Source organism: Augochlora pura, chromosome 7 (assembly GCF_028453695.1).
Source record: "Augochlora pura isolate Apur16 chromosome 7, APUR_v2.2.1, whole genome shotgun sequence".
Taxonomy (NCBI): Eukaryota; Metazoa; Arthropoda; class Insecta; order Hymenoptera; family Halictidae; genus Augochlora; species Augochlora pura.
Window position 1 is genome coordinate 41,064,106 of NC_135778.1, and position 60,948 is coordinate 41,125,053.

Below are 60,948 nucleotides of genomic sequence, written 5' to 3' on the forward strand. Positions count from 1 at the left end.
GCAATGTTTCGGTGGCATGTGCTACATCTTTGTACGCTGCCACATGACAATTTATTTACTGTACTACTATTGATTAAACTAATAGTTTTTGGTCGAAAAACGATTGCAAGTCCTTTGCCGGTCGCCATGTTGAGTAAAAGATGCATGGCCGTATTGTCACGTGACAAATCAACGGTGCTTTCTAGAAACTACATATGTGTGTGTATGCATTGTGGAAGGTATAATAAAATTGTATTTTAAACAAATTAGTTCATAGATGCAAAGGCGTGTATTATATATTATAGGTCAAGCTACTGATCAAAAATTCAAGAAAAAACTTTCGGCATAAAGTAGGTCATTCTTTACATACTAAGAAATATAGATGACAACCGTAGGATTGTTTAAAATCTTTATCGGATCGATAGATTTCAATATGTAGTTTAAAAATAAGCTTATTATATTATTTTCAGCAAATGTATATACACATTAATACATGCGACAAAGTATAGAAGTAAAGTTGCTCTTTTTCCTTATTACACACGTACGGAGTGTCTATAAATATCGACCTAGCATTGTAAACCTATTATTGTATTTTAATGATCTCTGTATAGTTTTGAAATTGTTTTGTAGTTTTATAAACTTGTATTGCAGCATTTGCATTCGATTCATTCAAACTATTCGTTTATCTGCTCAATTTAAATTAGAACGTGTCGCAACACAATGACAGACCCACACGTGACTGTTCTCTGATTGGTTTATTTTGTATTCTGCAAGACCGTACCTATTTGCGATAGTTTTAAACATAAAAATGTTTACCATCTATTTTTCTGCTGTAAAAAATGTGTTAAACATAGAAAGAGATTGTGGTAGCTTGTGTTCACTTCATCATTTCGAGGTTGCGGAATTTAATAGAATGTGCATGGTGAAATGAAATTGACATGTTTGATCAAAAGTAATTTATTTGTTTCTTTAAAAACTTAGACGTGGAATGCAACTTCTACACATGTGACAGGTATAATATGTAAAACTACATACTACTATATTCATAATTTTTTACGGCTTTTAGAAGATCAACATAGTATACTTTATTATGTATAATTATAGCATGTCTAGCATCAATAGCAATAATCCTTAAATTCCGTGCTAACTATTGTGTATATCCCCTGTACTGATTTCTTTACAAATGAGTATCTGATTTCTGTGTCGTTCTTTATCCGTATTTACTCTGACATAGAACTTATCGAATATTTACAAATATACAGAGTAATTTAATATCGCATATTTTTCATTTTGTTAATCAACTTCGCTCAGTCACTGTTATGTTCGTCTTCACATACCGCACACGACGTTCACGTGCGTTCACACATACCTACGATTCTTGTAAAAATAACTCAAGAATACTATTAAATATATTACAAGAATCGTAAAATTAAACTACTTCACGTGTAATATCTTCCCTCGATGACCAACGAAAATGTCAATCATTAAAACAGTAGTTAAATAAACTAAAAAATCTGAATCCCATTATGGCGTCACTAGGTAAATGTTAAGTAGAAACATCAGCCAATTTAGATTGAAAAAATCAACTAAATTATACATAACAATTTTCTCAAACGTTACATTACTATATTATATATATATATATATACTGCTCACATTTTTTAAATACGGTATTATACAATGTACAATATTCGTATAAAACTATATCTACACCGTAATGTACTTAACTCTGATTCTTCTAATCGAAAATAAGTTGGAGTAGGTTCATGTCAATTAATATTTGTTCTGCTAAGAGAAGCGAGGTGTAATATTTAACAAAAAATTGCTCATGTAAGCAGAATATATAAGAATCGCACCAGGAAATAAAAGATATTCGATAAAATAGATCGAATGAATTGCTGATTGATCGCATCACATGCATTTATATCGGCAAAAAATTGGAAGAGATAAGATAGTACGAATATATATTAAATTTCCATTACTCGTATTCGGAGAACAACGGAAGTTCTATGTATGTTATACTGAAATAACGCAATGAGTTCATTTCAAATCGCAATATTTAAGTAGCAAGGTAAATTATTTTCGATCTGCTTCATATTCCTTTTTTTCGATCGTGGCGTCGATATTTTGAAAGTGTCTTAACTTTGAAGCAATTCTTTACATGTAACGAAAACTCTAATACTGATTCTCTTGAATTTGTGTACATAGAACGTGTTTAACGTGCTTAAATTAAATTAATAACGTAATCTTGTACATTTTGTTTTCCGTCCACTCATTCGCGAAAAACGAATAATAATCGAAAAATTACCAAAGTGTATGACAATTGTGAAAAATCGGGGATCATTAATGATCCTCTGAATGGTATTAGCGGAAATTATATTCGTGGTCACGAATTGATTATTGGTAGTTCCTTTGCGGCGAACAGAGTAAAGGCACCTTAAAATTCACTGTATTCAATGTCCAGCACCTATATTTTTTGGTTTTATAGCAATTTTCTGATTTTCCTCTAACAATCATAAAAGTCTTCTCATTTTTTTTTATAAAAACAAATGTATTGTCAGTATCGCGACTAATCGAAATGTTCGCATCTATTTGTATTATACACACATCTGTGTCTACATTTATGACATTCATGTAGTGTTTTGTCACGAAATTAGAAAAAAAATTGCGAGATAGTTGAAAACTAAGTACTTTGTTATTCAGAGTGTAATCAGCAGATGCAAACGAAGTAAAAGTATCATACGCGAGAAATAATTTACAGTTAAATTCAAAGAATACATGTAGATGAAGAAACTGCATATTGCGAATGGGATAATGTAAAAATATCCATATTTAAAAATGTGAAGATTCGATGAGTCCATTTGAAACAATAAGATTAGAATCGCAACAAGAAAACTGAGAAGACTTTTCATGTTGGAAACTAGTGAATACTTTGACTTCTTAAATTTGGTCCATTTTGGAAGACAACCGCTGTACGTAGGTCTTCAATAAATGCTCACGCCATGCATCTGATAGAATAAAATACGTATAAATGAATTGTAATTAGTTTTCAATTATCAATCAGATCTTTATTGTTTAGTTATTATTCTGTTCAAAGGCGTATTGTTAATGAGAATTCTGTGACATTAGTGCCCCACGGTTGCTGTTTTTACAACTGCTCTATATTCAACCTTATTGGGCCCATTGGTTGCATAGACTGTGCATATATGCATTTTCCACGCTATTCACAATATTATAATGCAAAAAATGTTGAACTCGCTATTATTAAACACTGATATTTGAATAAAGATTACAGAATTTAGAAATATTTGAACAATGAAAATGATGATAATTTAGAAATTTAATAAGTGCAATGAAAGAAAAATGTGATGTATTATAATAAAATATTTTACTCTCGGACATTACATTTTTGTAATTTAATACATATTAATTACAAACGCATAATTTAATGAATGATTTAGACTCAGCATATTTAGATGAAACTAATGTTACAGATGGAACATAGTTTTCTTCAACAATAATGAATATGCACAAATCTACGCGGCCAAATGCTGATATTTTACTGGTACATGCAAGTCCTCAAAGCTATTCACTTTTATTGTACTCGAGTGGAGGAAGTATTAAGATTGCGGCGAAGTTGTTAAAACAACTTATTCGTATCAGGGGTTGATTATTAAGTAAACTAAATATCAGTAACACAAAAGATTAAACGTACATATATGTATATATGTCTATGCACATTTCTTTATCGATGCTCATACCACCATCGTCTTTGTCATATAAATAAAATTTGTTTAAATAGAAAAGTACTAGTACATAGTGTTTCGCCAGCAATACATTATGACAATTGGACTTTTCATGGGAGACATGAAAACACGCACATGTGACCTCGTCAATACATACCCTTTAGAACCACAATATAAGTTTCTCTCACTCTTTTTTAATCAGTACATAAGATACCGTCCTCCCCGCGTCATCTATTAATAAAATATGAAGTTTAAATAGTTTAAATATACAGAAGATCTCCGATTATTAAAGTATTTAACGATAGTGTCGGTATTAAGAACTTTCATCTTATTAAATGGATAAGGATAAACTGCAAAATAAACCAAAACCTTCAACTCACGCAGAATGTTCAGTGAAATTATAAATAATTTACATTTACGCTTTCTCTTTCCAGTATGAACATACACGCATGTGTACCTATATACACATAGACTCGTAGCTATGCGTGTATACTGTATACATGTATATATTAGTCATATGGCATACATACAAACATACACACATACATGCATACATACATTTAATAATAAACATATGTACATATGTATATAACTTAAACATGTTTCGCTGCAAAATGATTCTCTGAATAATGTATTAATCTATATACAATGTACAGCACTAACGTGCGAACTGTTTAATTTCTGATCACAAATTTGTACAAATTTTGTTTTGTACACATCGTATTGGTCACCTATTCTATAAATATCTACTCACTTTTTTCGCTTTTATACTCAGCAGTGTGTGCGAGACGCTCAGAGACTTTATATAGCAAAATAATTTTTGCGAGTCTGTATCAGAAAATGCTTTCAGACAATAACCATTTCCACAATTGTAACTTCTTTTTTCTTTCCCCCGTTTTCTGTTTTGTTTGTTAAGACTAAGGCGCTGTGTATAATTGCATGAAAATGATGATATAGCAAATCCTTGATTGGTAAAAGTTCTAACTGGTCTTTGGATATAACACGGCAATTACCTTTACTTTGGTAAAGTCTGATACACTTTTGTTTTTACCATACTTTGTATATTGGTGCACATCTCGTATTTCTGTAAACTTGGATATATAACGCAAAACCTTACTACATCCAAATCAATTAGAGTTGATGCGTACAACATCATCGATGGGTGACTTCGACTGCACGCGGATTTCTTTCTTCTAACGAGCAGATTGTACTACGACTTAAAACAAATTTCACCTTTTCACGTTGTTGGCACGACAGTACTTGTCGTCGATGATTGAGTCACTGTTGTCACTGTTATCATACTTAATGTACTGTCGAGAGTATTTTGTTCCGTCGTTCCCGTAACGTCCTTCTCGATACACGGTTTCTTCGGTTCCTTAGAATGCTCCTCGGATGAACTGGACTTCCTCTTGTGATTCGAACTCGATGAATGAGAACGACTCGATCCCGACTCGTCTTTCGATGAACGACTGCTAGACGATTTCTTTTGACCGTCTCTCCCATGACTGTGATGCCTCTCTCTCCTTTTCTCAGATTTCCTTTCGCTATCTTTATTATCCGTGCGATCACTAGTTTTATTAGAAACATTATAATCTCTAGGCAGGCTAATGATCTTCAGCGGATCCTCCTTGCTACTACTTTCTCCAATTTTACTATCTGATTTACGTTGAGACGACGATGGACTCCGATGGCGGTGCTTTTTGTGTTCTCTGTCACGTCTGTCTCGATCCCTTCTATCTTTGTGCCGTTGACTTCTATCTTTGTCATCCCTATGCTTCCTTTTGGACTCGGAATGCGACGAGTGGGAATCTGATGGCAATTTCGACGAGTTTTCGTCACTGCTACCATTTCTACTATTACTGCTATGCCTTTCGCTCTCTGTTGTTGGAGATGTAGATACAATTGAAGAACAGGAAGAAGAATTAGTAATCTTTACTGCGGATGTATTCTCCTCGGATGAATTATTGGCGGCCGTCGCACAGACCTTTTCATTCTTCGATCTTTCCTTCGCTTCGTCTTCAGCCATCTCGATCAATGCTTTTACTGCGTTCTCGGTTGCGCATTCCATTTTCGATGTAAACGCCAATGTTGTTTCTACCTCGAGTAATTGACAATATTCCTCTAATTTTGATATATCATTTTTGTACTTCTGTTCGGCGATTTCAAAACTTTCTTTATGTATCTTCTCTAATACCTCCTTCGAAGCCTCCGCAACACCGGTTCGTAAAGACTGGCAAACTTCCTCCACGTCAGTCTTCGATTTATAAATAGCAATTTCTAAAGCCTTGTCAACAACTTCTGTCGCGTACGTCTGCGCTATTAACTGCCGCTGCGCCAATATGTCTTGTTCAAGAATGACAACGTTACAAGCCGAGGCTGTATCGTGTTCCGACGGGCACAGGTCCGAGGAACTTAAACGTCTTTTACTCTCTTTAGTTAGAGAACTTGAACTACTAAATTTGTTGACGGATTTCGATTCGATAGCCGGTGAAATACTCTCCTTGCTGGATGTGGTGTTACTGCTACATCGGTTATGGTGACGGTGATGATCTAATTTGTGACTACTGCAATCGTATTTCTTCTTATCTCCAGAATGACTGCTGCTGCTGCTGCTGTGAGAATGGTGATTGGATTTCTCGTTTGATCGGCGACGGTCTTCGTGTCTCCTTTCGGACCTCTTATCGTCTCTCTTCTCACTACTTTGTTTCTGTTCCACTGAACTACTTTTTGTTGACTTGTTACTAAAAAGGTCCGTGCAATTATCATTATTTTCCTCGGATTCTCTTCTTTTACTTGAAACGGAAGAATGTCTTGTATGGTCTCTGTTTTTACGGTCCTCTTTGCGCTTCCCATGCTGATCTGACTTCTTCAAGTTCCCTTGATATTCGGCAGCTCTCTCCTTCGCTTTCTTCTCTTCGAGCGAGTCGATAGAATGTTTTTGCTCTACTCGTTGACGATTCGTATTCTCCTTCTGCTCGTCCGCTATACTCACAGCTTCTAAAGGTTTCTTTTCTTTTATACGGTGGGTCGAATCGTTTGCAACACGTGTGTGCCTAATGTTCGCGTTGTGCTGCGATTCTGGATAATACTGTTTTAATCTGACGTGCCATGCTACACTTGACACCGCTGAGACCGTTCGAAACTGATGAATAATGTTGCGCGGTAAAAAGTATATGTCATTGTCATATAAATTTATTCTCGCATAGCGAATACCCTGTCTACGCAATTGATTCAATTTAGCGTCTTCGATCCACTGTACACACTGGGATATTGGTGGTTCGTGGAGATCCAGTTGTAATTTTTCGACTAGTTCAGGAAAGTCACCAGCGTAGAACGCTACAACGTCCTTCGTAATCCTATTATACTCCGAAGGTTGTCCACCATGAACAGCTTTTAATATACCCACTGCAGCTGTTGTCATTCTATCTAATCCGTGACCCACGTGATCCGCATGAGCTTTAGTGCGATCTTCAAACATATATTCACGGGCTTCACTAAGACGAGGTAAATATTGTAGATTTCGTAACTCATTAATTCCTGTTCGACGTCTTTTATAAGGACTTTTATTTATGTCTGCTGTTGGAACTAGTTGTTCTCCTGGTCTGATCCATAGGATTGGACCATCATTTGATTCTTGAGGTGTATCCATCTTCACGACAGACAATGGACCCCAAGGCATGGTCTTAAATTAAAAGTTACACATCTTGTTATGCGTATGCATGTGTATATATGTATATATTTCAGATGTTTGTAGAATTTAAAGATTTATAACAAATACTTTTTTAAACACATATATATGGGAGAAACATGATCAAGTATTTGATACAAAATAATAAAATATCTTTTTTGCAAAGTTGTACTCACCAGTTTTAAGAATGGGTTTTCTTCTAGTTTTTGTAATAGATCCGGAAAATATCCACCAACTTCTTCATGAACAGTTCCTACGATACTTATTTGATGTAAGGGCCCATACCTAACAGTTCCATTACTATATGCTTTACAAACTTGATCTTTGTACTGGGCCATGGTTGTGGTTTCTATGTCACTGTTTCGTCCTAACACGCCATTCTTAACAGTCAGGGTAGGATAGTTGTCTGCCATGTAATCTAACAAGTCAGGAAGATACGCAGCAGCATTGTGTACTATACCCATAACATGATGGGCATTTCCATTTTCATCTTCACCAAAAACTACCTACAAAGTCAAAGTATTTTCTTATTTTATCTTGTTTCAAAACAATTACAATGCTTTATATTATTTTAATTACTATTGTTATACATACCTTGAAATACTCTTGAGCTAATTCTTCTATTTGTTCATACGACAATGCATCAATTTCATCTTGATACATATGCACAACAGTTGCACCACCATTAGGATAGGTTTCTATATGAATAAATTTCTTGTACTTTAGGCCTTCGAGTAGTTCACTTTTAAGTGGTGGATTGTGAAGCATTTTATAATTCTTCGTTTGCAAGTTTAACCTGAGATTTTCATTTGTAGACTTTGAGAATGCATGAGACACTGGCTTAGAACTTAATGAGACCATGCTACGATCTCGTTTGCACTGCACTCCAATGCTCGCTCGTTTTATTTTACTACGTTTATAACAACGTGAACAAACTCGTCGCTCATTATGCTCCTTGCTTCGCTTATCTCTTGATGACGAGTATGATTTCGAATGTGAACCTGAAGATGTAGAACTAATACAATTTACTGATTTGTTATGAGGCTGTGCAGTATCATTTCTTTCAACTATTGTCGTAGAAACACTGTTAGTAGTCCAATCCGATTTAACATCTAATTGTTCTTGAGGATCTGTCTGTTCTATTTTCACTTCAATAACTTCTGTTTTTATATCTCTATGAACAATATCAACTTCTGCATCTCTCTTTTCTTCTTTGTTCGATTGTACTTGTGTAATGGAAACTTGCTCTTCAGTTTTCTGCAACTGTCCACAAAATGAATAAGGCATTATATTCTTGTTAGCTTTAGTAGTTAAATCATCTGCGTTCTCTTCATTGTATGTCGCTGTATCCATTATAACAGTTGGTGTTGCTATTGCTGATGTCATACTGCTGGGAAATGTTGTATCCGGACTATTTGGACTGTCGGAAACTCTTGGAGGATAGTCTGGACTTCTAGGACTATTAATCACTTCACCACTGCTTTGAGGACTTTCTCCTAATTGAGGTGTATTAGTAGTTTCCAAATTTACATATCCTTCTAATTTTGTGGGTACTGTGTGTACCCCTCCTGATAGTGTTGTATCTTTGTTACATGCTGAATCGACCTAATAAAGATAACTTCAACATTTAATAAACTCAATATTATGTATTCATAAGGACAGTACATATAAACAATGAATAAACTTATACATACATGAATAACATGCTGAACTGGTTCTATTTTATGTTTCAATAACTCGTTATTGCAGTGATCGGGATTCCCTACAACAAACAACAAATGATTTAGAACACAAATATACTACAAATACATAAAAATGCTATATAAAATATAAACTATGTTTATTTCTTATATAAATAACTGAAAGAAATTCATTTACATTTAAATAAAATCGTATGATACGACCACCGAATATTGTTTAAACTTTAGTCTACATTTTGTATGTTAACGTAGGAGTTTGTTAGTCAAGTTATAAACAATAATAACACAAGGGTCAATATAAGTTAGATGCTAAAAATAATTGTTAACGAGTGATTTACTTGATGAATTCATCGGAAAAGTGTACGTATTTGTACGACACTAAATAATAATAAACGATATTACCATTTGGCTGTTCTGCATGGCATGCAACATTGTCCAACTCATTTCTTTGATTAGACATGCTGTGTGCTTCCAAGGATGGTACGCGTAATGTAGTATTGATAGCAAGTTTGTAGGTAGTACGTTCTTCCACATCACCAGAAGAGCTCATGAAATTCACGTTTCTCTGTAATCCTTTCCCTTCCGTGTTTGCATTAAACGATGACGCTGTAGAGAAAATCGTGGGCGTCCTGATCGAATGTAACTCTAGATCGCCTGAAAACTCGTTTGTCTCTTTAATAACACTTTCCCACGCTGTTCTGGACACTTTTACGTTGGTTGTTTCCCTTCGTAGCGGCTCGAATACTTGCTGAATTGTATTATTTACATCACATCGCTCATTTGACACGATACTTGTACCAGTTTCGGATGCCATCTTGATTCTGTGAGCAACATCCTGAACACAACGATACTACGCAACATTTGATTGGATATTTCTTCGCCGCCTTTCGAACAGACCTTATTCTATTCGTCTGAAATTGGATAAAGAGTAGGGGTAAGACCAGTAGATATAGAGGTACCATATACATTTTTATTCATGGGAATCTTCGATCTCCAACCTTGTTTTCTCCGAAATTTTTTGATTGTAAATGGCCATATATTATTCGGAATTCGCAAATGTTCTAGATATTGTATGCACATAAGCATTTAACTGCAGAATGTTAAAGTCGCGTTATAGTAATTGATTGAGATAAACTGGTCTAACATACAAATATATGCGTGACTTTACCGCTAATATTCAAATCTTTTCACGTAAACTTCTTGATAGCTCAAATTTGAAAACTTCATTTCTTTACGAATCATATTTCGTATCTATGAGATATTTAGTAAAAGATTCTTATGAATACAAATAATTATCTTTATTCGCATTAAATTATTAAATATGAGCAAATTCTCTTACTTATTTAAAGACACACATTAAACCGTCTTCATTCAATATTCCAAAATATAAATGAAAATGAATGAGAAAAATAATTGATAATATTCTCTTTGTTTTTACATAAAAAGTTGAAACACGTTTATGGCATTCTTTCAACTTATATAATATACTCAAATGGATATTTACAATTGTACAATAAATGTATTTTTTATTAAATAGTACGAATATTTCATTATATTTTGATTCGTACAATATCATTCAAGTAACCGTAAAATTTAATATTTCGTTTTTTCCGATAATTCCATTAATTTTGCAATTTCTAATTAAACAATAGCCAAACTATAAACTGCAACGTATTTTTTGATGTTATCGAATTTATATATTACAAAAAAAATGTAACCACAAAATTTCGATAATTATATTTTCAAATCTGTACAAAATATATATCAAATATTATAATGATCTATGTTTAGAAATATAAAGCAAATGAAATAGACATATACATAATAAGAAATTGAATAGGCATTATGCAATACAGAACGATGGAAAAGTGTGATACTATTGAGTTTGTATTCTTGTTAATTGGAAGAAAAATTTATAAATTAAGCATCTGTTCTTATTTTGAATAAAATTTTTGTTGTAAGCAAGAGAAAAGGAAAAAAGCATAACATATTTAGAAATATATTATATACTTTCAAGTATAAATAATTTTATTTGTTCAATATTTTTTTTATGAAAATAGAAAAGTTCTATATATAGTTTTTGTTAGCGGTATATACTCATAACATTAAAAATAAATCTGCAAATAACTTATTTACATGTTGTATATGGTTCCCCAATTATGTAACATGTTTCATTGCAACTTTGAGAAACATTAATCCTGTAAGATTTAACACACTATATTATTTAGTAAATAGTGAGATGTTTTTACTTAAAATCCAGTTGTTTTTATTATTGTGAATATTTTGTCATTGCTATAACCATTGTTATTACTATTACAGTTAAGTTTTTAATGAACTTTCGATATAAAACTATAAAATACAAGTTAATTATTCAACTATTTTCTTTATTGATTCTAGTTTTGACTTCACGAGTCCAATTGTATCATACTTATATTGTATTTCCCAATAACAGAAAAAAATAATACACTAAGTTTTGCACAACGTTATATAATATATATTACTTTTTATACTTTGTAAAAATCATATTAAAATTAATCCTAACTATTTTTAATTTTTTCAGATTAATTCATTGTTTACAAGGATACAATTTTGAATATTACATTACATTACTTATCATCTAGATGAATTAAATTCTATAAAAGCACAGTTTTAACTTAGTTCTTTATACCGAAATCAATAAATAATGATTGCAGCTTCTAAGATTTTACTATAGCTTTCAATTAAATTCCTATTCTTATCACATTGAGACCCAATTGCTAAGGTAGATTCCTGACATTTTGTTGGGTTGAATAATTACAATGTTATCACATATAATAATTAAATTGTAATCCCAAATCAATCATATCATAAATAATATAATTATAGTACAATTAATTATTAAATTCTCTTTTTAATTATGATATTTATTGTCGATCAACCGGATAGATTTATCAATTAGAGTTTGCTTCTTCAAACTGTGACACAGATAAATCTATCCAAACGGGTTTCAATGTGGTAAGTGCTATAACATTTGTTTTATGTGAAAATAAATTTCACATTGTATAGTACGCGCTAAAAGTTTTACAATCATTTGAAAATAAATACGCGAAACATGTTTATTTGCAAATACAAGAGGTTTTTTAGAAAAATAATTAGAGATGAGAAGTTTCTTATTACAAGTGCAAAACAATGAGTCATATTTTTACAACCACGATTGTAATAGCCATTATGGAATTATCTTGAATACATTAAATACAGGCGAAAAAATTTACACTTTATACGATTACGCAGAAGCATCTGCTGTAATACAAGACAAATATAGTTTCTGTTTCTACATATATTTTTAATTTACATTATTATTCTTAACACGTTGAATGCTACATACAATTCATACTCCATTTTTGTATGAGTTTTTATGTAAATAATTTCGTTGCAGAATCGTGTTTATTCATTCATGCAACGAAATAAATCATTCTTTTAATATGAGCGAAATTATGAAATCTCGCAACATAGTATAGCTTAAGCGAAAGTAATATGCTATACGCAAAAGTTACTACTAAAATAGAATAAAGACAAATGAACAAAATTTTCATTCCAATGTATAAACAGATTTATTCAAAAACTAATGTTTATAAATTAAGTTTTTTTGTAATATTTTCATTTTATGGTCACCAATGTAAAGATGATCTATGTTGTTACCAATGACCATCGCAATTATAATAAAAGATAGATATTAATTTCTCAATATTAGAAAGCCAAGTTTTTATTGTGGAGTGCACAATTATATTGTAACATAAATTTTCTCATTCCACTAATACAAGCATTAAGCTGCTGTTTCATAACAATAATATGCCAGAACCTGCTAAAGACAATTTGTATGTTAACATGCTTATTATAATTGAAAAAATAAACAATAATGAAAAGTAAATCAAAATTTATCACTTTGCTGAATCAGTGAATTAAATACATATAAATACCTACTAAATTAGATATCAATAATGATATATAATTGCTTTCTTAATGATTCATTACTTTCATTAAGAAGAATATAAAATCATGTTTGCCGATTATATATGTAACTCTTTTAGAAAATCATTAAATTCTACAATATTCGATCTGAATGATTTACCAAAATTCTGATTATTCAGAATTCAAATTATCATCTATAATCAATTATTGATTATAGACTCAAGTTACTGATAATTCAGTAACTGAAAATTATATATATTTATATATTTATTACCATTTTGTATGGGCTTTTTCCAAATAATCAGCATTGTATTACCCATACATTGGTATTTATATTTTGATTAGTGAATTTTTTTGAAGAATTCTTATAACAGCCATTCCTTCAATAAAAACTTACAAGATAAGCTTATTCATATACTACAACTTGAACATTTTTTTAATGTTATAAAAAAGCAATTAATGACTATAGTGAAGATATTTATGACAATATATTGTAATTAGATAATAACTTCAAGTTTTTCTACTAAGGGTTTCAGAGAATAATGACTCGTAAAAATGTATAAAACCTACGGCATACTTTTTTGTAGATAAGATTCTGGACTTCTTAATTTTTGCAATGGTCATGGCTGAATATCACATACTTAATTGTATTTAATATTCTTTTTTATAATTCACTTCTCTATATAAAAAAGAGCAATCATGTTGACAAGTGAACTTGAAAACATAGATTGAATACATAATTTATTACCTTAGAATTATTTAGCGATCAACGTGTTAAAATTAAGTTTCTTTGAACCTGTGATAATGATCACGAAACGTAACACTTTTTAAGTCAATTGAATTGCACTATCTTTCATCTTCTTACTCTTCTTCTTTACAGTCTTAACTTTCATGAGAGTTTTTCCTGCTTTCCCCTTGATGGGTATAGTTTTTTCTTTCAATGACTTCATTTGTAACTTCATTTCAGTTTTCGATAATTTTTTATTCTTTAAAGTTCCCACTCTGAGCTTGCTGTTCTTTTTAACTTTGGTTGAGGTTTGAATAGCAGGACCGGATCTTACACAAGACCCGGGTAGCTTGTACTAGGCTGCAACTTTAACCTTTTTCTTCCTCTTTTTCTTCTTCTTATCGTGGTGCAGTTCTTGTTTTTTAGCTATACAAAAGCGGCAATACCAGTCCTCGTTGTCAGCTGGCGGTACTTGCATACCAACACACACCCTAAATGATTAAAGATATATATATATATATATTAAGTAACAATTACGGTTTTAATAAAAAAGTTTTCCTTATATTGTACAACATTTTAGATTGAAATTTATAAAGTTTCATTATATATAATTTAGAACCATTGAACTATTGAAATTTATGTTAGATTATAAGGTCAATTAAGAGTATTTTTATTTTCCTTTTAAGTTAAGCTATATCTATTGTAGGAGATTTTCCTAGATTCATGATTAATGGATAATGTGGTATTATTTAAGTATTTTAAGCATTGTAAGGGATGAATATACTGTCCCAAAATTAGTTTGCTAAATTTTTTTTGTTCACTTACCAATGATACCATGCGTCACAATCATCACAACCAACCATTGGTGATCCATCGTCCTGTTTGCCACAAGCAGGACAAATCCATACTTGACGACCACCTTGATCCTGAAAGACTCATATCACGATAAAAACACAATATACAATGTTTTTACCATAATAATAAATAATCCAACCCATCTTTTGTGTTATCAACAGTAATAAGGTATAGAACTGTATCAAATAATTTAAAATATGAACGATTCATTATTGAAATGTCGTGGTCCTGTATTTATGAAGTTGAATGATGAATATATATATATCTTGCAGATTGCATATATATATATATATATATATATATATGCAATCTACGAGATGACTTTTACACATTGTATGAAGAGTGTAGTAATGTGTAGGAATACTTGTATACAGTACATTAGAAATAGCATTGGTACATGATGAATGCTTGCGAGTATGCAATTATGTAAAATATTTATAAAATTTAATGAGTAAGGATGATGGATATATGATGTAAACAATTTCTTTTTATTTAAATGGTCATTGGCGATTGTTATTAATAATTATGATTTATAGCACTATTTACAGTACTATTAGTTAATGTGTATGAAGGTATATGATCTACTCCTGGTATTATTGTCATGAATACTAGGAAAGGATTAGTATGATTTATTCAAGAATTATGACTTTGACTTGCGGTATTTAAATAAATTTTCACTTGGCTCATAAACTAAGAATATTTAATAACATACTGTTACCTGATGTGCAACTTATCAATTAACATAAACAGGAACAAAGTTTATTGAACCGGCATTAGCGATTTATTTATAAGAACATTTAATTTTCTCAGCATCATTAGTTTTTAATGCATAAGCTATTAAATATGCTCTGTATAAATATGCTGAAATCTAATTGTGCTCGGTAATTTGATGTTATTACAACTAGAACTAAAAAAAAAAAAAAAACGAAGAGTATTTTACACAATTAGACAATTTACACATAGGTAATTTTTGATATACCAGGAAGATGTATCTTAAATTTTAATATAATAATCTGATGTATCTTGTATTTGAATACAATTGTAATCGAGAAAATTGGCTTCATAATAGTATAAGAGCATTAAATTGTGTGGGGATGTAACTCCAATTTGAGAAGTTAATCAGTAAATTGAATTATTCAATTCTGGGGATCAATGTATGTTTATATTGAAATGTATATTTTTCAAATACGTAATTTATATTATTGCGTATGTATTTATATTATATAGAAAATAGTAAAGATTTTTATTTAGCAATTAAATATATGCACACAATATAGCTATACTAAATATAGCTTACTAAATTAGAATTTGCTACTTCACAAAATGTCCTGCAGTATAAATTTGTACCACAATTACATTAATTGCATTTAATTTGGATAAGTTATTAAGATGTAAGTGTTATTAAAGATACAACGTTGTGCATATTTAAAAGAATTCTGTCGAAGATAAGATTTCAAAAGTTAAAGTTGTAAAGTGCCTAAGGGTATTTCAGGCAAAAGCTGGAGACATGGCAGAAAATTGAATCTCTATAATTTCGACTAGGTAGAAAATAGTTTAAATTATTATTGAATACCTAATGACTTTTGTTTAGAATGGGAATGTACTCACCACAGTAGTGGTTGGTGTTGCGGGCAGCACGATCCTGCCATTTTCTTTGTCTTCCTTAGCATCATCCTTTTTAAGAGCTGCATCTGCTTTCGTCTCTGTGCCGTTAAAACCGTCCGTTATATTCCTAACTGTTTTGCATGCTTTCTTTAATGACAACATGCAAATTGCATGCAATCAATCAATTCTTCATTATTTTGTCGACTGTTTATTACCTCCCTTTTTGTATTATAATAGATTTTGCCAGTCATTGGTTTTTTTGGTCAATATATGATTCATTTAACTTGACTAATATTAATGTACTAAACGAAGGGAAAATTGTTTAAACATTATTTAAATAGTAATGAAACTATTAAGTCATCAATATCAACTGCTCTTCGTACATTTAGTCAAGTTGGAAGAAACAGATCTCTATATGTGCACCCTTTACTTATTAATGGATATAAATTAATATGCTTTATGTGTATACTTGGTGTGAAAATATAATTCGTTTTACAACCAAGAAGAAGGTGACTTCACGTATATAAAGAAATAGAATCTTTCAAAGTTTCGTCTTTGACAAGTTAGTATGATGTTTCTCTAACCACTTCAGCTTTAGTTGTACCTCAAACTACATATCACTGTATATTATTATTTAACATGATTCATAGTAAACGTGATGTTTAACGTTATCCGAATTGATTATTTTTACGTCACTATTAAAGATAAAAGTATAGAACATTTCAATAAGCATAAGTTTATACAATAAATAAAAGTTAATGTGAATTGCTATGCACTATTAGCATTTTCGTAACCATGTGATAGAGCAAAGTAACAAATCTATATAGGATAGAGAATACAGTGAAGTTGTAATATAACTCTGATTTACATAGACCCTAAGATAGTATATAGTTCAGCTTTAATATTGTTGTATTATATTATATCCTATAAGAAGATTCATTTTATGATGTAAAACAAACAAGCTACCTAATCATAGACACTAGATTTTTACTGCATCAAAAGTCATAGTACTGTTACTCCAAAAATTGTAAAATTGTTTCATAATTAGTCTGAAAAAAGTTTGTTTATGCTATTGTTAATTTATTATTCTGAAATTATTTATCATGGACTTTCATAATGTTTGCTAGTTTCTTGAGATTATTCAATTTTTACACACACATATTATATGCTTCAAAGCATTAAATATAATCTTACAAAAACTATATGTACACTCTTCCTTGAATAAGTATGTTGCACTTAAAGATTATAAGATATTTTATAATCGGAGAAGATAGTTATTTTGGAGATAGAGTAATGTATAGAATTCGTTGCAAGCTGTCTGGTATTTTAATGGGTGCAGAGAATAATGTTGGTTGGCCTATTTTTTCTACATAAAAATTGATTTTACCAGTCTGATCACATTTTACGAAATTTGTATAAAAAAAATAATACGTTTTTACAAAAATTCAGATAGGTATTAGATACTAATTACATGCTTGCAAATACAATGAAAGCATTTGTAATTGTATTAATATGCATAGACGGAAGAAAATACACATAATTTATATCGCAAGGAGCAGTTACTACTTCACAAAAAATTGTGAAAGATTAACAAAATCTAAATGTCGTTCAAATCATTTTTCTCATAATGGTTTTTAACATATTTTTGTCAGAATAAATTAAATCAAACAGCTTAAACAATTAGCAAACACAGAATTCACAAATACGTAAGGAGATGCAATAAAAATAACTGTTTTGAATATTTTCTAAGCTACAGAAGTTAGAACAAATACTATTCATACTTGTTTAACAATTTTTTGCCCAACTTCTATAATTTGAAAAATATGCAAAGTCGTAATATTTATTGGTTTACTCACTGTAGTATTAACTTGATAAGTTGTAATATATGAAATCATAACAACTTTTCTATTGGAAAACAATGTTATCCAGATTACTCGTATGATTCAGTCAATTTTTATATAATATTCGACAAAATTAAAAACATTTCACTTTAGTTAATACTTCTTTCCATAACTTTTCTAATCCTTTTTGATATTTATAGTTGACAAGATCAAAATACGTTTTAATCAAAACATTAGCTTTAAAAAAATGAGAATAATTCTGCAAACATTAAAAAATTTTTCCCACCATAATTTAAAATTTAACTATTTGCTCCTAACATTGAAATAACAATACTCAATTGTACAAAATTTTTTTCCAGTAAAATAATTTATAAGCGCCTTAATATTATATTGTAAGTGCATTTGCATTGTAAGAGAAAATATTGAAGAAAAAAGAGAAAGTTTAAGACCCGATAAGATAGTGTAATATAAGAAAGGTCTTAGAACTTGAATTCTTGATATTATTAATATTTATAAGGTGCGTTTATCAAGTAAACGCTGGTATTATGTAATAACATAAGACATGATACTCTTCAAAATATGTATAAATAAGTTCTGAGACTTCTTTCAATGTCAAGAAATCCACCCGATTAACTTGATAGAAGTGCTAAAATTTGAAACAATTAAGTAGATTTATAATTACAACATGAAATACATAACAAGTCTAATGTAGGCTATGGAATTGTTCTACAAATATACTTTAGATAAACGGAACAATACAACAAAGCAGGCCAAATGAAAATTATACCGTCACCGCAAGTCATGAATGCATAGAAAATTAAAAATGAAATGTTGGGACTTTGGAATTTTTGGATGAGGTGATATTCGAATGGTATTGATGGGTTGAGTTAATTATTATGGTAAAAGTAATATCAATTATGAAATGATATACTATGCACAATATTCAAATAAGTCTTGATTTTATTTTTACCCTTTTCCTTATTATGAATGTCAATTATTGGAATTAAAGTACAAAAATAAATAACTGACTAGAATTGAATGACTAGACTAAAATTGACGAATGATAAAAATGGAACGGGATTGTCACCAATGCTTATTATAAGAAATATTGTAACTGTAAATGACTGCTCATAAACTAAAATTATAATAAAATTCAAAGTTTCTCATTTTCATTGCAATGTATGCATTGTTCTGAGCAGAAAATTATGAAAAAATATTTATGTATCTATCAGACTATTATAGAATTTAAAAATTTAGTAATCGCATTTGATGCAATAATTTTTATATTGGCAAATACAAATACTGAGTAATATTCATAAATACAAAATTAATCTGATAATAGAAATAAAGTTTAATAATCAAGATTATTTTTAAATATAAAATAATTAAGCGGTGACATTCCCGGATTTCTAATATATATTTTAAAAATGAATTTTGTGTCCTTCAATTTTATGCATATAAATATTTGATAATGTAATGCTCTTGTTCAATTCGAAATATATTTGTACCATATGAAACGTACTTACAAAATAATATGGTAGTTGTTGTTGCGGAGGAAGTGGGATCTTAGTAGGAGGATCGAATTGAGATGGAGGGGTTTCTCTCTGAGGTAGGGCTTTGAAGAGAGATTTCTTTGCTCGAGGAACTGTTGCGAGTGGCACACTAGTAAGATTGGCAGAGAAAGTATCTGTAGGAAGAGCAGGGCTTCCATCTAATATTCCCTCCTCTGTTTTCTTACTTGCCGACTTTTGCTTTGGCGGTCGCGTTACTAATGCTGATATTTTCGCCAATTCTGGACTTGGTTCACGTTTCGTCTCGTCCTCTGGTTTCTTCAGTAATGTTTTTATTGTTCTATAACACATTTCCCTAATAATAATGTATGTGTTATTATACGTGGTACAATATATTAACGCACTGTTTAGTTTATATTGAATTATTTCATTAGATGTAGTAACTCAAATTATTAAGAAAATAAACCATAATTGACATATTTTGAACAAGCAAATAAAGAATTAAATTAAACAGCGTTAATATAATAGCCAGACTGCGGATCTTTATGCATTTGTGAAAAACGATAGAAAATCGAATAGTATTTCATATAGATTATCGTTATTACATGCAGGAAATGAAAACTTGATTTTATGAAAGCATGAAATTAGATAAATATTCGCAGTTTAATATTGATATGATTTATAAAATAATATAATATTTATAATAAAGTTTAAATTATCAGTGAAAATAAAATAAAATATAAACTCACATTTTTTTCATAGGTACAGTATCTGGAGTTGGTGGTCTTGGAGAAGCTGTTCCTAATTTTAATGTTATTTTTGGCACAGCTTCCGAATTTTTATCTTCCTTCTACAATATAATATTATCAAATTACAAATTAAAACTAAAACTAATTTAAAACTTTTGTTTCCAATGCGAACTTATAGAAACAATGATGATTTTTGATTATACCTCTTTTTCTTTCCGTTTATCTTTCTTCTCTTTCTTCTCTTTAACTTTCTCAATCTTTTCCTTCTTCTCAATTTTTTCTTTTTTCTCTTTTACCTTCTCTGTTTTTTCTTTATGTTTCTCTTTCTTATCTTTCTTTTTCTTTATCTTGTCCTTCTTTTCCTTTTTATGTTCCTTTGATTTCTAAAATTACAGTTTCTATGAAATATGTTCCTCTTTCTTGTTATATAAAACATTCAGAATATAAGAAAATATATTAAGATTACCTTTTCATTCTTTTCTAATTTCTCCAATTTTGTACTTTTCGAGGGCAATGGTGCAGGAACCGGGATTGGTGTAGGATATGTAACTGGTGCTGCAAGTGTCGATGCTAAAGGTATTGTAATAGAATTTGTGGGTGCCGGTGTGAGTACTTCTTTATCTTGTTTAACTATTTTCGGTTTTTCTTCCTTTTCCTTCTCCAATTTTTCATGTTTCATTACAGAAGGTATTGGTTCATTTACCGAAGGTGTCGTTGGTTTTTCTCGGTCCAGAAGTCTATTTTTCGATACACCAGGAAAGTCTTCGGATTTCACAGGTAAATTTAAAAAACGAGGCGGTAAAGGTAAATTTGGCATTGCAGGATGTGGACCAGGACCACCCCTGCCTAAAGGCAATGGAAATCTGGAGAACATAGGATGTGGTATTAAACCCGGTGCAGGAGGAAACGCGGATAAAAATGGAAATGGAAGTGTGGGTGGAAAACTTGGTTCTTTGGAAAGTGGAGGTTCCGGTGCTTGTGGGGTTTTTGGTCGATCTAATATATCCACATCTACCAAATCGTTGGAAAGCTTTGTCTGAAAAGTAAGAATTGTTTTAATAATACATATGCCTGGAAACAAACAAATTACAACTTACCTTTTTCGGACTAGTACAGTGTTTTGGACTTCTCGACTTCAGTTCCTTCTTTTTGCTGATTTTTTCTTTCCTCTTCTTTTTATGATCAGTAGGAGTTGGGGGCATGTTCAGTTCTGGTGTTCTAGGCGTGCTAGGTGTTCCTGGTGGAGACATGTCGTCAAACATGTAAACATCCGATCCTGGACTAGGCAAATCAATTAATTCCCCTCCATCGGGTTGAATGTGTACATCTGGTGTATGCGGCGCCTTCTTCTCCTCATGCTTTACTTCGGTATCATTGCGAAGCGCTTGCTTATCGTTGTTTTCATCAATTATCAAACCTGGAGAACTCTCTCTCGAGTCGAGTTCTTTATATTTATGTTGTTCTGATGTATCTTTTTCTTTATCTTCTCGTGGTTTTGAAATCTTTTTGAAAATATTCAGTTTCTGCTTGTCGGGTTCTGATGGTAGCTTATCAATATTGTCCTCTTTTCTTTCTACGACAGGTGGTCCAGCAGGAATGTCTATTACTTTTTCTGGTTTAACTTTCGGTTCTACTTTTTTTGTTAATTTCGGACTGCCAGCTGCTTTAGGCGACATTAATTTAGGAGTTGAAGGTCTGCTTGATGAACTCTGTGCAGTTCCTTGCGATTTCCCACCTCCTGGCTTAAGAGGTTTTAATTTAGCTAATTCTTTCATACCAACTAATTTCTTAGTTTTGTTGTCATCCACCTTATTTGGTTTGAATAATTCCTTAGCACGATTCTTCTTCTTATTCTCCTTATCAAGCTTACCATCTTCCAATCCTTTCTTTATAATCTTCTTCGGTTTTTTGTCATACTTCAGTTCAGGTGGTACCATTGGATAAGAACTGGATTGAGGTGAATCTGGTCGAGTCTGATGAGGTGTTCTTGCTTCAGGTAGTTTTCCTTCCCGAGCGGGTGATAAAAAACCTGAGGTGGTCATCATTACACTATGGATTTCACGCAATGGTCTGCCTTCTTCCACTACCTTTACACGTTTTACTATTGGGCTTTCAAATGATACAGGATCTCCTGGGCGCTTAAACACTACTTGTGGAGACATTCTATGAGGTGACATATTCATAGAACTATTGCCTGATGTTCCATTAGTTGATGATAAATCAGATGATCCATTTAGTAAGGTTTCAGATTTCTCTGCTACGTACTCTTCTATAACATAACGATTTACATTAATAACATAATTTTAATGGAAAAGCAGAATTTTTTACAATTTCAAATTAATGCTATCTCTTAAAAAATCTAAACACATCAACAGCATTTTTTAAAACAAATTGATTCACAAGGATTATAGTATCGTACCTTCGGTATTAGGATACATAGCTGGTAAATGTTCATGAACATGCATTGGCCTGGTTACAACTTCTCGACTGCCAGGTTTGAGAAAATTTAAATGATTTTCCCGACGAATTGGAAATTTAGGTACTGCCATAGGATATGGAACTGGGTCCACATTCTTAATATAATCTAACAATTCATGTATATCAATATTCATATGTTGAAAAGCTAATCCTAAATCATCGAGATTTGCTTCCGTTCTTCCCACTGAAACAATATTAAAAATTATTAATATAACAAAAAATTAAAACATATTTATATGAAAGTCTTCTACTGTTTCTATCGAAATATCGCAACACTTACAAATTTCTGTGTACTGGTGCGATAGCCTTGCTATTCGCAAAATGTATTCCTGCATCAGATCAACCATAAATTCTAGTGGTGTTGAATTAATTGAATGCCACCCGATTGTTTGACAAATTTGAGCGACGACCATTTTTAAAACACTTCTACTATATTCTGTTGACATTTTCAACTATAACAAATAGTGGAAAATTTTATTTGTTTATAATATTTTGCAAATCAAATACATACCCGCTTTTAAATCTTGTTACATAAAAGCAATAACATTTTAAACAATTTTTCTCAATACACAATATGCACATGAAACGTATTAATTTTACTTACCAATAAAAAATGAATTATACAAAGGGTTTCTAGTTTCTCAGCTTATTAATCTAAAACACATACATTCTTTCTACACTATTTAATTCCCTTCAACACTTCAATCTCAAGTTGTACAAGTTATTTTGATTGTAACACATATTTTACTTGTTAAACTTAACAAAGTGTAAATGGTAGAAAGATACAGAACGCAATGCGTCCTCACTGCCTTCACATTTTCCTATGAACTTATTTTTGATACTTCGTAATCATCGATGTATATCACAATATGTACATACGACATACCATAATGGCGGAAAGACTAGTACAGTACTGCCTTGGCATACTGAGCGATGTCGGCGGCAAAGCGCTCAGAAATGTGAAGGTAGGTCCAGAAACTACTTTTCTCTGATTGGTTGACGCTTCATAGCTAAGCTGTGCTGCCCCCACAGTTTTAGACAAAGGCATCAAGCGACGAGTGAGCAAGAGAGCATGACATCAGTGCGACAGAAATGAAGCAAGTCACACTGGCGATAATGCAAGTTTCAGCTTTATTTTTCAAATTTTTTAAAAGTAAAATCGCATAGAATTATGAAATTAATTAAAAAATATGCTTTCGAAACTCTCTCTCTCTCTCGTAGAGTAGAGTATTGATTATTGCTCGTTACAGTTTCCAAGTACCGGGATGGTTCAATTAAAAAACTTGTGTAGAGTCATAAACTAGAAACCATTAGCTAAAATTCCGTTTACAGGTGGTTGGAAATTGTAATAATTATAGAAATGGTTGCCATTTCAAGACGTTCGTAATTATACTGTGCTATGTGATTGAGGATCCTTCGGAGCGAAAACTACAAATCAAATATCGCACCGTGTATCTTAAAATGGTGAGAATAATTTCTAGTATATATATTGTTTTAAATAGAAGTTCTAGTATATATTGTTTTTTCTCCTCATTTTTTTATAATATTTTATAGGGAATGTAATATTTATCTCAAAGTGCATCGAACAGTTTTCGCAGATACATTGAACGCAATAGATTTCATTTATTTGAAAGTTGAAGCTGTTTTACAAATAGAATTTCACGACGCGTGCCTCAGATGGCGCGCCAACCGAACGAATGCGCGAAAAGAGTGAGAACCGCAAGCACAGCAAAATAAGCCAATTTAGGTTTCTTATCCGTATGCACACCATACATAGAGTTTGATAAGTAGCATTTTGTTTCTATCCATCGTATTTCGTTCTTCTTTTAAAGTAGAATTAACAAGTACAATAGATATGTAGTTTGTTATAAATTTCGATTACTCCTACAAGCTTTTCTTATACCCTAAGATAGCGTGCACATCCCCATCATATTATTGCGCATTCAATTCGCTGTGGATCCTGTTTTAACAGTGAATCGTCATCCAATCAGAGCAACAAAATTTCTATATCAATCCTGGCTAACGGATAAAGCTACGATTTCGAGGTCCCCAAGCGTAGAACTCATTACCGTAAAGTACAATGACAAAAATTGTCCAACTTTTGAGTTCTACAAAACTCATGGATTTCGTTGCACACGGTCGCTATATTACCGACGTAAAAGGCGATTGTAGCGCCATCTTGTTATAGATACAAAACCTCTACGAAAATTTTGGATATTTTTATCCTCAAATTTAGTGACCTTAATGTGTCGTATACAGATAGCGTTACCACTACTTTTAAATTTGAATTTCGAATTCAACTTTATAGCAATATGTAGCATCTAAATAATACAGAAACTTTCAGGGCCGAAATTTTGTTATAAACTCGAAGCAGTTAAATGAAGTTTACTGGTTTAAGGTTTCAGTTTACTGTTAAATATCCCTATTACAATATTAATTCATTATTCATTATATTGTTTATATACCAGTTAATATATTTTGTTTGCATGTAAATACTAAATTAAATAAGTCGTCAATTTATGTAGTATCAGCTTTTCACAACCATTTATCGAATTTAGGTTTGATGAAGTAACAACCATTTCCTAGAAGAGTTAGGTAAAGAGACATTCCTTCGCTTCTTTCAATAACTATCAGTTTTTCGAATCAAATAATCAATTCCCCCGGATACGTGCACCACTGCGAATTGGTATGAAGTAAAAGTAACAGTTACCTTGCATTATCTTCGGTGAGTGTAGCTTTCAGTTCCAACATAAACGCCCTTGTCTGCAATGCTCGCAAAAAAGTTACATGATAGTTACAGCCTGTTAGATAATAATACGAATGTAATTACACGCGTATTTTATACAGTTCCGATCTGTTTATCGTACACCTGCAATTACACACCTTTGACTATAACGACCGTCGATATCCTTTGAAAACCTAGACACATTTTGGTAAATTTTTACAGAAAGAGAGAATACAATACCTTCTGGAAAATCCAATAACACATTTTTATAGTAAAGATCTTGTATCTAGTTTATTAATTAGCATCTGTTTCTAAATGGAACAGGGCAATTCTTCGAAATTATAAATTCTCACCCCCTATCCAGATTTTTTGCATATTGACGGGAAACGGAGATGAATATTTATTACGTTCGCAATTACGTTAACTCACCAATATCGCCAAGAAAGGAATAGAAGTTTATTTCAACCTAAGAGGAAGAAAAAAATGCCTCGTCACGAGTCCGACTCGTTAATACACGGGAAGGAGTTTAATAAGAGAGTAAAACAAGTACTTGATTACCGTACAATACAACCATAATTACATAAGTATTACACCCGCGAGGTGTAGACCTAAAAAGTTTCTTAGCCTCGTGTGCACTGGAAAAACCGAAGACATATAATTGGATCGAAAAAATCTGGAAAAACCGTGTGCCAGGGTTATGAAAGTAGTAAACCACGTCTGTATCTCTCTAGTTAACATGTCCCGATCTAAATAGGCTAACTGTATGTACAATCGGAGGAGGAACATCTGTACTCTGCCGGGGTTTGAGGTGCAAGTTATGTCATCGATGGGGAATCCTGAAAAAAGAGCAGGAGCTTCCGGTGCGAAATTATTTAGATCATATAACAGGAGATTGAAAGCGAGTGCCGCTCCGTATACACACACACACACGCGCGCGCGCGCGCGCGCGTACTCCGTATACACCTCTATATAGCAGTCTGCTTTTCTTCTGACCGATTACCTTTCCCACGGCGGCTTATAGGTGCATAACCGCGTTTATATTACAGTCTGCCGTGCGCACTTAGTCACACGAGCGTGCACGTACACGGCCAAACTTAACATACGGCCTGCTATGAGAAATTCTCATTGCGAGGGCGATTGTCTGTTGCAATCGTAAAACGTCGGCACTGATCCAGTTTGAAAATCAAACGCATAGGATCTCCCTGTGTGTGATTAAACCGACGGTAAATCGGCTTTTATCGCGACACGCCGAGGCATTTGTCTGCTGGAAGTTCGAGAGAGCCGGTCGCTCGTTTAATCGGTAGAAATTCAGCCGATCGGACGATATCGCCATCCGAGTCCGTTCAACGATTATTATGATTATTTGCCGTCCATTTTGCGGTCGCACACTCTTCATCTGATATCTTATGGGAAGGAAACCACGCGCAAGTTCACCCGTGACATAATCTTTATGAGATTGTTCTTGACTTTCGCCGAATCAATTATTAATAGTTCTTTGTTTTTTTCCGTGCGACCGCGGAACTTCGATCTCCGCGGTTTCGACCGCTTCGATACGTGAACCGCGAACTTTTATCGCGTGTACCAATCTCAAATATTTTAATACCGTTCGTAACGCCTGTATTTTGCCTACGGAATGTAACCCTGTGGCAACATATAATACATTTTGCAAAACTCATGAAACTTGAATACCGAGATGAAAATTATAACAAGTATTTTTTTGAGTATTTCATCAAATTAGAATGCTAGAAAAATTTAGAATGACTTCATGAGATTGTTATGCTCTTATAGAGTATAGATTTTTATTAATTTATTTATAATATAAGGATTTATTATACGGAAACATACGTTGCCGCAGAAATTGAATTTTCTTTCGCTGAACTTTTCAGAAATTTCTGTTTTGCATAAAGATCTAGTTTTCTAATTGACTCAGGCTTTCGCGAGAGAGTCGTGTAAACCGCGCGGAATTTTATCATTTCGTACGACAATATTTATTGTATACGTCATCGTGCAAAATGATTTCCACTACCCCAGACGTTTCTATTGATACCGTTAGATTTATTCCTTCTATTTTATCTTTGTTTCGCTGTATTTCCAAATGGTGGTCCAACTGTTAGTGACCCGGTAGTTTCCTCTCGAATTTCTTATAATACATTCACCGTACAGCGTTCACCTAAGCGGACAGAGTGTCGTGCTTTCCTTTCGATCGACTTTGCTGCTACGTACGTATACAGGCGGATCGCAGTATTAGATACGTGCTCGTATTGGTTTTGACAACGACTTTACAAAAACAGCATCAGATAGTTGTTACTGTACGATAGTTTCCAATAGCAAATCCATGCTGTTTTAAATTTCATTTACCACGCAACAAACAGTCTTTAACGATTCCGTTTGTTAAATTAATGTCTATTAGGTACAAGTACTATTATTTTAGATAATTCAATTCCGTGGTCAAGTCACTCTTTTTATATGGATACTAATATTTCAACGAAAAGTAATTTGTTTAACGACGAGTGCTTTTGCTGTGTTTTTCCGGTCTTTTTATATGTTTGAATACTTTACGATTGGGATTGTAAAATTTATTAGATAAAAGAAATGATTTTACTGTTGAATGTCCTTTTACGTTTCATTGAAATTACTGTTCTATCTACCAGTCGGCTGAAAAAATGTGGCTTATCAAACGGTAAAATCAACGCGCCGGTATCCGTGACCAACTCGTTTTATGTCACTATTTTACATCCTGTATTTTGAGCAGCACGATTGCTCAATCTATCTGAAGTGAGCGTATGCCTTTATCAGCGGACAACGGTCTGCATGCGATTTATAGCATGAATGGGTTAATAAGGCAAGAAAGAAGACGATTGAACGGCGTACGTCTAATTTCTTACCTTATTTTCAATATAACACGCGTTGACAGCGTTTCGAATGTTCCATAATGTAACAGTTCTGTGTAAGAAGACATGTCCTGCTGATCTAATCTACTTAGCGATACAAAACAGACAATATGGCAAAGCAGGATACTTCTTTCGAATTCTGGTTTTTACTAATTAGTACGCGAAATTGTCCTCTTTAGTCCTCTTTACTTTTCATTAGTACATGAAAATAAGAACCTTTTTTTATGCATTCACAGCATACAAGTATGCTCACAATTCGACGATCGAGAAATCGCTATACAATTTAATATAACTATTGCTTCACTTTCACTCGATGAAGATCTTTAACAAGGAAGAGAAAACTCTGGTTTCAGTTTCTTCAAATCCGTTTACGAACTCTTCGATTTACATAAACATTCTCCAGCAATGAAGTACATCATTTCATATTGTTCTGAATTCTATAGAATCTCATTTTTAATTCGAAATTAAAAGCTTGAGCATATCGGTGATCGTCAAGAAATAGCGAAAGCACTTTTCTTCCGAAAATATTCAATGTTCCAATTCTCTGCGTTACGGTATTTCTTGAAAAGAACATACATTACACACATTTTACACTTGAAAATTCCAAAAAGTATTTCATTTAATCAAATTAAAATGAAAAGCTAAGTTGTACAATATTATATTGTTCGCACGCTTCGCGGTTCCTTATAAAAATTAGGAGAACGTAATTTTCTGAGCAAATATTCCCCCACCCACACATGTGACGCGGCAGTCAGTGTTAAAAAAGTAATTCAATACTATGGAATCGAATAACACGGACCACAGATCAGAATGGCCGAGAGCAAATATTGGTAACATTGTACTTTACTTTCTAAAAAATTCAATGTTCGACTTTACAATTATTTTTTCACGACGAATCAGAATAAAAATCACAAAAATAGACCGTCTTCAAATATTCAATGTCCTAAAATAAAATAACGTCCTCATAAGAACCTGCACATTATCTAGAGTCTAGAAAAATAGTATAATAAAATAACAATGATTCGAATGGGACACGTTGTTCCAAATATTTAAACAATGTTCTTAAAAGCTTCAGTGATCATTATTTGCCCATTAGAACCTGTACAGTCTCCAGAAAATGGTGTAGTAGAGCAGGAAAGATTCGTGTAAGAATACGTGTTCCAAATGCTATTTTTTCTATTGGAACTTGAACGTAATTCAATTCGGAAAACGGTATAATAGAGCAACAAGGATTTGTATAAGAAAAAGTGCTCCAGATACTTGAACGATATTCACCGTGCAGGATCGCTGCGACAATCCTCCGATTGTAATTCAATGGTACATCGAATAACGCGTGTTGCAGCAGTACCGCGCGGTGCATTAATGTCTTTGTTTTCAGTATTTCGTGTGCCCGGCGATGCTCACTTGGAAACAGTTCGTTGTGGAAAAGTGGTTAACAACCCCACCTGGAGTGTTCGGGCGCGGCCTTTCCCCTTCGTCTATAAAGCGACCAGGAATCCACTTCTTCCGAACATTCACTCGTCGCTTCGTCACTCATTTGTTCACCATGCGGCTTCTTATCTTCGCAGGTGAGTAGTGCGCTACACCTATGCAAACAAACACACACACACACACATACACAATCACCAGACTGTTCATGGAACAAGGACGAATAATTTTTTTGGTGTTCCATCCTACCGAGTTGTGATTATCCGCATGTTCGTATTTTTTTTTCTGTGCAAACCGTTCGAGAAATTCGTTCGAAAATCGAACGATCGCCACACCGGGTGTACATGTGTGCTGCGACCATTTGAATCGTGTGTGACCTTACGACCGATCGGATAGATCGGAGGATTAACGATCTGCTGCTCGACAACCGCGGTGTAGTGACCATTAACACGTTCACATGTCCAAGATAGAAGATAGAGGAACAATCTTTTTTATTTAGAACAACACCGACTGATCTTCCTTTAAGGACTACATAATAGTATTCGATTAGCTTCGATACAGTTTCCAGGTTAAGATGAATTCGCGTTAATTGTTGTTTTTCATTGCAAACAAGTTATGTAGAACTGTGAACGTGTTAATAGGTGGACGAAATCCATTTTAAGAAATAGACTGTTTAAAAGGATCACTTTTTTTAAAACTTTACGACTTTTGTTGCGAATATGTTCTATAGAGTTCATTTTCGACATATTCATAAATCGTACGCTAGCAATTGTTCCAATAAACATTTATTTTCTTACGTACTTCGTAGTTGTTTTATATTCTGAGTGGTTTAATTTATAAGTGTCATTAATTGAATCAAGGAGTTTTTCAATCTGCAAGGTAATTGTGCAAAGAGACATTATTCTGGCATCGTATTCACGGAAGCGTTTCTGTAGCAGAGTAAAAATAATATTATATGGGATTACTATGGGTTTATTTAGCTTGCGTAAAGTTTTTGGGACGAGGAAAATATATCGAACCATTCTGCGGACTACTCCTTAAAATTAAGAGCAGCCAGCACGACTTTCCTTGATTCGCTAGATAAACTGGTGCGTACGGGCACTGCATTCGTATTAGAAACTTGCTTCCTGAACAACTTGGTTCACTTTCGCGTTTCGGCTTATACAAATATGCAGTCCGTTACTTTGCTGGCGAAATAGGGGGAGCCATTTTTCTTTCGCAGCGACACTTTAACTAACTCGCTATTTAGAGAATCAATGGAATTTGAAAATTCTAAATTTCCATGGTATATTTTATACAAAATTACATCAACGAAGGCACTGTTCGACAAAACGCTTCCTCTTGATTCGAAAATATTCGACCGAAGATCTAAACATTTCTAGCGAATAGATTCGTTATCATATAATTAATCACAATGCACGTGCAGGTTTGGATTATAAATTAGCATTAGCGATAAGAAAATGTGAAAGCATCGTTCCGTTTCATCCTTTCTTGTTTCTCTAAAAAAATATAGCGTTACGCGTTAAGTTGAGCCATATTGGTAGCAATATCGATAAATCGCAAGCTGTAATTTATGAGTTCATAATTTAGTAAACACTACAAATGATTGTTATCTTTCAAAAACAAGAGACTGAGTAAAAATTGTAAAATTATATTGATCGAATAATTAGCTTATCACGAATAGAAATTTTTATTTATCTTTATTGTACGAAATTGTTTACTGTTGGCAATTGAAATGAAAAAAATTTCTTGAAATCTGTGTAATTGACAATTGAATATCGTAATTTTGTCACTTTCCCATTTCATTTTCGACCTTGACATTTGCTTCTCAAACAAACTTTTGTTTAATTTACAATTATACTTGTAAATATTCTGTGTGATCTAAATATGTAATAATTATGCATCGTGATATCAGAGTATCAAGATTGTGTAAACTTTCTCTAGCTTCGCAACGTAATAATTATACTCGACATTAGTGAAATCCGTTGTGGGAATTAAATGGGAAAGAAGACAGTGTTATTGTTGTGTGCGCGTGTGCGTGTGTGTGAAACTAACTAACGAGTTTCAACACGTGTGAACAATTCTGCATAAAACCTTCAAACATCTACCTAACACCAATCTAACGAATGTTTTCGTAAGATTCGCTGGAAACAAACTAAAGCGTTGTAATGTTCTTTAAAAATTTGTTTTACATTTACAAAATTCTCTCTATAGCGAAAATCTATAAATGATCGATTTTTCTATAAAAAAAAAAAAAAATACTATTTTTATACTCTTGGTTCTCCCAATAGAAGATATTTTGTAAAAGATATACCGAATAATAAGTCCAATTGCTATTGTGTCATGACAAAAATTCACAAGTTGGTCTATAAGAAATCGTGTAAGAGAAAAATATGTTTCTCCGATTGAAAATAGCAGTTCAGTAATTTGGTCCTTGGTAATATACCTACACAAATCTTTCATGCCGCATCAAGAAAATTACAGCATCTTCAATCGCGGGATTAAATCGTTTGTGTAATTAACGATAATCGAAGCGTGACCAAATCGAAAGGTTCAATCTTTACTTTTATGGTTGTCGTTCCTGACTCGTTGCTTTGCATTTAGTCTATCGAATCGATTTCGCGGCACGAAAATGACAGTTCCAGAATGCAGAATAACGACGAAGAAATGGACATTGACATTTCCCTTTCCGCTTTTTTCCCGTAAAATCGAGGAAGACCCGTGTTAGACTTCGCGGAATAATTTCGTTATTAGGATTATTCCATAAAATTCGATTCGTACCGTTGCTATTGATGTTCTTCAGTTACCGGTTGCACGTGAACCACTAAGATTTATCAATGCAATTAAGTAATGAAGGTCGAGTTAATTGACACTCGGAATTTCCGTTTAACACATAATTATCATGCTGCCCGATTATTTATTGCGAGAGTAAAGTGAGTCACGTGTTGCTTCGAGATCGGTAGCGGTTTTGCAATTGCACAGTTTACATAATCATCTATAATGCATTGTTATTGGCATATCGTTGCAGGCTACCTAGGAGCATGGATGGAATCAAAGTCGACATTCAAATAATTATAATTAATAAGAAATGAAAATAATTTACCATTTTTTCAAAGATAGTAATTAAAAGAAGAATTTGAGTCGTTTAGTCCAGCTTTGAACGAAATTATACGGTTTTAAAACGTATGTGCTCATTTTCGCTGTTCACAGTATAAATACTTTTGAGATTTGTTGTCTTACCGTTTGGTGGCGAAGCGTCGCGTTTAGGTGTAGCATTTTGGCACGTTAACGCGTCGACGAACGTATGTAAGCGAGGATTAAACGCATTTCGGTTCAGTCGAACGTTTAGAAACCGCTCCAACCTCGGGCAGTATTCCAGCAATAAAACGGTGCTTTCGTTTCGAGGGAAATCACAACCACGTCCTTGGTGGTTTCTTATTAAAAGAGATTTTGAAAGAACCATGGCGTTATTTCCCGTCGATTACGACTCAATTCCGAGGTTCCTAAATGATGAGAGAGTAGTCAATTAGTCGTAATAATGAGAAGTAGGAATGCACGGACCGTCGTGGATCGTCGGATTTCATTGACTTTCCAAGTCATCGTCCGGTTGCATCGGCTTCCGGTAAAGAGTTTATAGGATTGTATAAGGTTTCTATTTCTATATTCCCATCGCAATATTAATGCGAATCAATGATAAATGATCTAGCAACGATAAGGATCGGCAGAATTGCCAACGATGCATTCCATTTGTGAAACATTGTTTCTAACTGTTTCGCCCTAATGGCGATCTCCTCATTTATTTATTTCGATTACGTTACTTTAACAACCTTCGTTACTTTAAACGCGAGCTGGGGTTGTCTGTAAATTCGAACAGGGGAAAAGACCTAAATTGAGAGTTTATCTGATTGCAGTTTAGAGAAGTTTGCAGCAGTTGTTGAAGCTACGTAAAATTGAAAAGTACCTTTCATTTGTCCAGTGAGCGGAAAAAAACTTGGAAAGAACACTTTGTTCGCGCAAGGCCATGCCCCAGAAATATTTGAAATAACTGTGATTTGTTTAAACTTGCCTTTTTCGATCAGGCCGTCGGAGCCTTTGTGCGAGCTTATCGATATATTATACACACACACACACACACACAACTGGCAACTGACGAGAATTGCTACATTTACGGTTCATGTATTCCTTCGCGATACCGGTTTTCGATTAATTACCGAATCGTAGATGATATATGATTCCTTGGGCCCTGATCGAAGTCTCCTGTCGGATTCATATTCCATAGGAAATGAAATCGGATGCTTTCGAACGTCGATTAAATAGGAGATGCATTGCGCCAAGGACATCGAACCCTGCAATCGAATCTATCTTAAGCCAATTTTAATCTACCAAGCTAATATACCAAGCTAATTCCACTTATTACTAATTCCGACTTCCACTTATTGTTCATTTCTTATCTAACTGGTTGTTCCAAAATAATTCAATATTCTAAGGAGTATTATTTTTCATCTCCAGCAACAATATTAAAAACTGTTTGCATCCATGAAGAGTTGCAACGAATTCTAAAGTGGAACGATGCATCCGATGTCAACACAGAAAATCAGCTTTCCGAAGTAGTCTGCTTCGTTCTTCGTAAACGTTCCGATCTCCGGCATTTGCTAATGCATGCCACCTATTTCCCTGAAAGAAAAAAATGGAGAAAGACCACGGGTCTTGTTGGGAAACCGTAATTGTTAAACAGCAAGAAAATTGTCCGGCAATGAAAGGTCGGTAACGCGGCGCGCGATTTGCTTTGGCTAATTTCGCTTCCGAGCTGATGCCTCGGATCCGTTAAACACGTTGCGAACGTGATTTTGAAAGATCCGCCTCCGTATAGCGCCAATTAAGCTCAGCTAAGCTAAGCTGATTGGAGATCTTGACTCGAAACGATTAACTTCTTCGAATCGATTACCGCCGCGCGCATGTTTGCCTCCGCGTCGACCACTTTTCAAACACAGTGATTTCTTTCAACTGCGAGGGCTGTCCGCGCCGGCATTAATTTGATTGTTTCTCCCTCTAATTAAGTACATACTAGTGTACTTTGCCGACGCCCGATTTCGTCCCCCTTTTACCGAACGAATGTCGCTTCCAATTAAATGTCAATCAGCGCTAGTGAAATGTCGTAAAGTGTTCGAATGCGGGAATACGTGTTATGCCAGGCACGCAACCTGCCCGTCGTTATGTAAAGCAGTTCATAAAATGTCCTATCCATTTTCGATTTAGCTATTGCATTAATTTATTCGCATTGGCTTGATATTTACGGTGCCCTATGCTCTGCGCAGTGTTGCTGGCATATTTTTTCGTTGCAGTTGGATACTACTGGGAACATTAAAGATACCATAGATTGGGGGCTTAAATAAGATCAAATATTGTTCGCAATCCAATATTTAGGTATTGGCTAATTGTAAAGTTAAACTTCTGTTTAACATCGAACGAAATTCGGTTTGGTAAAACTTGATAAATCTATTTCAAAGTTATTGGTTGTTCCAGATACAGTATCTAGTTTTTGTAGACATATTTACATATTCATGAAAGACTGTCATTTCTATTCGGTAGAGGGATTAGTTTCGAAACTATTTCTGTTTCGTTACCATTTGCTCAAAACGTTAGAAACCGCGACAGTTCCCGTTCAAAATGGCGGCCGCCCGGCATCGTGGAAAATAACGAGGTTATTAAAATTTGGCACAGACAGGATCGGGCAAACAGGAGGCATTAATTAAATAAGATTTGTTAACCGGAGGTTCTTACTTAATTGTCTTTGAGTTGAGGACGCTCGGTTTATTACTCAACGCGAGCAAATTGCTCGTATCCGCGTAATTTCTCGCGCGGTAACAAAGGAAAAGGAGAGCCGGCGCGACGCGACGCGACGCGTCGCGCGACGGGTTTCCTTTTTCTTCGTCGGCTCAAACAAAGATTTTCTACCGAGGAAAACACGCCGAGATCGATCTAAGCTGCCCGCGGTATGGAAACGATTTAGCAATCTTTCCTCAGCTAAGAAGTTCTCACAATTACATCTTTGGGCATGTTCGCAGCTTCAAACAAAGTGGCATCGCCGACCGCCGACCGCCGACCGCCAAAGTGAAAGCTGGACAAAGTTTTAGGACTTCGCCTCCTTTACTTTAATTTATTGTTACACTTTACGCGAGGCAGTTGAAACTTTTATCGGTACAGTTTCACGGTTGTGCAATCGTTGCGCGAGCTTTTTGCAGTTTAATCGGGTCGGTTGCACCTGCCGGGTTCGTACAAAGAAAATTGCTGATTAGCCTTCAAATGTTCACACGTGATTTATGTGGTTTGCGTAAAGAGGGTTTTCATCGGAATTAATTAGCGATGTTTTCGCATTAGGATGATCACTTATTTCTCGTAGATTTCAAATACAGAAGAATAAATTTGTATACTCTATTTGTCAATAGAATATATCTAAAGTTTTTCACCATCTTTTCAGACCAAAAATCTGCACTTGATTGTACGTTTCGATCGTACGTTTGTCGTTTAGATAGTTTTCAGTTTAGATCGTTTATTGCAACAAAGTAATAATTTTTAAGAAAGTGAACACGAAATAATATTACGCTTTCATAGTTCGAGTCGAGCGGTCGTCGTTGCACGTTTTATCTTGTGCGTAACACCCACAATTAAATATCTCCAGTAAATACCGTGACAGTAAGAGCTCCATTCGTAAAATAATAAGCGCGCGTAGACCTTGTGATTTCATGTGTAGAGAAAGCTGATCGTAAAACCCGATACATTTCCCGTCTGGAGGGGAAATGTAGCCTTTTATTATTTTTCGAAGACAGAATAATCAAACTCATACCTGCTATTTACTTGGACAATTACAGATTTCCCATTATTTGAACATTAATTGTTGCTTTCTCGTATTAATAGCCTGCGAGACGGAAAAATGTAATTTAAATAATCACTAATTAGTTATCAATAAACTGTCCTATGCCATTTTGAGCCACTACTCTAAAGATTGGTGCACCCTGGTACTGATTGACAAAATTTCTATCGATCGGAAACGACGAACGTTTTTTTATTGTACATGTGCGAGAAGGTAAGGATTTAATTTACCACCACGCCATCCGTTGCAAATAGGTTAATTAAGTGTAGCTAATTGCATAGTGTACTGCACACTGTCCACGTTTCGCGATACTACATAAATAGCTGTTCGCAGCGATCGATGGAGGCTGTTTTCTGAGGAAGACCGGTTTAGAGGCGCGACTACTAAAGATTATTATCATTACATTTGTCTGCGAGGAAAGTCTAGCTGCAAGAGTATGAGAGAAATTTCCGGTAGGTTCACTTTCACGATTGTTTGACACTGATCGACGAAAGTAAGGTCAATTATTTTTACGTAACCGTTTCAAGTTTAACGACTGGTTTATCTTCGTGGATGAACCGCGGACTGTAAATACCACGTTGCAGGACTCCCATTCATTCCGAAACGTTCTATAATTAAGCACTAATTTGACGAACATTTATATGTCGTACTTTTTCCAGCCAATTCCCACAATTTCGAACAATTATAATGTTAATTGGAGAACGGCAGAAAATTATTAACATACGTTGTAATATAAATAAAGACTAATTGGATCCAGTACCTCGTGCTGAAAATTAAGATTATGTTTTCTGTTAACATGTTTTCGGATCGTAAATGTCTTTTTAATTAGTTGGTTGAATTTAGTTGAAAATAACCATTCGCGCGAGTTAAGCCAGCGTAACGTAGAATTTCTCAGGCTTTTTACGTGCTTTCTTCATCTTTGTCAATTAACATCGCAACTGGAATTAACTGTTGGACGAAACTATCGCGGTCCTTTTCAACAGATTGTTACTCTTTCGAAAGTCATTCTTTTAAGTTATTTGATAGTTTATTTTTTTTTTCAAACGAAATACAAATTTCTTGTATATATTAAAGAAAGTCCTAATCATTGTAAATGTGATATAAATTGTAACAGAATAACATCTGATTAGGGTCACTGTCCTGAATTGTAAGTAGATAATGATGCGCTACTGTTTACTTCATACACTCCCATTCACGTTAACGAAAACGGTCGAGTAGCCGAAAAGAAGAAAAACGCTTAACAATTCAACGTTATTAACCGTGGGAAGTCCCGTACGATGATTTTCTTAATTTTTTAATTAAACTTGCTCTCCGGCTGCAGCGTATACGATCGTGTCTATTATACCTAGAGAATTGACTTCCTTGTTAGACGCATTAAATCAGAGTAAAACAACATCAAAGAATATTGAGCCCATAGGAAAGTCTTCCGGGTTGGCCGGTGAATAAGCGTTATGGATACCTGCGAGCACTTATTCAACTGGTGTAGACTTATGGAATGGAATATGCGTACTCTGCGCGGGAATGTATCCATCAAGTATCGCGAACTTCTTATCTTTCTCTTCGACTTCAATTCCAAAAGTCTTTTCTCCAGTGGATAGTAAACAGCGGTTGCGTCATCGGACTTCGCCGTTGTCAATCATACGATCAATTAACTGCTACAAGATAATAATTAGATTACGATTTCATCGTACGGTCGATTCTCCGCCGGTCGAAGAAGCTTACTTCATCGAAGTAAAATGAATACGGTTGACCAAAAGTAAACGTTTCGTTACCGTTGTTCACTGAATCGAATAATCGACAACTCATGGTCATGCAAAAACGACGGCTCGGCGGTTATGGCCGCTTCTCTTGCAATTTTTGTGCAGAAAACCGATCAAACGCTCTTCAAATAAATCAGCGCTGTAGTCCCAACATTTTCTTTCTCGCATTGCGGTCGGAAGTTACGTAGCGGACAGTGTAACAGCTGGAACATTCTTGTGATTTAATTAGATAACTTGTTGATACGAAACGCGGTCGGGACATCAAGCTGGAATTTTCGCTCGAGCACGTTTGTTAAAGAAGAAATTACTCGCTTAATTCATTCGCTTGTCTTTTACATTCTCGATCGATAAATTCAGTTACATTTATGTCACATTTTACAGGATAAAATTTACTGCTCGCGCAGCAAAATGAAATATTCAGAAGCAGAAAATAGGTGAGATTTCAATTCGAAGGTCGTGCGAGGGTTAATAGGCTAATTAAAGACTGTGAGACGTTTAAAAGAAGCCATATTAAAAAGAAGAAATAATCATGGTCATTTAAATAATCTTAAAACAGGTTATTAAATTAGATTAAAATCTCTATTGCTATTAAACAACTCGTTACGAAATCTTTAAACATCTACCACCAATTTACTGTCAAATCTCTCGATAGGCGCTTCAATATTTCTGTTACATTTAAAATAAGTCGTTCTCTCTCGAATAATAATTTCAGAATAGATTGTATTACTTGAGAGAATTGATTTGCCTGAGAATAAGCGTGACGCTATCGAACAATTAATTGAAAAATCCTCGATTATATAACACCGATATGCAAAGATCCGTTAAGTAACTCTGAATATAGTTGGTGTCAAACTATTGCATTGAAAGTTTTTTAATTGGCTGCGGCGCAGTTTGTATCGCCCCTTGAATAGGCCTATTCTAAAGTTGCCGACTTGTGCAACCATGTAACAAGATTTGTGCGTTAATATCGAACGTTTCTTATTGCATCGATTGTCTTACTACTCCGATTTGACTTGCCATCGACGGAAGGTTTCATTGAATAGCGAACCTCGAAAGCGAACCTTGTGGGAAAAGTTTCTCAAGAGCGCGTAACTTTCTCTGCGTTAGGCTGCTTTCCCAACTCCTTTCCGCCTTCGGACTGCACACTCTCAGTCAACCAGAACGACATAAAAGTCACCTGCGAATTCGTCCTTCCGCAATTTCGTTGCGTCGAATTACAAATCAGGGTACATAATTCCTTATATACCCATGTTCGCGAGCGCCGCCGCCGGCTGAAATTACCGCCGCTACGGAACCCAATAATCCTCGACGATTGCTCGATCCCTCGGAAATTGTTAATCAAATTTTCGTGCGCGCTTCATAAATACCCGATCGACTCCCTATTAAAGCTGGCGGAAACTGGCCGCCAGTCAGAATTTGCGACGGCAAAGCCGAACGCAACAATGTTTTGAGCAACGTCTCCCAATACATAATGAGCGTCGCGTGACCCACGGGTCGCACGAGGCTCACCGATCGTAATAGAAATTTCAATCGAACACAAAACATTCCGAGCAACTAGGCCAACCTGTGAAACGGCAGGAGGCACAACGAAAATTCTGAAAGGGAAATTAAATAGTCTTGAGTGATTCATCGCGTGCTGCATAATATCTGACGCGAAAGTGAAGGCGTTTTAAAGATTTCAAGGTGATACCGTCGTATTTCCTTCAACGAAATCGCATAGTTTTTGCATTCCGATGGTTGCGTTCCTTTATCCTTTCTAGAAAAAATACAGGCGAACGCTTGTGTCGAAAGCTCGTTAGTTTGTAGAATACTTGAACTTGACCATTGTATCCGTGTGCCTGAGTTTATCGTTTTCAGAACACGTTGTTCAAACATTCGTAACTCTTTCGCTTCCGAAAAATATTTTTTATTTTGCACAAAGGTCCGCAATTTATTAAGAAACGTTACGATTTTCGGAAAGCAAATAGAGAAGAAATATTATTGCCCCACGAGCTTCGGTGAACCATAAAGTAGTATACCTTATCCTTGTTGGGCAAAACACCCTGTGTTAAGTATAATAGCATGAAAGTATGCGAGAAGAATTTTTCGATCGGCTTTCGCAGATAACGATTGCAATTGTTGTGTCCAACGATTATAAATTATGCAATCTTTCATCGAGTCAGACCCGAGACGAATCGGGCATTTTAGAGCATGGTGTTAAATTGTGCAACGTCCACTGACCCCATGACTTCGTTTTCTCACGCAGGACGTTGCACAAAGATCCCTTGTTCAGGGAACGAATTAGTGTCGCCTTTCCGCTGCTCGGGGGGGCTTACGACGCGTCAATTGTTATCGAGGCCAGCGTGTTTTCTTTTCCAAAACAGGACCGTTATGTCCAAGTCATATTCCAGATCCTTAACCCAGAACTTGCAGCAACGTCGTTTCTTACATCTATATTTAGATGTGTCGCTTTACTAACTTATTTAGGACACTTAAGAAATGCTGTTTTCACGTAAAAGGTAACCGTGAGATCGTGGATAATTGTAGCGTAAATTAATGAGCTAAGCGATAGCTAGAATGTAACAGAATATCGAATACAATTCCATACAAAATTGGAAAAGGCTATCAAATATTTCTAAAGCAACATCGAATTGTTGATTGATGATTTATGAACGTGTGTTAATCTTAGTAAGTTGGAAATAATATATCTAACTCATTTTAATCGTAAACGTAGAATCCGCAGTCTACCAATCACGTTTAAAATATTTTAAACAATTTGAAGTATTTAATAGACAAGGATATTATAAGGTATTATTTTAACAGGATTATTGGATATTGTGAAATTAATTGAGATTTGTTGTTTGTTCGATAAGGTCTTTTAGCAATTTCCCTTGGAGAGAAGACGGTTTCTCCCGCAGTTGAAAAGGCAGAATCCACTTCTGGAAATGCGGACGACATTGTCATGTTGGAAATCGATGTAAAGGAACCTGTGAAGAGATCACCGATACAAACCAGTCCCGACTACGGAGCTAATCAGTATGCTCTTCAGAGTGCTGATGCATCTCAGCAGGTAACGAGTCATTCTACGAGTAATCGAGATAATTTTCAGAAATCTTTAAATTCTTGCGACAATGCAATCTAATTATTTGGTGTGGCGTTTTTGTGAAAAGCTTTTAATACTTTGTAAACCCACTATTAATATTTCATCGTTCTCATTTAAGAATGATGGATATAATTGATTTTGAAATTGACCTTGACCTCTTCAGACAGGAAACTTCACCTACATACTCTAATTTTTCATTCGAATTCTTTCGTATTGCCATAATTGCGAGCACCTAATTGCTAATAAATTCGATGGTAGCTATTTGTTAATATCAATCCAATTATCCGACGCGACTCTCGGGAATACAGAAATGTATAATTTAGTCATAGTTACTTTTTATTTAAATTAATGGACAGTAACAAGATGAACAGAGGACAGATTATAATATCTGTATTCGTATTAATTGGACACTAAAAACAGCAGTTACACACAAGACATTTAAATTTCTATAATTAAATTACCGACATTGTTTTGAGCTACTATTTAACCAAGTATCCTCATTTTCAAACAATTTCCAACTATTTAATATTTGGTAAAATTGCGATCAATGTTAGAACTTTGCAGTGGGAATAAGTTTAATTGTCGTAGGTCGTTGAACGTTAGAGGAAGCATAACAATGGAGAATCCTTGACCATAGACCAGTGTCGCGAAGTACGTAGTACTATTATCGTTATCTATATTCGATATCGAACTACTGTTGTCTACATTCCGGTAACGTAACCAAGCAATGTCCTCTGATGTTAATGAACTTGCGATTGTCCGCGACTTCGAAGATAACCAGTTGTCAACCTTTGTTCCTGCACTTGACACACCTTAGGCGGCGTGATTGATTGATTATGCTAAGGAAGCAGGATCAGACGCTCCGATGAGATCTCGTGTACATATAATGATCTATAACCAATCGTTATTTCGTTTCAAGAGAGAAATAAAAGAGCGCCCATCGCATTAATATTATACAGTTTACACAGTTTCCTTTCGAAACTTCATAAATTGAAAAAGATAATCGATATTCCCTCGTAGAAACTATTAGCAATAATCTTGTTAATATGACATACAAAGATAAAGAGATTGCACCATAATTCCTGTGATTCGCCACGAGTAATGACAAAAGTTTATTTTGTAACTAAAAATAGGGAAAAATGTCTGATGGATGATCGATAAATATTCAATTGTTCTTCATTTTGATCCGTTTTGGATAGATCAAAGTTCTCGAAGTAACAAACGGTAGGTATTCATGAGTTAACGCAACAGATTGACGGAATATATACCCTTTCAAGGATAACATAACAAATGACCAATAATGCCGGCGTGTCTGCCTTTCTTGTCCCAAGACAATAAGTGTTCCTAGAAACGGGCAACATCATTGCTCTCGGTCAACCGTGACTATTGGCCGCCTATCACTGGCCAACGTAGTGACTAACTTCGTAACGTAAAGTATAGCCATGAGCAGTGCAGATTTTTCTTTTCCATTAGAACGGAGGGCTCGCCTTCATTATCTAGATATTTCGTTGCGACAACTGCAATTGGTTCGATACCATTGGTTTCCATACCTGCGATTACCATTGTCACTTCGCTAATCTCTAATACCTCAAACATATTGCATGCTTTACACGTTTTTCGTTGTACCGGCGCTCTTAAACAGCGGAATTCGCAAAACCAACATACCCAGGAGTCTTTATTCGTAATACTTTCTTACACACTGAAAAACGATAAAGCATTATATAAAATCAATTACGGATTATTTATGGTCGTTTGAATTTTCTGCTTTTCCTTTATGTAACAATGTTGATTCTCTTGTTCGTACAACCGAGACATGTTCTGAAATCCATATTTAATAGTTCTGATTTTGATTAAATATCAAAGAAATAAATGAAATACGTATTATATAAAATAAATCCGAAGCATTACATACGCAGCAAGTATAAAAATCAGTGTTTGTAGAATCAATTTCCAAGGAACATTTCACCATAAAACGATACGAGGAATCGAATGAAATCACGGTTTTTCCTCATTCTTCCATAATAATCTGGGTTAAAATAGTTGAGTTATTTGAAAGTGAGAGGAACTGAATTCCAGAGCCTAGGAATTCACGAAATCGTAAATCCTCCTTTTAAAGCAGTCTGTGGTACAGCAAATTTACCGTACTTGGTCAACTAAATATATTTTAATCGCACTGTATCGCCGCCGAATAAACGTTATATCAACGATAAAACTTTGGAAAGCGATGCATTTATTCCAATAATCTGCCGCTTTCCTTTCGACAATCAAAAAATATCTTGCTTGTAGGTATAGTTTTTATTAAAATCGAACTAGTATAAAAAATTGCTAATGTCGACATTTTGTGCAAAAAATTGCTATCTCTATTGAAACCAAAATGTTATACAGAGAATTGCTATTTTCAGTAAAAGTAAAAACGCTTTTCAAAGATCATAGGTCGTGCGAGTATTTTCTATAAATGCCGTAACAGCAGGAGGCGCAGAGATAAGTTTGAAAATTGTGTAGGAAACGTGTTCGAGAAAGTGTAGAAACGTACTTTCGAGACCGAGGCAAAAATACGGATTTAAAATAGAAGAATGAATCATTGATCTTGTTGCTTTTCGAAGGGGTTCCAGTGTCCCTCTACACCTACACTCGATCCTGATTGTTTAGCCGTGCTAAACGCGATCATGCTTTCTTGCATAACTTTTACCTTCTAATCGGTTCGACCTGACAAAACCGGTAATACCACACCCAATGATCGAGAGTATATCCGTCTGCAAGTCTCACGGGCCCTAGATACGTTCTCCATATGGTTCACGGCCTTGTGTACCGTTACCGTGACGAGTTTGCTTTGAATGAATCCATCTTTACTCTCATTTATAGGTCATCGACTCATCCGCGATTCTCACAATCCATTCATGAGAACATCGTTGCTGTATCTTCAATTCTTTTTTTTCAATTTCAAACAGACGAAAACTTTATCGTACACGTTCTATCGAACGTCACGGCCACGCGTACTTAATAAACGCTATCAACTACACAGATTTATTCCACAGAAAATGTATAGAATAAAGTGCGATGTAACGAGACGTAACAATGATTTTTCGTTTTAAATTTAAAGATTTGAACAGAGCGTCTTGAGTGGTAGAACAGAATTTCTCGTTTGAATCAACGATACGATACGGGAAACTCTTTTCACCTCTATTCTCGTTTTTGTAAATTAGAACCGCCGAGGTATGAACATATTTTGTGAAAATACTGGCAGTGGAGGTGCCTAGTGAAAGTTAGCTTGGCAGAGATTCCTGCAGTTCTGGATCGCGATGCATTCAGAAGTTTTCACTTCACGGTTTAAAACGGATTCTTTTTGCGAACTTAAGAAAACGGTTCTCTCGTGTACACGATTTTTACAAAATTATTTACAAACACGTGTATCCCTGATCTCGGTAATTGAATTATAATATCCAGTTTATTTTAAAACATAAACTGAAGGTGATTTATAAAATTAAATAACAAATACAATTAAAATTGTAAAGATGTTACAACGTGATACGTACAGGAAAACAAAAAAGAATATACATAGATGTATAAATATTTATTTACGAAAGATTGACGGTAGCTGCAATCTTACTCTTCGCTTTAACCTAATTTTTGTTATGGAAACAAAATTTGTATATAGTTAAAATTTGTATATTTATATTGAAGGTCACAAGAAGATCATATTGTTGTACACCATTGTATTCTTGACTGTTGCTATTAGGCGATGGTAGACGTTTTTCTATACTGTCAGTAATAAACAAAATAATTAACCATCTGCCGATATTATGGTTCTGCACTAACACAGCCAGCATTACAGGTCATTTGATCCTAAATCTTGATTTTTGTTGTAAATAATCAATTGGTTGTACATAAGCTAGTCGTAAAAAGAAATCGTCAGCTGGCCCTAAAGATCTCATGAGTGTCAAGTTTCTCCAGGGAGATCGTCTAACAGCTCAGCCAAAAAATCTAGTAATAAGAACCAGTTAACAAACGCTCGTTGCTAATTTACTCCACACTGACACGGTCTATATTTCTAGCTGCCACCGGAGTACTTGTCATACTTGGAACAATACGCGCAGGAACAGCCGCAGCCCCAACCGGCGCCGCCTCAGCGCAGACCGCAGCCCGCATACGCGAGACAGCAGCAAGCTTTGCAGCAAGCTTACTATAATTTCCGGAAACCGACGGTCGTTCCCCCGCGACCTCGTCCTCAGCTGCACCCTCAAGCTCTAGCTCAAGCGGAGGTAGCCGCGGAAATTCAAGCTCAAGTCGATGCTCAAAACCGCGCGGAGGCAATCCGCACGGCTCGTTTAGGCTCTGCCAGCCCGTCCGCTGAGAATACCTACCAGGTACCAGCGTACACCCAGCCTAAGCTGGGAACGTTCGAGCAGGAACTGTTGCAGCTGGTTTCGGCAAACCAAGCTCAGGAGTTCAAGCTTCTGCCGACTCAGCCGAAAGGCGGTGGCTCGGCCTACTCCCAGCAGTTGGTGGGCTATTCGGCGCAGTATGCTAAGCCAGCTGCCGCAGCACCTCCTCAGTTGCCCGAGCAGTATCATATAGAGACGTCTCCGCCGAGAACCTATCAGCCACGGCCTCAGGTAGCTTACCAGTCGGTGGAGGACCAATACCAACAAGCTCAACCCGTGAAAGCTTTCCAACCCTCGCCACAATACGATTACGCGGCCGACGAAGCTCATTTGAAAGCCTTGGAACAAGCTCAGGCCCAAGCTCAAGCTCAAGCACAGGCTCAGGCGCTCGCGTTTCAGAAGGTCGCGCAAGTCGAGTACCGACAGCACGCGCAGAACGCTTTGGACCACATAAGACTGACGAACGAGGAGGACAAGCAGCGAACTGCTCTGGAGCAGATCCAACAGGGTGCGCAGGTTAGCGATGCAGGCCGCAGTTACCTTCAGGAGCAGCTGCAACCGAAAAGCGCGGACGCTGCGTACCGCGCGAAGGTCAAGGCGCAAACTACTGCCGAAGTAGCGGAGGCGAGGAAAGTGCAACAAGCTCAAGAGTTCAAGGCTCACGCCGACGCCATTAAGAATCTGGAAGCTCAGCAGAGGGCTCATCTGAGGGTGCAAGAAGAAGTCCGCAATTACGCGTTGAACTTCGACAAGCTCCAGGCGCAGGCCCAGGAACTGGCCCAGGCTCAGGCTGAAGCTCTGTACAAGGCACAGCTCCAGGAACGCAACCAAATCAACAAGCAGATCATCGCCATCTCAAAGGACCAGGTGCAAGGTAAGAAGGTGGACCCGAACTCGCCAGTCTACCACTACAACCTACAGCCCAGCAGCACTCCCGTGCCTCTGCAGAACAGCTACTTCACCAACGACGAGCTGCAAAAATACCAGGCCTCCGGATCCTCTTACGTACCTAGATCGGTCCCGAAACCCGATGGCCAAATCGTGGCCGGCCAGGCACACTCCGCCATCACCCAGCCCCGCCAAGCCCACAAGCTCAAGCTCCCTCTCGCTCCCCAGTCCGTCTATGTGTCCGAGTCCGGACTGCTGAAGAAATCGCCTATCAAGTCGATCACGATCGAGGAGGTGGACCCGGAAGTGAATAACCGCCAGATCTATCAGACCGCCACGCCCAAGGCGCGCACTCTGTCCGAGGAGGACCTGTCCGCTCTCATCAACGCCGGCTACACCGTCACCCCCGTCCCGCAAACCGCCAAGTCAGATCAGATATACGCGGTGGAGAATGCGGCCGCCGTCGCCGCCTACTACACAAAGAAACAGAAGCCGCCGCCGGCCAGAGCCGAGTACGTCACCTACGAGGAAGTGATACAACGCCCCCGCAAGCTCATCAGAAAAAGCAGGCCGATCCTGAAGCAGAACGACGGGGACGCCGATGCCAGCGAGAAAGTCACCTACCTGCTACCTTTGGAGACCGCCTTTGGCACGAGACAACCGCCGCTCAAACAGGAAGAGTAAGTCGGTAGAGATGTTCCGTTTCCGTTTGGCGGCGTGGTAACAAGTATTAATCGTGCAACATTTAACCCGGAATATAGGTCTCGCATTTCGTCCCCTTACAAACACACAGGCACACATGTCCTTTAATCGTAGCATAGGCGTGCAAATTGTTAGGTCCGTGCTGCGGCCTTGCTCGGAAGGAATTTCTTTTCTTCTTTTTGCGACGTTCATACTATTGTAGTCCTCGACGATGAAACTGGTCGCGGTGATAGCTATATCACGAGGCACTAATCAAAGTTAATTTAACCTGTTCAAGGATACTGGCACAGTCGTGTATGGTTATTTGTCGTTTCATCCGGGGATAGCAGTTTCTATTTGGAGAAATCAAAAATCAATGTCTTCGCATATCTAGATATTTCATCGTACGAAGATACACGATTTGTTAAACATTTTAAAACAGTCTTCCATGTCGAGTTTTAAGAAACTCAATGCGCAATGAATCTCCGCGTGTTTACGACCGAAAGTTCAAAATAATGAGAAATATTGGTATCTTTATTTTATTTTAACCACAGGACGTCTTCAGGTAGGTAAAACAAAATAATTTCATCTTTCTAAAGAGATGTTTCCAAACAATTTCATGATCCTGTAACGAAAATTCATTTTATTTACTGAGAAAAAGAAATTCCTCCCTTTAACGATCGAAATAATTGAAAAATGTATTACACGTTTACCTGTAATTTGGATGTCCCTTCGAATTACAGATTAGTCCTGGCGACGAAAGGAGGAGAGCAATGTTTGAACTAATTTTGTACATTTATATTGAACTCAAGTTGTCAGAACACGATGGAATAAAAAGCTTAATGAAGGTTCTCATTAATGTTTTTATCTCATTTTGAACTAACTAGAAATTTTACCTTTTTATAGTAATGCTTTTCTCTCTTTCTCTCTCTCTCTCTTTCTCTCTCTCTCTCTCTCTCTCTCTCTCTCTCTCTCTCTCTCCCTCTCTTTATCTTAAAGACCAGATGGATTTCGATCATCTGCTTTTAGTTTAATTATTCGTGTATTTATTCTCATAGTATCTTTCTATATATTTTCTATACGTTTAATTCAGAAAATTAATTGAATTTATATCGTACATTAATTTAATAAATGCCTTATCTGCACATGGCACCATGTCGAAGCTCAAACTGAAAGGATTTCCGAATATTCGTTTATTAAACTTTTTTTTAAACGAATATTCCTTGCGAAGAACGTTTTTATTTGTTGTATTTTTTGTTGCAGTTCGAGACTAATAATTCGCAACGCCTCTACATTTTGAATCGCCAGGTTAATTTTACGTCAGCACCATTTTTAAAAGAAGCGTAAAAAAATGGGGCAACTAAAGTCACGAATTATGTAATTTTCGATCATCATATTGTCACTGTTTCATTTCTCATGCGTTCAACTTCTTCCGATTTACCATATTTCGATTGATTCGAGTAGAGTACCCTCTGAAACGTTAGAAAAAAAGAAATGGCAATAAAAGGTATTCGGTGATAAAGTGTCTACATGTTCCCTTGTGCAGTAAATAACTATTAATTATAGCGTAGCAATGATTTACTTCCTAGTTACGAGGCGGACGTTTCCTTCCGTATTCCTCAACCTATATTTTTCGTTAAACGTTCATGTTGTTTATCGCTTCGAGCTACCACTCAAATAACTCAAGCATATTGATTGACAGACGGACAATTGATAACGAAAAGCTCTTATTCTAATAACTTATTTACACTTGCGGCACTTGCAAATTCGAATTCTGTTGCTAACAACGAATCTCGTCGCTTGAATCTTCCTTGATTCGTACACGATGTCAATCAAGATGAGTGATCGAATTAAATCACCGCTCTTTAGGCGCGAGTATAGATTGTGGAACAATTTTCTAGCGTAAACGAGTGCTACGGCACACCCTTTACGCGACATTAATTGTAGATGGTACGTGCGACGGTGCTAAGTCGAATAATTATTAATTTATACCTACTATTTGTATATACTAGATTTTTACTTAATAAAACAGTTCAAAAGTCCTGCTTCGTGATATTTATGAAACTCATCTTTTTCCCTCGCATGCTCATCGCACAAAGAATCCTACTTTTAAACAAAAAAATTTGTTAATCTTTAATTCGCAGATCTAGTTACTGTTCTAATAAAACATCGAATGCGTTTCATCGATTAAGGACATCTAGTTGCTTTAAAAGAAAAATGTTGACAAGATCTACGAATTTTATTAATGAAATAAAGCAATGCATCTATTTAAATAATTATTTATGAAAATACCTTTACGTTTATAATGTTGTTCCAAGGCAGTTTCAAATTTATTGAGTGAATTTGTTCAAGATTAAATTTCAAAGTTGACAGGCTGAGCTATAGTTACAACTAAGAATTTAAATACTATTCTTGAAGGATGGAAATATGAATAATTTTGTTTACCATATAATGATGGAAAGGATAAATGCTTCACGCTAAAGTTACGCTTAAAAACATTTGAAGAATTGCACGCGCGTTTCTGACTTCGATCATGGCTGATGAATATGTCTGTTTATCACTTACTGTCTCTGCGTCCAATGAACCCAGATGGCGGTGTGTCATTGTCTGCTTTCACTGGCCATGCCGTTTCCTGAATGCGCTGGTACAACACGCGTGTACTTTAAATTGCTATGAAAAGCAAGAAAGATCGTTTTATTAGAAAAAGAATACGTTTTTCCTACACACGAATCAAAATTCAAGCGTTCTAATTTACAATGCCACGATATCAATTTACTAATAATTACGATACAAGTATCCGACGACAATAATCCTATTGTATTAGGTTCATTCCTGCCAATTGAACAGTATTTGTTAGCCGTATTTTGTTAATTGCTACCTTTTTAATATGTCGCATAACAAATGATAAAATCATTTCTGCCGACGTTTACAAAGATCACTATTCGTACTAAGTATCGCTTATCAAGCTTTACCGAATAGCATTTTAGAACGAACGAAACAAAAGTAATCGTTACATTAAATTGCTGCATCGAATCACATTTGTTCGAACACCTTGCTGATACCAATGTTAGAATTACTGGCGCGTCTCGAACGTTGAACCACGCCCGCAGTGGAAACCATTCCGGAGTCTTTATCGCCGTATTTTCGTCCGACAATGCGTTAACATTGGCATTCATGCAAAAAAAGAAAGGAAAAACTCTGGCCAACAACAGATTCTTGGGGTTATGTAAGAAAATGTTCCACGATGCAATTAAACCCCGTACACATCAAATCGGAATAGTCCTTGCTCGACTTGTGTCCCGGTACAACTTTCTCTCTCACGCTGTGACATAATCTTTTGAACAGTTTAGTCGGAGAGTTGGAACCCGGCTGCGCATTGAAAACTGGTCTAGTTTCGTTTATTATTACCTACGGTGCAGACATGTCGAGGAACTGTTGCAACTTTGCTGTGCCGCTGATGGCCATCTTCTTGGTGATAGCTTGCACTACGCCTCTTCAGGTAACGAGCCTATCATTTCAGTTTGTTAACATAGCTCCACGTAACGCGGATGTGCCATTCAATCTAATTAGTATAGTATTGTAACATCGTAGTAACGTCAAGCTTTCGAGTCATCGTTCGCTGCTTCGACTGAATTCGTTTGAGTTAAGCGAGACAATCAAAATTTCTAGCTTTTTGCTTCATCGTTTTAATATTTCAACACGAACTTTGCGTGTTGTAAAGTTTGCGTGTGTTGAACTTGCATATTGTTCGGTAGTTTCCATGTGTCATCGATCTTCTTGGCACGTGTCTCTATCAATTATTTTCGTAGGAACGTGTGATTCTAACAATAAAAGATATTACTGTATCAAAACATTTGGCTGACGCGATGTAATGTACTTTTTAATATTACATACTAATAGTTCTTCATTTTAAGGGAATTATATTGCAATTGGAATTGGAATGATGGAGTCGAAGTTTTAACTTTTAAATGTAATATTCTCAGCAGAATCGCAGTAGAGTTTATTCTCGGTACAGTTTTAAAATTTTGCATCGTTTAATATCGATGAATTATTATTAATTTATCGAAAAGAGATTGTGTACGGTGATCTACTCGAAAGAATTTTGTATCGTACATTCACTTCCCTTCTATTCCTTAACTTAGATATAACATAGTCGTTAAATGGAGGTGATATTAAAATATGCGAAATATCTGATCTGTTGTAATGTATGTAAGCGTTACGGTACCCTTAAGCAGTGGAAATCCACATCTTAGACTTTTTTATTCACTTCGCATTTCAAAGTTACTTCATACTTCACTCTATTTCATGCTCTACTTCATACTTCATTCGGAGAACAATGAAAGGAAATAATATTATAAAATAATATCGTTTCATTCATTCTTTTACCTTTATGCACATTATTTATTTTGACAGTCCCAGCAAATATATGTAACATTGCCACGCTGTTAATAAAAATTCGTTAATCAGTTATTTTAGAACAACCGCGATTTTCTTTCTTTCAGTATCCAATAGTGGTCAACGATTATGGATACAACGACTACCAAAATTACGAGCAACCACGCGCAAAACAGAATCGACAATACTCAAAGCATGATCAATCTTACGAAAACTATGAACAACCACGCGCAAAACAGAATCGACAATACGTAAAGCAGGATGAATCGTACGCAAACTACGAGGAACCATTCGAAAAACAGGATCAACAATACGCGAAGCAGGATCAATCTTACGCGAACTATGAGCAACCATATGCAGAACTGAATCAACAATACCCAAAGCAGGACCAATCCTATGCAAATTATGAGCAACCATACGCAAAACAGGACCAATCGTACGCAAACTACGAACAACCATACGAAAAACAAGATCAACAATACGCAAAGCAGAATCAGCAATACGCAAAACAGAATGAACAATACGGAAATCAGGATCAATCGTATGCAAATTACGAGCAACCGCATGCGAAACAGGATCAACGATATCCAAAATATGAACCGGTATACTCGAAATTCGATCGACCGATTGTTGTTAAGCCTCAGAAACCGAAAGACGGCCAAGACTTCAGCAAAATTCCTGGTACGCCCGGCGTGGACTATCCTATCTACAACACTATACCGCGGACAAGTTTTTCCTGCGCCTACGTTCCATACGCACCAGGAATGTACGCGAACGTAGAAACCGGTTGCCAGGTAATCTGCTTCGTTCTAATTAGTTTTATTAAATATTTATGTTAATTATAATATATCGATGATCAAAGAAACGATTATTCTCAATGAGAAAGTTACAACGTGTCATTCAACTTCTGAGTTTCTCTTCGAAATCAATACTGAAATACTGCTCTTTAGACAAAGCTTAAGAATCATCGGTCATTAGTGAAATTTTTGAAACTTCTTTACAATATAACGTAATTTTACTGTAGCCAGTTTTAATCGATCACCTTGACAGAGCAACATTTATAGAAACTAATGGAAGAGCATGTGTAGATTTAATTTTGTGTTTAGATTAGGTTGAAAACTTCAGATGTTTATTTTTAAAACTATTGCCGCTAAAATGCAAAATACAAATGTAGATTCGTCGAGATATTTTGTTATATTTCAATTTTTATTGTGATCTAAAAAAGGTAAAAATCTAATTAAAATGTTTAAAATGTCTAAAATGATATACATATATTAGGAAACTGAAAATATAAACAGTACATTTATACAGTTTAACTATCGCTATTGCCAACAGCGAATAAGGAAAGTTCCAGTCGATAACGTAGTCCTACTCTTCCTTGGTAAAGCAATTTCCTACAATTCACCAATGCATTTACAACAATTAACAATTTCAACAATTACAATTAAACAAGATCATGCGATTGTAGATTTTAGTATCGTAGAATTTTTCTTTTAATCAATGATTTGTTGCCATGCGTGAATTTATTTACATGTTATTGTTTATTTCGTAGGTCTACCACATTTGTCACGATGGCCGCGAAGGTCATCAAGGGGCATCCTTCTTGTGTCCAAATGGAACTATTTTCAGTCAACGAGAATTCTCTTGCGATTGGTGGCATAACGTGAAGTGTGCCGAGGCTATAGCGTTGTACAGGTACAGTATTATCGTCGCTATTAAAAAATAAAAATTACTTACTCCCAGATGCAAGACATTGCGAACAAATTCTACATAAATTGTCTTTAATTAATTTCAGCTTAAATTTGGATCCAGACAAGAATCCTTATCTACCAAAGAAAAAGAAGGAAGAGCCGCAGAAGAACATGAGGATCGTGGTGCTGTAAATTCTTTTACTTCCGGAATGTAAGATCTACCATCAACGCGAACTATTGAATTATTGGCGCAAACGGTGTTTTAAAAATAATAAGATTACTAGGAACGAAGATGGAAAGGTTTTGCTAAAGAACTTTTTAGACACGATATGGTGCCATTAAAACCCTAAATAACGCAGTAGTTCGAATGCGTTTATTGTAAATTCATCGATGTGGATCTGAAATTTCTTGAGGAATATTCAAACTTATAGTATAAGACAGGACTATTGAGTACTTGTCGAAAAGCTGACAATAACATTTGTATACATCTCGCGCGACCTAGTTGAGAACGCATTTTATCTGACACTTTATTTATTAATATTATACAATTAATATGTGCTAAGTATTACGTGCGCATTTATTATGACCAAACTTACTAATACATGTGAAGGGAACTATATGTAAGTGTTAAATCGTGTATATAAATATTTTTATACATAAATAATATATAGGATTGTTACGAAAATTTGAAATAAAATTCTATGAGCATCATGACACATACATATGGTCGAGGAACTTTTTTCCTACAGGGGACGGGGCTTTCAAGGTATATATAAATTTATTAAAATACGTAATTGTAATTCCATCGATCGAATAAAATACATATCAGCGATAAGATAACAATTAATAAGTTATGCTGCGTATGTAGTGTTTGCATGTTTTATAAATAAAATATAGTAGGATGTTTTAATAGATTTTTCAAACGCGTCCTATTTCCAACGAATTAGAAATATCATGCGGTGTTATACTTTTGCAAATATATATATATGACCGTAACAACTTTCCGCCTCAACATTTCTCATTAATTCGTAACGAAATATTAAGATTAGCATATTATTCTAATATGGTAGTATGACACCAATAAACGTCAGAATAATGGCAAAAGATCTATTATAATTGTACTGTTGTTGTATATTAATTTAAACAATCCACGCGTCTGTCTCGTACTGGTAGGAAAAATACTTTAGCTTCTCGGCGAATCGGTTAATCGTTTAAATTAAAGCGATCGTGTATGTAACTTAAATCTATCAATATATCTACTGCAATCATCTTTACTGCTTCTTCATCCGTTCAATTATATAATTTATTATTCTTGCCGTTTACATTGTACCGTACTCCACCATTCGCAACGTTTTTTCACGTCACTGAACGCAGTGCCTGCAGGGCACAGAGTAGCAATTTTCGACCAACCGGAACAGTTGTAGAAAACCTACAAAAATTAGTACGATAAATATTGAAAAACGTTGCGGAACCTGTGATTTTTTTCGGAGCATCTATACAAATATTTTATCTTTGTATTTGTTGTCACATAAACTAACTTGGCAATGAGTTTCAACGTCGGCGACCAAACCCCTTCTGCCATTACAAGCGAAACTAGTTTCCGGAATAGTAGTAAGATTCGTATACCGAGAAACGATGCTGTCAACATTGAATCGGACATTCTGATAGGCTGTTGCTTGCGAGTTAGTACCAATATTTCTCGATTCCTGTTTCCTACTTCTCGGGTAAGTGTTTTGATTCGACTTCGCCGAACGAACTGGAACATGCCTCGAGGACCGCTCGTGAAACTTGTTCAGAAACCCTTGATAGTCGGTGATAATCTACGCATAAACAACACTTTATTATTTCTCGCAAAGCGTCGACGTCTTCAAAATTGTATAAATATTCTCATCGTGAGATTTCAATTTTAAACATTACTAATTCAGCAACCATCGAACCTGTAACATTTCAATCTTGTCTGTCAATCGTTAAGGAATTATATTTTAATTTGCATCGATTATTTTAGCGTCTCTTAAATTTTGTCTAATTCTGCTTCTTCGTTGCGCCATGTAGTCCTCATAAACGCAAACTATGCCGAGTTCGCGTACCTGCCGATATAGCGCTTGTTACGTAAATTTCATTTGCCTTTGCGTTACGTCTTTCCGCGAGCCCAGAATGAAAAAATCACCGGTCAGCGGGTTGACGACCGAATTTCTCGGTCAGAGAAACTCGAGTTCTAGAATTCGCAAAAGAGAAGAACTTGAGCGGGGACCGCTGTCCGAAGGCGTGCGATCATTTAGATGCATCAGCGAGAGCACGCGCGGTGACGCAACATCTTCCATGGCGTGACAGATGCTCACGGATGAATTCCATGAAGAAAGGAAAAGGCGGAGCGCGGCTTCTATCGGCGGTTCTGCGTACGATCTGCATACTGCGGGTGCAGGCGAGCGTGCAAGTAGCAAGTGCACTCCCGGGTGCACTTTCATTCGCGTCCTGAGAACAGTAGAACTGGACGACCTATCTTTTCTCACAGTCGGTAATCCTAGAAAATTGCGGTCCGCATAAACGAGCTCCGCAACCTGGAGTCTCGTGTGTCGACACGCGTTTTTCTCGCCCGGCCTGTGGTCTTCCACTCGCGTCCGTTCGGACAGACGTATCATTTAATATTCTTTCGCAGCCACCGCACAGCCACCGCGCAGCCTTGCACTTTCTATGCACATTCGATATCGTCAACACCTTGAAATTAACTGTCCAGCGAATGAACACTCAACGCTTAAACATTTGCCGATTATTCAAATGAATTTTCCACGCCAAGTTATTACACCTTCCCAATTTAATCGAGTCCCGCGAAACGTAAGAATATTAACATTGCGATTGATCTTATAAAATTGAACTTGTTTAATCTCAGTTCGATTAAGTAAATTACCTCGAAGCGCTCGATCTTATTTCAGTTTAAATAAATTGTTATTGCTTGGTTTTTCACTTTTTGGTAGAAAAAAAATATCATAATCCAATATCCAGTTAGAAGTATACCTGATGAGAATTAAAAAGTGCAATATTGTCGACAAAATAATCGTCCAGAGGCTGGTAAACGGTGTCCCAGTCGTAATGAATGTCCCAGCTAGGTATGTAACTGTCATCTAATAAGTCGGTGTTGCCAGGTAGTACTAAAGGTGTCACGATCGGTGTATAGATTCCAGGCGATGTGGGCACCATTATAGGTGCTAATTGCCTGAAACTCGTATAGCTCTGTAATTTCGGGTAATCTCGATGTTTATTGCTATTAACGTTGTTGGGACGCTTATGACTGTAGCTGCGGCCATCGGATTGCATATGAGGTGCACGGATAACGTATGTCGTGTCGATCGTCTTCGCATGATTGTACTGAAATCGTCCTTCTGGTGGCACGTATCGACCGTCCGGTCTCAAATATACCTTGAAAAATGAAATTTCCATGTGTAGTTGCTTTTACTAAATCACTATGTTAAATATCGATAGTATCAAAACAGAAAAGAAAATCTGAAATAGAATTTCAAGCGCTGAACTTGCTGAACCATGAAATTAACTACGGTATGTGGGTTAAATTTATTCAGATTTTTCAATCTTCGTAATTTTAAAAATTTGAAAATAAAAAAATTTGAACAAAACGTTGCACTGTTTCAATATAATATACCTTTATCGACTCAGGAACAGTTTGAATATGTTGCATGTGTTTGTGAACATGTCGATGGTCTAATAATACGCCATCGGGTATGGTGATACCTTCTTTGTTTAACCGATTTAACGCCAACCGATCGGTTCTAAATGCTTCTTCTGGAATTTTGCCTCCCAACGCTGGTAAAACTTGTTCCCTGAATATTTGACGTTTTTGCTGCAACGAAACATCCGTGTTTGTAAAACAGTTGTACATAATTCAATCACGATCGCGTTACAATTGCTTTTATTGTCCATTACATGTACGTATTTCATCGTACGAGCTTTAACGCGTAGCCTGATATTTCACCTTTTCTGCAGCGACGCATACTGTCATCGATATAGCAATCAATGCTAAGCAAGACCAGCATCCGTTTTCAATTTTCTTCATTATAAGAACGGGTCTATTGATCTCCTATGCCGACGTATTTCGAAACATTCCTGCTGTTCATCCGTCTGTCTAAAATATGTATAATGAACACTTTTTAGTGCATGCGAAAGAAACGCGATGCAAAACATTACAGTATTCTTAAAAGCACAGCGTACCTTTAATCTTCCTCAAAGGAGGTGAAGGTCATTTTTTCGCAACAACTGTGGCAATATTTGTTAATCTACTTACTTATTTAATAGAGTTATGCGCGAATAAAATGTAGAGTGTGATACTAATGCAATATTGGTACAACCTTTTATTACATTGAATTATTCCGAGCCAATAGAAAAACCAAATATATATATAAAATACGCAGCTTTCGAAAAGAAATTGATCGAAAACGCAAACAGAATTTCCCAAGAAATTAAGCAATATTTCCTTGATGTCATGCGATCGATGTCTACCTAATATGTACCGGTATTTATTTGGTCGAACAGATGAACAAGACGATTGCTCGTGTAACGCGTGCGATTATTTTCCTACAAGCGGAGGTAGAGCGCCACTCAACCATTTCATTGTTAGTCTTAATAATACTACGTTCTGGAGTTAATCAGCGTTCTCATGCGTGTCACGGCGCCTACAAACGGAGTTGGCAAACCTTCGCTTCCTACGCAGGAATGTGAGAATCCTCTATTCGTCGCGGAGAGTTTCAGGGGTTGAACAGTCTCTCGTATTAATTTCTGAGATATCTTGATCGAATGGCCTGACCAAGCTCCTGGTTGTAGGCCGATCGACTGGATTTAACTGTCGATCAGAAATGCTTGGCCTGAGTCACTCGCGAACGGGTAACGAACGTCCCTGTATCCGGTATTTGTTATCGGAACACTCGGGTTCGTGCAGTCCCACAGCCTTGTTCTAATTACATCCCCCGAGCGAGCCTGTCGCAATCTCCCCTCTGCGGTAGGTAAACCTCTGTTCCATTTACTTTGCGTGAGTCAACGTGGATCTTCCTCGCCTGATTCGATGCAATCGACGATACTCCATATAGCGCGGCGGGATTTTGCAAAGGAACTTTCGTAACGCGATTTCCATTAGAGCAGAGAACATCCAACACGACAGAACAAGGGATCTTTGACCCACGGTGATCTGTTTACGACAATTTAGCTAGGCCAATCATTTTCACCACGAGTTAAACGATTTTAGTTGATTTACGTGCGCTGCTACAATTCTGAAAGAGAGAGAGAGAGAGAGAGAGAGAGAGAGAGGGAGGGGGCTAGAATTCGTAGTACAACCACGCAGGGGGTGCTTCTACGTAACAGAACGTTCTTTTCAATCAAACACGTCGAATATATATTTTTTGTAGTCGATGCCATATTTGTTGTGTAGTAGTACAAAATACCTTTACGTAATGATTACGTAGTGACATCATAAAAATTGTGAAGAAGGTTGTCGAATAGGTAATTGTATCGTACTCTTTTATTACCAGGGCACTCATTAGAGCGTTGTATAGGTTTATTACTAGGTTGTGTAAGGACATTATAAAAATTGCGAAGAAGTTTGCTCGATCGGTGATCGTATAGAATGAAAGCTTTATATAAGCAACACCTAATCATCCGGAACTAGGAACGTCAGGATAGGATGCCTTTTACTTCCCAATAGAACAGCTGAAGATGGTTAATATTCGAGGCGTAACTATCGTGCAGGCGTACGCTGTGGATCTTTATCGAATATCAAAACGTTATCCATCAAAGCGTTGGTATTTTCAGTTAGAAGAAATTAGTGTTATACATGCGACTTCCCTTATCAATTATTTAAACGCGTTCGCTATCAGCTTCAGTAGCTGTATACATCCTCTAAATATCGTGCTATTATGGGAAATAAACAATCTGCTATATTAGAAAATGTGGCGTAAGAGGATGCTACGAATATCCCTTGGGTTTACGCAACTAATAAAGTACGAAAAAAGTTTGTCCGACTGTCTGAAAATATGCCCCACTATGCTGTGTTACTTAATTACTGTCATTGTGTTTGAACTAGAAATGAACGAGAGAACGCTACAGTATCGTGTAGACGTAACAAACCATAATGAATCTATGTCACAGTGCAACGATCTTACTTTTTTCCACCTACGTAGCATAATTAAGTTAGAAAATTTGTTTATTATTTATAATAGTGGTATGTATTTTATATAAAAAATTATGATTTAGCACGTTCTGCAGATCTACACCCTAACGAGGCACGCTTTCGATACATCTCTGTACTTATATTATTATGAACAATATAATCATCGTCGTAGCTTCAAGTATTTCATAATTTAAATTCACTTGAAGAGTGAATTAATTTCCAGTAACATAATGCGTCACATTATCAACACTTTCCTTGTCTCTGCGAAAAAGTATAGGTATATTTGCGGCAAACCTAGCACCGCCATCTTGCACGGACTAAAAGCAACAAATACAAAAGGGTCGAGTACAAACCAATAGAAGGAAGCGGCATAGATCTCCTAAACAATCACTCACTGGTTCGTCTCATTTTTGGAAATTTGCACGAGCATCGGCACAAAACACAAAACTGTTCGCTAAAAGTAATAAAGAAACGTTGACTCGATTATTGCATTAACCGCCGGTAACTTCGACCATGGAAGCCGAGTCAGGAAGTTGAAGGATGGTGAAGACGATACTGAACCCCTCGGTGAGAGTTCACCTGGTGATATACCTGAGGAAACTGAAGCACGTGATTCGAGCTCAAAACACTTTCACTGCTGGGCTAAGATAGTTCTCTGCATCTTCTCTCTCCACTCTTCTCTTTTTCCTAAATTACATCTTTCTTGTGTCTGCGACTGTGAGAACTTTCAACGGATCATGGGATGGATCGATAACAATTGATCGATTCGGTTGTTTTTAACGTAAACGAGCGTCTCGCGGTTGCCCGAAAAATTCTAAATCTCAAGGAAACAGAGGGGATTCGCCGCTTTATCATTGTTCGCGCAAACTGTTGCACACCGTACCAGTTCGATTTATTATAAAATTATTTACAAAGCATCGAATTAGTTTCTTTTGGTTTCATTGATTTAACAATGTTTCCTGAACATTTATGAAATGTTTGTCGATTGCGGAAACGTGCTAAGTCAAATTAATTTTACACCGAATTTGCCCGAAACAAATCATGGAATGAAATAATTTATATTTTGTATTTAACAACGAGACAATAATGTTTATGTAAATGTGAATGTTTGCGAATCAATTTCTAGAAACTATGATTTACAGAAATCTAGTGAAAATAATA

The 60,948-nt window shown here is 35.6% G+C and overlaps 6 protein-coding genes across 15 annotated transcripts in view; 2 read left to right on the forward strand and 4 right to left on the reverse strand.

Annotated features, from left to right (window-relative positions):
* Positions 1–170, reverse strand: part of LOC144473527 (dnaJ homolog l(2)tid, mitochondrial) — a 3,475-nt gene extending 3,305 nt beyond the window's left edge. For 3 of the 4 annotated variants that reach the window (XM_078187462.1, XM_078187463.1, XM_078187464.1), the window contains exon 1: positions 1–150. This exon is cut by the window's left edge and continues 50 nt beyond it. In XM_078187462.1, coding sequence (XP_078043588.1) covers positions 1–146 — 146 coding nt within the window. In that variant the 5' untranslated portion in view covers positions 147–150. The other variant, XM_078187465.1, reaches the window with a different exon arrangement.
* Positions 171–1,993: 1,823 nt separating this feature from the next.
* Positions 1,994–10,002, reverse strand: LOC144473512 (uncharacterized). Its single transcript, XM_078187433.1, has 5 exons — positions 9,516–10,002; positions 9,108–9,175; positions 8,008–9,018; positions 7,590–7,919; positions 1,994–7,407 (listed from the first exon to the last, which is right to left on the reverse strand). Exons 1-5 carry the CDS (start codon positions 9,925–9,927, stop codon positions 4,963–4,965), a joined length of 4,266 nt encoding a protein of 1,421 aa, XP_078043559.1. The 5' UTR covers positions 9,928–10,002; the 3' UTR covers positions 1,994–4,962.
* Positions 10,003–12,244: 2,242 nt separating this feature from the next.
* Taf3 (TBP-associated factor 3) lies at positions 12,245–23,739 on the reverse strand. Of its 4 annotated transcripts, none has more exons than XM_078187438.1 (11): positions 23,432–23,739; positions 23,108–23,279; positions 22,769–23,011; positions 21,447–22,618; positions 20,816–21,385; positions 20,553–20,732; positions 20,350–20,450; positions 19,616–19,940; positions 16,252–16,346; positions 14,614–14,714; positions 12,245–14,279 (listed from the first exon to the last, which is right to left on the reverse strand). In XM_078187438.1, exons 2-11 carry the CDS (start codon positions 23,271–23,273, stop codon positions 14,215–14,217), a joined length of 3,018 nt encoding a protein of 1,005 aa, XP_078043564.1. In that variant the 5' UTR covers positions 23,274–23,279; positions 23,432–23,739; the 3' UTR covers positions 12,245–14,214. The 4 variants fall into 4 exon arrangements, with proteins under 4 accessions (XP_078043564.1, XP_078043562.1, XP_078043566.1 ...); XM_078187436.1 differs by having other exon boundaries at positions 19,616–19,955; XM_078187440.1 differs by lacking the exon at positions 16,252–16,346.
* A 6,100-nt stretch (positions 23,740–29,839) lies between these two features.
* LOC144473518 (uncharacterized) lies at positions 29,840–48,471 on the forward strand. Its single transcript, XM_078187445.1, has 3 exons — positions 29,840–30,011; positions 41,355–41,551; positions 45,637–48,471. Exons 1-3 carry the CDS (start codon positions 29,840–29,842, stop codon positions 47,536–47,538), a joined length of 2,271 nt encoding a protein of 756 aa, XP_078043571.1. The 3' UTR covers positions 47,539–48,471.
* A 2,485-nt stretch (positions 48,472–50,956) lies between these two features.
* On the forward strand, positions 50,957–53,898 carry LOC144473542 (uncharacterized). The gene is made up of 4 exons (XM_078187494.1): positions 50,957–51,034; positions 52,038–52,724; positions 53,483–53,625; positions 53,726–53,898. The coding sequence occupies exons 1-4, from the start codon at positions 50,957–50,959 to the stop codon at positions 53,811–53,813; spliced, it is 996 nt and encodes a 331-aa protein (XP_078043620.1). The 3' UTR covers positions 53,814–53,898.
* Positions 53,899–54,380: 482 nt separating this feature from the next.
* Positions 54,381–60,742, reverse strand: LOC144473539 (uncharacterized). Of its 4 annotated transcripts, none has more exons than XM_078187489.1 (7): positions 60,141–60,742; positions 57,840–58,467; positions 57,604–57,753; positions 57,274–57,471; positions 56,634–57,035; positions 55,160–55,441; positions 54,381–55,050 (listed from the first exon to the last, which is right to left on the reverse strand). In XM_078187489.1, exons 3-7 carry the CDS (start codon positions 57,682–57,684, stop codon positions 54,928–54,930), a joined length of 1,086 nt encoding a protein of 361 aa, XP_078043615.1. In that variant the 5' UTR covers positions 57,685–57,753; positions 57,840–58,467; positions 60,141–60,742; the 3' UTR covers positions 54,381–54,927. The 4 variants fall into 4 exon arrangements, with proteins under 4 accessions (XP_078043615.1, XP_078043614.1, XP_078043617.1 ...); XM_078187488.1 differs by having other exon boundaries at positions 57,840–58,809; XM_078187491.1 differs by lacking the exon at positions 60,141–60,742 and having other exon boundaries at positions 58,322–59,755.
* Between the last annotated feature and the right edge of the window lie 206 nt (positions 60,743–60,948).

Coding starts and splice junctions, on each gene's coding strand:
- LOC144473542 (XM_078187494.1), top strand. CDS start 50,957: ATGTCGAGGAACTGTTGCAACTTTGCTGTGCCGCTGATGGCCATCTTC. Junction 52,725..53,482: donor ACGTAGAAACCGGTTGCCAG/GTAATCTGCTTC, acceptor TTTATTTCGTAG/GTCTACCACATTTGTCACGA. Junction 53,626..53,725: donor GAGGCTATAGCGTTGTACAG/GTACAGTATTAT, acceptor AATTAATTTCAG/CTTAAATTTGGATCCAGACA.
- LOC144473539 (XM_078187489.1), bottom strand. CDS start 57,684: ATGAAGAAAATTGAAAACGGATGCTGGTCTTGCTTAGCATTGATTGCT. Junction 57,472..57,603: donor TATGCGTCGCTGCAGAAAAG/GTGAAATATCAG, acceptor GTTTCGTTGCAG/CAAAAACGTCAAATATTCAG. Junction 55,442..56,633: donor CACTTTTTAATTCTCATCAG/GTATACTTCTAA, acceptor GTTTATGCGTAG/ATTATCACCGACTATCAAGG.
- LOC144473512 (XM_078187433.1), bottom strand. CDS start 9,927: ATGGCATCCGAAACTGGTACAAGTATCGTGTCAAATGAGCGATGTGAT. Junction 9,176..9,515: donor CCATGCAGAACAGCCAAATG/GTAATATCGTTT, acceptor TGTTTGTTGTAG/GGAATCCCGATCACTGCAAT. Junction 7,920..8,007: donor TAGCTCAAGAGTATTTCAAG/GTATGTATAACA, acceptor TTGACTTTGTAG/GTAGTTTTTGGTGAAGATGA.
- Taf3 (XM_078187436.1), bottom strand. CDS start 23,273: ATGTCAACAGAATATAGTAGAAGTGTTTTAAAAATGGTCGTCGCTCAA. Junction 22,619..22,768: donor TATGTATCCTAATACCGAAG/GTACGATACTAT, acceptor GTTATGTTATAG/AAGAGTACGTAGCAGAGAAA. Junction 16,347..19,615: donor AACAACTACCATATTATTTT/GTAAGTACGTTT, acceptor TTAACGGCACAG/AGACGAAAGCAGATGCAGCT.
- LOC144473518 (XM_078187445.1), top strand. CDS start 29,840: ATGCTCACTTGGAAACAGTTCGTTGTGGAAAAGTGGTTAACAACCCCA. Junction 30,012..41,354: donor GCGGCTTCTTATCTTCGCAG/GTGAGTAGTGCG, acceptor TTGTTCGATAAG/GTCTTTTAGCAATTTCCCTT. Junction 41,552..45,636: donor GTGCTGATGCATCTCAGCAG/GTAACGAGTCAT, acceptor CTATATTTCTAG/CTGCCACCGGAGTACTTGTC.